The sequence below is a fragment of the Dreissena polymorpha genome, chromosome 7, assembly GCF_020536995.1.
Source record: "Dreissena polymorpha isolate Duluth1 chromosome 7, UMN_Dpol_1.0, whole genome shotgun sequence".
Classification (NCBI taxonomy): Eukaryota; Metazoa; Mollusca; class Bivalvia; order Myida; family Dreissenidae; genus Dreissena; species Dreissena polymorpha.
The window spans coordinates 43,448,829-43,520,917 of record NC_068361.1 but is presented as its reverse complement, the minus strand read 5'-3'; the positions used below and the strand labels follow the sequence as shown (position 1 = coordinate 43,520,917).

Below are 72,089 nucleotides of genomic sequence, written 5' to 3'. Positions count from 1 at the left end.
TCGTTTTTTTACGTTGTTTCGTTTTGTTTTTGTTTTAACCATTAGCTGGCCATCATTATAGAGACGCTAATCAAAATCCACCAAAGAACTAATTCAGTTATCAAAATTAGAATTTATATAATATTTGTAATTACACTTACATTGATAAGAATATTAACCATAAAGGTAATTGGCTATTCGAAGCATCACGTGATAAGTAAATGTGAGGTAAATTTGGCGCAATAAATGCAAGCACTAAACTGTAAACAAATAATAAAGCAGAAGTAAAAGGCGTACACTGATTCATTCGTGCAAAGCAATGTCGTAACGGTTTAGCACAACACCGACCATAGGTGAGTCGAAATAAATGTAAGATCTTGAATGTTCCACAAACGTCTGAAGTAACCAACAAAAAGCACACAATACTTGGATAAATTTAATGCATCGCCGAGGTCGCGATCGAACAGAGCAATTGAATCTAAAAAAATAAACGTATATATCTGAGTGCACCCTAATTCCTAACATTTACTTAGTGTATGTGTTCTATTTTTAGATCAGAGAAAAATCAGCACGCGGATAATACATAAATATTATAAATATTAAATATATTATTAAATTGTAAGAAAATTATCATAAACGCATAATAAAATTATGCTGTTACGTTTACAGACGTGTATCGGCAGAATATATTTTTATTTATTATTTATTATTTAAATATTTATTTTTGCTAAATTTATCAACAGTCTTAGAGAAGTAGAGCGTAAATTAGTATGTTTTCGGTATTAAGTTCCCTTCTCCCAAGTGCATTGAAGAGATAAAGTGAAATTTCTATATGGGTTTTTTGGCATTAGGTAGAAATAGAATTAAGTCGAAAATGAAAATTTAGAAATTTAACATATAATTGTGCAAAATTTAAAATATTTTTTCATAGTTTTACAATGTTTTTCTCTTAAATTATTTAATTATGAGATTGTTATTAAATATAAACTAAGTTTAAAGAAGTTAAAAAACATCGCCAAAGTGCTGTGTTTTTGCGCACTTCGCCCTAAGGTGACGATAGTATTTATATATATATATATATATATATATATTTTTTTTTTTAAATAACCCTTTCTGGGTTATGCACTGACATCAATTTTATAATTAAGCTTTTTCCTAATACAATTACATTCTGACATATTTAAAGAATAATAAATTTTAAAACAATACAACATATAATGAATTTTTTAATAGTACAGAATTTCACATATTCAATTATTGATTTTAATTAAAATAAATAAAATATTTCATATATGATTTCATCTTTATGGTTTAGTGTTATGCAGAATTCGGGAACATGAAAAGGGTAAACATTATGTAATACAGTACTTTAAGAGAAAACTTAATAAATGCATATTTACTTCATTTCAGTTCATTCGTAATCAACGAGTTGAAGTGACAAAGACAAAATGTACAAGGGTTTCGAAGCCATTAGTAAAACCTTCAAAATTGGTAGTTCATGTTGATGATCAAACAGCGGGTCCATCCCATCTATGCGATGATACATTGACTGATGTCAATAACAATTTAACACCAAAGGTATAGAATATACATATATTTATGATTTACTATTATTGACAAAACAAGTTTTAAATAAACATTTTGGTAATTTTGCTGATGCTTTCCAAGTAATTTTAGTAACATAGTGAAATATTTAATAATGTACATTGAACAAACTTTATTACCATCCATGCTTTAAAAGAAGTTACATTAGATATTATCATTTGTATCTTGCAACCGACAACATTTGAAAACATAATGACTAAACGATAAATAGTTCATAATGACAAATTTATATTTTTGACACTATGTTTTTAATGGCAAATTACGTGTAAAACAACAGAAGTAAATTGATATATGCATTTGTATAAAAATGATTTAAATTCCTCAGATGCAATCTGTAAAAGTGAAAAATTAGTAAAATTGTAGGCATATTTAAATGTGGATTGTAGATTTTCCTTGTAACTAAGTCAAATAATCATCTAAATTACTTTTATTTTTGGTTTTTATTAACTCATCTTGCTAAAATAATTAATAACTTACAGCAAAATAGCATTTTTATGCCCCCAGATCGATTGATCAGGAGTATATTGTTGTTGGCCTGTCTGTCTGCCATTCACTATTGTATGTGTGTCAGTCCAAAACCTTAACCTGTCATTGGTTATGAAATTTGAAATATTTAATATAGCAACTTTATATTCGGCATGCATGTGTATGTCATGGAGCTTCTGCACATTTTGAGTGTTGGAAGGTCAATGTCAAGGTCATCCTTCAAGGTCAAAGGTAAAATATATGGGTTCAAAGCGCAGTAGGGCCTAGGGGGCATTGTGTTTCACAAACAAAGCTCTTGTTTTCATGTACAGAACTGATGAAAGTAATCATGGTTATCGCTGTCTGAAGATGTCTGTATTAGTTATTCCTCATTATATTTATGCCCCCTTCGAAGAACAGGGGTATATTGTTTTGCACATGTCGGTCCATTTGTCCGTAGGTCAGTCTGTCCGTCCACAAAATGGTTTCCGTATGATAACTCAAGAACGCTGAGGCCTATGATCATGAAACTTCATAGGTACATTGATCATGACTGGCAGATGACCCCTATTGATTTTCATGTCACTAGGTCAAAGGTCAAGGTCACAGTGACTTGAATACACAACAACTGACAGCCCATTTTCTTAATGTTTTAGGTTGAGCAATATGGTATAAGGATATATCTATGACATAACAACTATGGGCTTATTAGAGCAATATCACTTTCTCAATTTCCATTTGAGTCGCCTTCTGAGAAAACCGGGCATAATGCATGTGCGTAAAGTGTCGTCCCAGATTAGCCTGTGCAGTTCGCACAGGCTAATCAGGGACAACACTTTTCACTTTTATGATATTTTTTGCTTAAATGCATTCTCTTCTTAGCAAAAATCCAATTGAGGCGGAAAGTGTCGTCCCTGATAAGCATGTGTGTACTGCACAGGCTAATCTGGGACGACATTTTAAGCAAATGCATTATGCCCAGTTTTCTCAGAACAAGGCTCATTTAAATGTCTCCTGTGTGATATGACTTCTAAGTCAATTCAAACCATTCCTGATATTAGCAATATCTACTGGTTAGTAGGCAGGAACAATAGTTGATATATAAAACCTTATTAAAATTATATCCTCTATGTATTTTTATGCCCCCGAAGGAGGGCATATAGTGATCGGAACGTTCGTCTGTCTGTCCGTCTGTCCTTCCGTCAAACTTCGTTTATTTGGCAATTAATGTTTATCTTGATAGAAAATAGAATTTCATGTTAATTGAACATGCATGTAGTCTGATTATTTATGCATACAATTTTGTTCGCTCATCTGAGCACAATGTGCTCATAGTGAGCTTTTGTGATCGCCTTTTGTCTGTTGTGCGGTGTGCGTCGTCAACATTTGCCTTGTTAACACTCTAGGTCGCAGTGGTGTTGTGGATAAGGTGTCCACCTAGCGACCGGGAGGTCACAGGTTTGATCCACGCCATGGAAGCGTTCTTTACATGCCCCTTAAAGACACCAAGTACTGGTTCTAGGCCCAGGAAAGGGACTCGAGAGCGTTTATATAAGCCTTAGGCTTTCGATGCAATCGAGCTAAAATAAATAGGTTTATACTAACACTCTAGAGGCCACATTATGTTCAATCTTTATGAAATTTCATCAGATGATTGGTGTCAATGATATCTTGGATGAGTTCGAAAATAGTTACGGTTGCTTTAAACACATATGGCCACCAGGGGGCGGGCAGGGCATTTTTCCTTATTTGGCTATATATGGCTTTAGTAAAACATTGTTATCAATATAGGCCACATTTATTGTCCGATCTTCATGACAGTTTGTCAAAAGAACTGTCCTGACAATATCTCGGATGAGTTCAAAAATTGTTCCAGTTGGTTGAAAAACATGGCCACCTGGGGTTGGGGCATTTTTCCTTATATGGCTATTGAAAAAACTTGTTTGCACTTTTTATGTCACATGTATTGTCCAATCTTCATGCAACTTGGTCAAAATTTTTGTTTTAATGTCGAATAATAATATTTTGGAGGTGTACGAAAATGTATACGGTCTGTTGAAAAACTAGCCCGCCATGGTGTTCACTATTCATGAAAGTTGGTTAGAACATTTGTTATAACGACATTTTGGGCTGCACAGACCAGGTCAGTTCCTTTCAGGCCCTCTTGTTTATAAATAATATTTTATTATAGGAAGTTTGCACCAATAAAAGGACTGGTCGATGCAGAACATCAACGTTTGTTGATCGACAGATTCGACACAAATGGATTGTTGATAAGGAAACCAATAAGAGCAAATGGTATATTGGAACAGTGATAGATGTAGTATCAGGTAATTATTAGAAATATATGCTTGTTTAATCAATTAATTAAACTCTTTGGCCCGCATACAAATTAATGTGGCTTGCAATCTACAACCTTTGAAAACATGGTAACTAAAAGAGAAATATTTCATAATGACCAATATCTCCTTTTTTCATTACTTTTTCAAAGGGCTAATGATGTATTAAAAAGTAACTATAGCACATACATGTATACTAAGGCTTGTAATTATGATGTATTATATACCACTGTAATAATTACACATTTATTTCCCAATTGTCCTGTTATAAACAAGGATATTAAAAAAGGTTAAATAATGTATGCAAAATAAAAAGTTTCTTTATGATACACTGCTTATTTATGAAAATAATTCTTTAATCCCATCAATTTTTATATTGAAACAGATGCTATTATTAAAGTTTGTGATCAAAGTAGAAATTCTTAATGATGATATTTTGTTTTTAAATTCTCATGATTAGCAATTTCTTCTTTTCTCACAATAGGCTATCTTGCAATTTTATATAATTTATTGAAGGTTATCAAGCTGCAAAATTGTCACAAGTAGGAATTAATTTTATGTAAAATTTAAAGCCATAAGACAATAAGAATTTGCAAATGCTGATTTTGTGTATTTTTTTTCCAAAACCCTATCCTGAAGATTCTTCAGATGCCTTTTGTGTTTGGAAAAGGATTGAAATACTTAATGCATTTGTTAAGGAAAAGACGGTGATCCACAAGCGGTACATACATACCTGTATAAAGGAGAAGGTGGACGGGCTTCAACGGGATTTAGATGAAGGCTCGTTGAAGTTCGTTGATATAAAGACAAGAAAACATTGCGACAAAGGTATATTTATTTTTCATTTGGTAAGTTGATATATCAATAATTAATATGTTAATTGGCATGCAACTTTCAGAAATGTGCGATTTCTCAAAATTAAATGAAATGACATAAAACAATAATAGCATATATGGATAGTGCCTTCTCAATGGTTTGAAGCAACACTGAACGAAGTCAAAATTGGATGAATTTGAATGCCTCCAGTGTTGCTTCAATCCAATACTTACATGTAACCAATTGAATAAAAGTATAAAGAATTTAAAAAAGCAATTTTTTTCCTTTTGTCAATATTTATTTTAAGTGTTTAAGGCACTTGACGTGACATGGTCTCTATCTGCATGGATTGAAATCTTTGTATGAACAATTTGTATGCCTCCGGTAGGGTGTCATATAGCAGTTGAACTGTCCGTCAGTATGTCCGTCCGTCTGAAAACTTTAACATTGGCCATAACTTTAGCAATATTGAAGATAGCACCTTGATATTTGGAATGCATGTTATATCATGGATCTGCACATTTTGATTGGTGAAATGTCTAGGTCAAGGTCATCCTTCAAGGTCAAAGGTCAAATATATGGGTTCAACATGACGCAGTAGGTGGCATTGTGTTTCTGACAAACACATATCTTGTTTAATCCTTGTATGACAAAGTTGGATTGGTGGCATCACTGAAGCAACCTTAATTGTATCTTACAATGCTTAATCAAGTGGGGTATTATTTCATCATCAATTTGCATTTCATTATGACTAAAATACTAGTAATGTGCTGTTAACCCTATATAAATAAAGTACAAGGTTTTTTAAGTGCACATGTATTACAATTAGTGTATATATAGTGTGAAGGCAAAATGGTAGAATAACAAAATTAATATATTCAGTGCATGTACAAATTAATACAAAATTTAGTAAAACCTGCAACTGAGAGATAATGTAATAGCTTTATATTGCTGTAATGTAACATTTATTGAAACATGTTGAAAACAATGTAAAAAGCAAAAATCAAGATGTGTTTGTGAAACACTATGTCCCCCAATATATTTTACTTTTGACCTTGAAGGATGACCTTGACCTTGAAGTTTTACCAATCAAAATGTGCAGGTCGATTAAATACACATGCATGCCAAATAGCAAGTTGCTATCTTTAATATTGCAAAAGTTATGACCAATTTTAAAGTTTATTTGAAAAAAAGACATGGCAAAAACAAAATGTCCCCCAGTATTATGTGGGAAACATAAAATATTATTAATATTATACACAAAATCATTATAAAGGGAATTTATTGGAATGCTTTCTACATTTCTGTATGTATCATTTTTTAAATAATTTGTCATTTCTGGCCCACCATACTTTTTCAAGAGAACTATTTTTTACTCCATTTGTTTACATTTTGTTCTTAAAAATTACTTTATAAAGGAGACTTTTTTAAGTGTTTATAGTGATTTATATTTAATAATACTCTAACATTATCTTTTGCAGTGGTATAGGTTCCAGCTGCTGTCAGTGGATATATGAGTACAAGAAGAAAATAAGGACTTTCCACTCCCAAGAAGAAAGTGGTTTATGAGGTGAAAAAATGTCATTATGGACTATTTTTTAAAGATTTATTTACAAATGGTGCATGTATCACTGAAATATATGTTATTTTATTTGTACATATTGTTCCAAAATTAATATAGAATGCTTATATAAGAAATTTTTAGTTTAAATTACCCCACCCACTTTTGACCATTTGAGGAAGTGATATGCCCTTAAGGTTATTTACTCAACACTTTCAAAAGACTATGCTGTAAATGTAAGTGTTTATGTACCTTCAACGTTCCTGCTGTAAATTCCAAAATAATTCCTCATTTCTTACTTTGCGCGGCTGCATTTCAACTTTGCATTAATCCACTGTTTAAACACATTTAAATCGAAAACTGCCTATACGAAGGTAAAGCCTCGTCATGTCGGATGAATACCGAGTGAGGCATATGTAAAACACAACCTTGAACTGTATTAAAATAATCGAATTATTTTGTCGATGTCGAATGAACAAAACATATTGTTTTCAATGTTATTTAAATGATGTTGGTATGTGTGATTTGTTTATGCAATAATAGCGAAAATACACATTTCTCGGACATGATCATGCGCACTAGAGCAGGAACGGATTTTTCGAGCGCCCGCAGATGATCATGCCCTCGATAACGTGTATTATCCCTATATTGTTTTACTTTACTGTTTACAAATGCATCATGAATACTGAAAGCAGGTATACACATAGCACTTCATTTCTTGAATGTTAATCGTTGTGTTGTGTGTTTGTGCTCTTAATTGGAATTACACTTTTCGTAAGTTGAATATTTATATTTTGGCAGGAAAAAATGTATGTAAATGTATTTTTTTTAGAAATAAATGTTGTTTTTGATACGTCATACTCGTTCACTGAAATATTCCTTACAGGTATAGTTAAGTACGAATATAACATATCTTTGCTATCTTTACGCGTATGCCCCTCACGACCACCATCGAGTTTAAAGGGGCCTTTTCACAGATTTTGGCATTTTTTAACTTATTCATTAAATGCTTTATATTGATAAATGTAAACATTGGATCGTAAAAGCTCCAGTAAAGAATCAAGAATAAAATTTAAAATAGGAAAAGAACATTGCCCGGAGCAGGTTTCGAACCAGTGACCCCTGGAGTCCTGCCAGAGTCCTGAAGTAAAAACGCTTTAGCCTACTGAGCTATTCCGCCGAGTACACATACTCGACGTATTTTATACCTTATATAAGCAATCTTCGTAGTTTCACAAAATTTAACGACAAAAACAGAACTCTCCAAATTATTCAATCGTTTCGCGTTGCAACGCTTTATAATTTTTAGGTTTTAAAATCGTCAAAGGATGCATATAATGGCTATATTAGACCATGGTAAATGTTCAGTATTACTGTTTCCTCACAAATATCATAACTAAAACGAAAATGTGCGAATCTGAAACAACTTTTTTCAATTTTGTCAATTTACCAAAGCGTGAAAAGATCCCTTTAATGTCACACTAATGCTGCAAGCAAAAATCACTTAATTAATAATAATAAAATAAGTTTTGACCGACCTAAACCTGGTCAGGCATTGAATAATTTAAAGTATCCTGTCCCCAGTATCCTGTTATCTTACAATTCTTTTGATTTTAATTTGCTTTATTTCACAAGTTTATGCATATAATGTATGTAAACATGTACACGTTTCTGTTGCAAAGGTCTCGGTGTATTAGATGCATACAAATATAGCAAAAGCGTATTATCTTGAAGGCCGTGGAAATTAATAAGCGAGTAGGACATATTCGAAGTTAAAAATAACCAAAGAACAATATTGTTAATTAGAAAACGTTAAATGTAACTGGTGTCAGATTCCTGCGATACGTCATTGTAATAAATACGATATTCAATCAAGATAATCGTTTGAGTCGAAATGTCGAATTTGTTTTCTATACACTCCAATACTACATATTATGTTAGTTACATATTATGAGTTACAAAACTCCGAATGATAAACATACTATGGGCAAAAGTTATGACACAACGCAGTCCTGTATTCTAAATGTTAAATAAAATCTTATCATATTGACTGGTAGGACTTAATCACCCCTTCACAACTTTATTGTGTGCATGTATTAATTATTAAAAAATATTATTTTCATGTGTGTTTAATGGAGATTAACCTTATATTTAAACTAGCTTTAAACAATATAAAAAACATATACTATTAACTACAATACTGAGGAAAATATCACGTATAACTAAAAAAGTATTTAATTGACTTTTATATAATCTGCTAGTTATGACTTTCCCGAGCACAAATTACTGATATAACCAATATTGATTTTGCCAGCCAGCAATAGTACTATACTTAGCGGAAATGTGATTGGGGCTAATATACACATAATTAATTAATGTAAAACAAATGTACAATAGTTGTACATCCGACTCATGATTGCATTCCAAGCTATAAGTTGTACATGTTTATGTTAGGTGAAGAGATAAATGGATGAATAAAATAAACATATTAATATATGGTCCGTTCAACATTATGACCAATCTCTTGCACGACGGTTACATTACATTCACCTCTGTGTAGGGCTCAGAACGGACTATTATTATGAAAGCGTCTCATTTATGCCATGATCGTTCCAAGCGTTCATCATTGAGGTTTCAATCTACTAAACGATCTCTTGCACGAAGGTTACATTGCATTCACTGCATTAAAGAAAACCATCTCATACGATTATATCTTATATCAGTCTTAATTCATTATTATAAAATTGATGTTTTTTAAGTTAAGAAACCAACATACATACACACGTCGAAGCAATTCCTAACGTTACTCAATAAAAATTATGTTCAATTGTTTACATTTGTGAAGTGCGTGGAATGATTCCATGGAACTGCGTAAAAGGGCAATACAATAGTTCCAAAGAGATGCATTAAAACTCGCAAGTTTTTGCACGATGTATCGTACATTTAAAAGTCATATTTCTTAATTTAATGCATGCGATCTTAAATATCCAATCAAATATACATTGAATTCGTTTGTTCGGTTTTACCTATGGCAAAATTGCAAGCTGAGCATTTCGCAGAGCTGTATGTGAGAGCAAGGAACGACAACTCTGCGTGGAGATTGCATTATGACAAGTATACGAATAGATTTTCCATATCAAGTTGCGAATTTTCAAATGTTTTTGATAAAAAAAAATCGAATTGTTCTGTCTGTGATGCGTCGCAACTTTTGTGCATGTGCCGATCAGGCCTTCGACAAACGTATCCATTTAAACGTATGTATTATAACACAACTAAAATGCATTTGCATTGTACTATAATAAAAGTATGCCCTACTGTCATGAAAAAGTTGGCAAACTCGCGTTATTCAATATGTCTTCCTAAGCACATCATGTAACAACAAACCGCTCACGCATCTCATATAAGATACGTTTAATGCGAACATAGTCGTCTGCGTTTAAAATATGTAAACGATAATCGCAGGCATTTGTAAATGACATGTAAAAGTGGACTTGGATATCAGCGTGTATTAAATTCACAAACACCGAGGAACATACTCAAATCTAGTTCGTGTAATAAAAAGTGTAAATTTGATGTTAAGATACTGTATTAATTGCTTATGCCGATAAAACATAGTCAAGGCGATTTTCATTAAACACTTTCGCAGCTGCTTGCTCGAAGATCGACTCCTTAAGTTAACAGACAGACAGACAGAAAGACCGACAGACAGACAGAAAGACCGACCGACAGACAGACAGACAGACAGACAGACAGACAGACAGACAGACAGACAGACAGACAGACAGACAGACACACAGACAGACAGACACACAGACAGACAGACAGACAGACAGACACTCAGACAGACAGAAAGACAGACAGACAGACAGACAGACAGACAGACAGACAGACAGACAGACAGACAGACAGACAGACAGACAGATAGACAGACAGGCAGGCAGGCAGGAAAACAGACAGATAGACAAACAGACAGACAGACGGACGGACGGACGTAAAGGCAGGAAGGAAGGCAGGCATACATGTGGTTGCGTCTTCTCATTTAAATGTCATGACAGGCTCTGGAACTGGATTTTAACGATGCGATCATTTGACAGCAAAAAGAAGTATATTTAATCTCTTAGCTTTAATGCGTTGAAACCTGGATTATACCAAACAAGGAATTTCTGTTAAAGTGGCTCTTATATTTGCGTATAGAAGACAAATCATAAATACATGCTGTTCACTTTCGACAAATGTTTTTCAGATAAAACAAAAGCGTTCATTTTCGTGGACACATTCATAAAGTCCTGTTTCTATACGAAGAGGTGCAACATTACAACGGGATTATGCAAAGGCTGTACGTTGTGCTCGACTTATCGTTTTACACTTTACGTAAGTCTTTACAGTGAACTATTTACCGATGAAATCGTTTTGCTCCAGTTGTTTCTTCGTTTTCCCTGTCTAGTTAAGAAGTCAAAGCACTGTTTATAAAGCCTGCTTTCGTCCATCCTGTTTGAGCAAAACAATTGTCCTCGCACATATTTCCATTGTCGAATGTGCGGCGGAGCCCATCCCGTCTTTCTTGCCACTGCTGTGTTTGGTGTATATCTCCTTAAAAGAATACATATCAGGCGTTGTGATGGATGATCCTTTTATATGGCATTTTTTGTATTCTTCATATTGCAGCTCCGTAGCCTATTATTGGCCAAATCATTGTGTCGTATAGCTTAGTAAAGAGTAAAGTCCATTCCATAATAGACATTTTTTCAATCATAACATTTTTATATAACACAATGTAATACAAAATTATATAGTTGTTATTTAATACGGATATTTAGTTCCCAATAAGGTCAGTTATACAAAAAGATATTAACTTACTTAGTAAGGACGATAAAGATTATGCACAGTTTAAACACAGGTTTCAACATAATTTGCAATACTGACACCAGGAAAATGGTGGTGTCATAAACATGGCAATCCAATACATCCAAATACACTATAATACCAAACACTATATATCTAAAAACATGATATTTTAGAGCATATGAAACACGGGTAGATATTTGGACACTCGCCCCAGCTATTCAGTGGATCTAAATATTTATAAGTGATGTTTGGGTAATGTATTTGTGAAAATGTAAATTGTGAAAAGCATGTAAAAGCTTGTTAGGTGTAACATTTTAAAAACATACATGCCAATGACATGTCTTTGCTTATTTAACAAGAGTATATTTGCCTATGTACACTATAATGTCTTTAATATTGTAGAATCATAAATAACAATCATAATGCTTCGGTTACCAAGGTTCTTAAGAACATTCAAATATACCGGTATTATTTCATCTATAAAAATACTTACCATGAAGCAATTATCACAATGAATGCCGAACTTTGGAAACAATGTGATCAAAATACACCTTTAATCAAAACCTTGCTATCAAGACAAAAACTTAACAATTGCAACGTCCCGATATAGAGCAACATAATTTTTTAATAATAATAAATACGTTTTTAAGTATTGTGAATGACGATTTAGAAAAAGTCAGAGAAAATAAACACAAATGAAAAACGAACAACTTCCAAATGTGACAGCATTGAATATAACTAAGAGCAGAAACATATTTTCAGAGAGCAGAAACATTATAACAATTAACTTAAGGGCATACTAAACTATTAGATTACCTTAACAAATTTAATGTAAACGCAATGACTTGAAAACAAAGTACATTAGAAAAGCTACGGTTCAACAAAAATAAACTTATTTATGAACATAAAAAAGGCAGGACCAAAATAAATTTATTTGTAAAAAATAAGGGTTACAACAACTAAATTATGTTTTAATCAAAGGTTACACAAAGATAGATTTTATGAAGGAAACAAGTAAGGGACAGCAAAACAGCGGAGGCCAACCACCACAACCAAAAACAGCCTAACACCGTAACCAATATAGTCCTAAAACCATAGCCCAAAACAGCATCAATCCACGACCCTAGTTCACAACGACCGCGCACTCCAAACAGGAAAATCAATCAAGCACATACCGGAACAGAAACAACTCACAGACCAGAAAAGAAACCGACCACATACAGCAACAGAAGCCAACAACAGACTTCAACAGAAACCCACCGCATACCGCAACAGAAACCAACCACTAACCGCCACAAAAAACACATACCTCCATTCAAACCACCCACAGACAGCAGACAACAGAAACCGAATTAAAACGCTATCATGCCCATAAACAAATAACAGCGAGGAACAGCAGCAAACCTTTGCTAAGAACAGCAGCAAACCAGAAAAAGAGTAAAGCAGCAAACCACAGACAGGAAACAGCAGCAAATCATCGAATGGAAAAGGAACCAGACACAGAATAGACCAGAAACATACCACAGAAGGGAACAGCAGAAAACCACAGACAGAAAACAGCAGCAAACTAAAGGAAGGGGACAGCAGCAACCCACATAAGAGAACAGCAGATAATCGTAGAAGGGAACACGAGCAAACAACAAAGCGGACGATTTGAAATTCACATAAAAAGAATACATCAAACCACAGAAACAGTTTTGATATTAAAATAAAACTTTTGAGTGTTATGGCTCCAATTTACTTCTAAAACTCTGATATGAAGGAACAAATAGTTTTGTGTAAGTGTTTAAAAACGTTCAATATTTTTTGTCTGTGTTTCAAGTGTCGAAAACATAGTTCTACTGTAATATTAATTCTTAAGTATTAATTATTATAATTCAATGTGAAGATAAATATATGCATCAATACGCGGTTCTTAATTAATTGCCAGATACATTATCTGGAGAGATGTTCTTGTTTACCTTATAAAAGGCAAGTGACCAATAAGCATAAACTACACAATTCAGACCAGGACAAACCATATAACAGTAAACCTTAATAATTGTCGAAGCTAGGGACACTGACCTCGAACAATCAATGCAAAGCACCACACTAAGCAAAGAATGAATCCGAAAATACAAGAGTTAACACAAAAGTATCTCATATAATCACAATTCTAATTATAAAGCAAAAACAAAATGAACAAACAAGGTAATCCATAACATAATATGATTATTATAACATGATATGATTATTTTCAATATGCGTGAGTCTATTATAAACATTATATATATATATATATATAGTGATAACGAGCGGTATCCTGGAAGTACTTTTCGAAGGCATCTTCGTACGCAGCAGATCTTCTCGCTTTTTGTTATCAACTTTCTTTAGTTCTGTCTCGACGAATCAGCCATTGTATCCTCGCTATAGTAGTTGCTCTTTGATTTCCTCTCTGTGTTTTTTGTAGTCCGTTTCTTCTGAACATATTCGTTTCAGCCTCACACTTAATACCCGGTTGCCGAGCACTTTTACACAAACGGCCGCAGCGTCGCGGACTTCCTGATCATGGGACTGAAAAAATTAAATGGATCTGATGATTACCGGAAGACCATTGAGCAACTTTGGAAGCGCAAACTGAGGACTTTCAAAGCATATGGACTAAACACAAAAGACTGATTAAATTGGCGCGCAATGTAATGTGCAAAGATATAACCTCACCTCCGCTAAACATGATATGCGTCACAAATAAATGCCGCTGAAGAAGACCGAGAGGTCGAAAGCTACGGCATATATATATCCCATTAAGTGTATTGAATAAGGTGTATTTATGTCATATCAAGATATATTATGCATTTAAGAATGATATTTATGTTATGCTAAGACCCATGGCTAGATAGATGTGATTAGAGTATTTAATATGAAATAAGGCAAAGCCTCAAAGCGAGCTCGATTAATGTTTAATAGAAGAAACTAACACAAAACTTAAATAAAGATGATATTTAAATATGATAATTTAATAAATATGATATTTAATAAAATTAGTATAGGCACTTCCTAACAGAAGAACGTACGTGGAGTTCTCGAAGACTGGTAATAATATAGGCACTGGTATAAAAAAATAAGGAAATGAAACTTTTAATTATTATGTTAATCAGCAATTAAACAACAAACGGACCATTAAAAAGGATTTCATGTGACCTGATGAAAAGAACTTTTAGCCCAAAACCCCGCCCAATACAGATTGCCACACTATCAGTTGCCAGCCTTGCAACCACAGGTTTACCTACGAAGGTCAGATCGGGATTCGAACCCGAATCCACCCATGAGCCATCTGATGATAATGCTCATACGATATTGGCCTGTGTTGCTCTACCAATTAATCTATCTGACCTTTTGAACAATATATAGGTAAACTGCAATGCTGTATAATAGCATGATTACCTTGCTTAGGAAAATTTTACAAAGAATAACATTTAATTGATATTTTGTTATGATTTAGAACAGTATGTTGTCAGTTCAAAAGCTTACATGAGGTAATGTTTGAAAAGCCCACAAAAGCTTCTGTTTGTTAAAATGTTGATTATTTGCCGACTGTTTATAGTTGAGATAAAATCACCTTATTTTGCACAAATCTGGTAAAATATATATGGTTCGAATACCAACTGCGGATAAGAGCAACAGAACAGTCCTTGTAACTAAATAATTCTAATATTTGTATAAGTAATTATCAAAACCATAAAGTGACCTATACTTCGATAATTATGTATACCTGATGAAAAGATAGATCGAAGGTGAAAGTTGCGTAACACATGAAACTATCAACAAATTGTGCAGTAAACAAAGATTGGTATATACCAAGGATATATATATATATATATATATATATATATATATATATATATATATATATATATATATATATATATATATATATATATATATATATATATATATATATATATTAATCTAGTATGTATGTCCTTGGCATTACCTCCTTAAAACACTAAACAATCAACTAGAACATACAATGTAAAAATTTAGAACATCCAACTGTTGCTACCTTCTCAATTATAATATTCAGGTGCACATCATCGTCACTGGCATCAGCAATGATTTCTCTATTTTGCATACTGTACTAAGATTTTTCAAGGGCCAGGCAGCATATTTGTTTTATTTTCCTTTTTGAGCATTTTAAGTCAAAGTAATTTCAAATTACCATAATTGAGGAATAAATGCAAGGTAGGTCAGCGATAATTATGTCACCCACCAAAACATGTTATTTAATAGCATTGATATAACATTTTGATAAGTTTACACTTGTTTGTATATATTTTTTTAAGAACCAAAATACTAGGATTAATTTTATTTGTATATTCCTAACTACTGTTTAAAAGTCATTTTGGTTAGCGACTGTCACGTCACCCACAGTACTCAAAATAGCGACTATCACCTCACCCACCGTACTCAAGGTAAAGACTGTCAAGTCAGCCACCGCACTACAGGTAGCAATTGTCACGTCACCCACCTCAAAGTTATTTATATCTTATTTAAATTTATGTTTTAAATATGATTAATCACATTTGTTTGATCACATCTTTTGATTGCTTGAATCAATCACATTTTATAGTATCTATAAACACTGCACTATTTGTAGTAATTATCAAATAATTAATTTAGAATGTTCTTTACCAGAAAGGTTAGCTTAGATATCAATAAGGGCACTATCTCCCTCACTATGAGATATTGTCAAAGGTAGCAATATTTGTTTGAATCCTGCCATTTTGTGAGGCATAACAATTAAGCTAAATTCTTGTATTTTTTTCAATAGAAGAGAATATATATCTAGAATATAACCACTGATGTATAATTTTTGAAGAGATAATAAAGTTTGGTCATGTTGAAATGATACTCAAATGTGAATTACCACCTTTAAATTTAATGCATGACTTAGACAGTGAAAGAAAAATAAATACACTATATGATATGATTATGAAATCGAGTATTTGACTGTGCAGGTTGTTGTTTTGAAAAGTTTGGTACCTGAGTACATGCCGAACCAATCGTGTGTTTGTTCTTCAATGGCAATCGTCCAATAAATATTAGCACTTACTTGTTTTGTCATCATTTTAGATAAAAAATGCGAGTAGCCGTCGTTGTTGACACTTGCTATGTACACACACAACGGTGACGTCATTTGTTACTTGGGTAAATTTGGTGATGACGTCATCGAACGGGGAAGTCCCCGAATGAAGACAAATGTTTTACACGAAGAATGCTGATGCTTTATTCGAAATATAGCGCTCTAGTAACAATAAATACAGAGAAGAATTTTAGAATATTTGAAAGATGTAAATTTGATCATTTTTATCTATTTTATCATTATGACCAATCAGCAGACGCTGGTTATTTACTTCGAAAATTTCCAGTTCCGGTTACGGATATTGCGGATATCCGGTTATTGCGCGCGCAGATACCAAACTTTTCAAAACAACAACCTGTAAATCTACAGTCAAATACACGTGTTACCGTAATAAGAGCTTCGCTCGCTATTACTAGATTGGTAATATATTGTTAGTTTACCTAAATTCATTGCATTCATTATACAGAGGAAAAGATGCACCGCAATAGAATTGCAAAATCTCTATTTAATGTGTATCATACATTTGGGAATCCACAATTAATACAATATAGTTCAATGTCTTTAAATAATTCTTGCATCTATTTGGATAGCAATTGTTTTAGCGCTTAAAATAACATTTTAATATATGTATTATCGACATGCAATACATGGATCTGAGCACAATTTTGAACACTTTTTTTGATGTAATGACCTGATGCTAATATTTATATTTATATCTATTAAGCGACAGAAACAACAATCGCCTCTAATGCACGGGGTATGAGATAAGTTAAATGTAAGTGTTCCGCTTTGTGTGTTATAATATCTGTTACAAAGACCCAGTTTCATGCTGTGCATGTTTTGTCATGTTGCAAACAGAAAAATAAAATAAAATTTGTATGTTTTATTTTGATGCGTAAACCAGAAAATATGCTTGCAACAGTAATCTACCTACTGCTTAACCACATATATTTAGATCTTACTTATTTTCTAAAGCGACCACAACATGTCTTCCGTCGTAAGCACGTGTTACTTCCGGTGTGTGGGTCTTACATGTATACTAAATATTATTTATGATGTCAAGCGTTAAATATACCTCGAAAAACGAAGAAAAAATCCTGCGGTAAAAAAACAGTATACATGAAGAATAAATCGTTTTTGTACAATAACATATATTAAGCAAACTAATTACTCAACAAACATTGAAACATCATCCACACAGAGATAAAACTTATAGGTGTTCACCTAATTGTGTTCTCTATTCCAGATCGGTCACCACGTATATTGCATAGATACACATATGTTTTTCTAACGTTCATATTAAAGGCATACGTAATGATTTGTATATGTAAGACCGACTTGCAAATATGTAATGTTATTTCAATTTATGCTTGTATACAATATATCATCGTGTATTTGGATCTTTATACATACTTAAATAAACATAATCATACCTGTCCACTAGTTTCATTGCTTAGCTTTATGTCTGCTTATAATTGTATATTTTATGCAAAGATGATCAAATTGAAAGTTATTGTCGATTATTTGCAATCCATAAATATTATGACGAACAAAATGCGTGATCTTGTGTTGTGTTATGCAATGCCCTTTAAGTAGTATACATACCATATTCTCATTCTAGCACTTCATGAACAAATGCATTCTAAACACATTTTAGGCATTATCAGCATGTAAGACCTGGGAATATAACAAAACAGACACAGATTGCCCTCTCTGTGTTTAAACTTTTCTTTTCACCATTTTGGAAATTATGATGCGATTTTTCTAAAACATGTTAATATGACAATTATGTATTATTTAAAGCAAAACAAAATGCAAAAATACGTATGTACGAACAAAGGAATTGAATATGACAGGCGTGACATACGACCACAAAAATATAAGTCTGTAAATACATCAATGTAGCATTGTAATTCAAAGTAATTACTAAATATATCCGTCAACATACGTTTTAAAAGCATAAGCAAACCATTGTTTTATGTTATGCACTCCTATATAAAACACTAGGACAACTGATGTTGTAAGAAAAAAACCCACGTCAGTGGATGTTGTAAGATTGTATAATTATTTTTTTCTTTTTTAAATTTACGATGTCAAAGTATAGACATTTCAAGACGAAACTTCAATTTGTGTATCGACAGGAAGACTTGGTCATATTGATACAATACCAGTCATTTAGTCCAAAATCACTCTTCCATCTTAACTGAACGATATCTTATAATAGTTTATGTCATATATTATATGTAACAAAACGACAAGCACCCTCGCTAAGAGCGTGGTTAACATTATTGTCAACTTTAGGGAAGTAATGAGCAATTGCAATTATGACTTAACTGTAACGGAAACGATGTGTTATTTACTGCCATTACTAGTAATTACAATTGTATTGCCAGCGTTATAGCAGCCGCACTTAAATATCACTACAAAAGTAATAAGCATTTATTGAAATGTTAAGTGCAAATAGTTATCTTTAAATCGTGGCAGTATTAAATTTTGCGGTTGTGATTCTAAGTTTTTTGCAAACCCAGAACAATCTCATTATATCGCGTGACATACTACCACATAAATAAAATTATTTAAATACATCAATGAAACATTGTAATTCGCAGTTATTACGAAGTATTTTCGGCAACATACGTTTAAGCATAAGCGAACTACTGTTTTTTTTAAAAATGAATTACCCGTTTAGTGCTTTTAACAAAATACAGGTTGTATCAATCGTTGAAATAAATCCCGTATTATGCTACTCGCTGTTTTCGATTCCGTATTACCATACTAGCCGGACTACTTTCTTCAACCCATTTAATGACGTCACATTACGCGCATCGAAAATATGAAACACCTATTTTATATTACGAAATATATTGCATAGTAAATCGTGTGACGTCATTTCTGTGGAATTTAAGGATATGTCGGAGGTGTTTTTTTAAGTTAACTATTTGTTTAAAACTTCGAACGAACGCAAAACGTATTTCGGAGTGTGTGTTCATCATGCATAAATTTAAATGTTGATAGCAATACAATAAAATAGTGTGGTTTAAACTAAGTTTCGATAAAGACATGGAAGAATAGAAGTGGAATAGCATATCGTTTCAACATTTATGTTATAAACAGTGGATTTAAGTTGTCCACATAAATGTTTTAAACATTGGATTAACGATGTCCTTTAGGTAAGCGTGTCGGAAACCTGTATTTTTTTTGGTTCAAATGTTTACACGGTAAGTTACATAAACTATATTTATACGCATCTTAAATAAACTATGACGTACCGTTTTAGTTATGTTTTGTCAGTTTTGTGAAAGCAAAAAAATACCATTGTTAACTGTGTTCGTTAGGTGTATATAATAAAAGGAATAATACACAAGTCAATTGTTCCATGAGTATCAGTCTAGTGGCTTGTGTTATTCCGCATCACACTCGAGGCTCCGCCTCTCCTGTGATACGTCATCACACAAGCAAATCGACTGATACAAACTCTTGCAACAATTGACTAGCGTAATATTCTGTATGAAATTATGTTATGCAACATTATATTGAACACTATAGCAGTTGATTAAAATGTAGGATGTTAAAAGCATAGATATTTATTTTTTTAAAGAATGTCAATTTTCGGTATCGTGATGTAGACTTGGTCACCAAGTTTTTAATACAATATCAGTAATTGAATTCAAAATTACTCTTCAACTTAACTTAACGATTCAACTTAACGATATCTAGTAAAAGTTTGTTTTATAAAAAGCTTTCTATAAGAATAAACAAACCTGTAGTTGTGCTGTTGTGATTGTCGGGTGTGCTAAACTTAAAGGGGTAAGTCCGCAGATTTTCGTATTAAGTAAAATATCATTATATTATTTTACTTACAAAATCGTAATATGTGGACTACGTTTATATTTTTATAATAACAAGTAAACATATAAAATAAAGCCATCCGTTTGCCCGAGCGATAAAACCCGAAACCTTTGAAGGCAAAAGCTTACTCGCTACCATTATACCACACCGTCAATCGGAATTTGTAACGTAGTTAAATCTCAATGTCGGACATCTACGTTTTTGTTGAGTAACAGGTGAACTGTGTTACAAACACTTACTTTTATTTCGATTTATTATTTTATTAAATTGTCAATTTAAAAACAATTCACACTTCCCTTAACATTTCATCTATTTACCTAATTCAGCTTTGCTAGTTTTTACAACACGTTGCTAGAGTATATAGCTATGTTATATTTCGTAAAGAAAAACATAATCGTTGTTATTTAATTTAATATAAAAAAAAAACACGATTCACTAAGTAACCGTTGTTTATGTCCTAAATTAAATTATTTTTTGTAGGGAAGACGAAAATAACATGAGTATAGTCTGATATCATTAAATGTAATAGTATTTACACTATACTAGATAGTTATTAAGAGAAATAATATATAGCTTTAAATAAAATAAACAATGCATCGCGGAAGAACATTTGCATGTGTACATACATGTTTAAAAGCGACCTTCTTACATTATCAGTATTTCAAATCGACAATTTTCGGAGATTCTTTATATAGAATAAATAGTGTTTATAAATAAGCAAAAGAACAAAAGAAAAATTCTTTAAATATTTTGTGTTCATGATTAATCATCAGTTGAATTCAAACAAATTATAAATCGTTTGTAACGCGAAATGATGTATTTATTTGTACCATTTCTGTAGTTGATCGCTCTCAGGAAGGGAAAATCCCTCTTTCAATAAACATAACGGTATATTGAATACTATTTTCAAAAGATACCAAAATATGTAAACAAGCCTATTTAAACCATGGGAACTGTTTTACTGAAGTTTTTGGATCGCATTTACGTGTATATTTATATAAGCATTGATTGCATTCATAGAGAGGTCTGCTTTTCTGAATGGAATATGCCTAAAAGCTTTGCATATGTAGGGAAAGAATCACACTTTTGCTTTTGATGTAGACCAAATCTTGTACAAAAATGTAGAGGGCACAATTGGTTAAGAAGGTCTCGTAAAACGAAAAATGCCATAAAGTCATCTGGTGTCTGAACCAATCTGCTAGTTTTGTTAAAACGTTGCTTTTTATTGAAAAAGATTACGTGGTTCTTTAATAGAAAAATAATAATTCATTTACATTTCAAGATTAAAGGTTTAAATAAAAGATAAAATGTTAAAATACAGGTTTTACTGCAAACACTGTATCTGTCATATAATTAAGTAGTTTGCATAAGAAAAATCGTGTGCATGTAACTAAAATGGTTTTATAATATTCTATCTACAGGATACTGTAATTATAATACATTTGACAATCAGAAATCTTTTGCCACACGTGATCGATGCATGTTAAAGTTATTATTGACTTTACAAATCTGCAATCGACGTAAATATACAATTGTAGTGTGATCATTTTAAGAGTCAAGACAGATAACCTGCGATAAAAGACCAACTACATTATTTTCCTTTCACGTAATAACTGCCCTTTAATTATATGCTATTTGACACGCATTTGCTGCTGGGATTAAGCAAATTAATTTATTTAAAGATTATGTCGGTATCTCCCTCATATGTCAGAATGCCCTAATAAAACATATTTTTCAAAACCTTCCATTTAAAATGCGTTTCTACGAAAATTCTAAATCGGGTTCTTACGTTTCTATTTAGACGTCATTTAAAAGTCTTCAATCTTAAATGTGTTTCCTACCTGGATGACCTCTCATAGTCTTTAAAAGCATGTGTTGTCTAAACTTCTTATAATGGTCGCTCCGAAGTCTTAAGTTTTGTGATATTTTCTTACTAGCGCGCTGTTGTTTCATTTGTCTTTTTTAAATGCGTTTCTTTGTTTCATTATATGTTTTCCTATCAAGTTCTTGCTTCTGCTTTTTCCTGATATAGTAGTTTTTGTCAAATTTGTATTCATGGTATTGACTTTAAAAATTAATGAAGAGCAGATTAATTAATCGCAATGACAAAAATTCCATCCGAGTCTTCCAACAGGGGTTCACACTCGCCGTCTACGCACATTGCCTCGTCCGGAATTTTAAACATGTATACCACTTGACATGAAACACTTCGTAAGTAAGGAAATAAAGCAAAACTTTAGAAGTTTAAATCGACTACAATGAAAAGCACTGCAAAAAGCAAAGCCTTGGAATGGTTCAATTATTTTTAAATAAATAGATTATAGATATGAAGTTTAAGCCAATAATAAAACTGGATTACATAACAAATTCGAATCGTAACTGCTTGCACTACCACCAAATAATACAACTATATCTTGACTGAGTTCTGCCACATGTTCAACGGCTTTCTTTGTAAAACCTGCATTTAAATAACTCCATTCTTACGATTGGATAAAGGAAAATGTGAGCTCCAGTCCTTTATACAATAAAACAAAAACATTACAGCATATTCTTGGCCGATTAGGTACAATGAAATACTCGCACTTGACATATGCGAGTTATTATGTTATTAGCACACGTCTGTCAAAGTACAATTACATAGGTTGGGTGACACATTCAGTAAGGCTTCTGAGTATATTTCAATAAAGGTTTTAATTAAATTCATATAAAAGCGATCGCACAGCATAGCTTAGAAATCAAAAAAGTGTAAATTGGTGAAGATTAGAATTTTACAAAACAATTAGTTTTAAAATATATCGATAAACGGACTAAACAAGGAAAAGGTTGAGTAAAGTTTGACACTTCCAAATGTCAATCCACTCAAATTAATACTCCTGACTCTTCAATATTATCCTATCATCGCACGTTGATATTACATTTAGCTGTGTTTATATGTTTTATACACAACGAACATTATTATGTTTGTGATTTTAGATGAATGTAAATTGATCGTTATGAGATAGCTTCGGGCATGATGAGCAGATAATAGACCTGTTTCGTGCAGTAAAGTACCCGCTCTTTACACATGCAAATCTTATTGTTTGGTAGGCGATAACTCGGCTTGTGTTTTGTATTTTAAAACGTAACCGGCTAAAGTATATACAAGTAATAAACATTCATATTGACTCACAAAACCAAAATACAGCACACAACAGAAACATTTTGTTCATTGGACAGTTTGAATATGGTATGTAAATTACGTACGTTTGTAAAAAAACAAAATCGGTTTATTGGAGGTTTTATAAATCGAAATGGAATTTTAATACACATGTACTCTACTCATCATATTACTTATTTACTTTCAGATGTATTCCTATGTTGTTATTTCGAACTTCTTAGTATTAATCAGTAAGAATCTGGAAAATATGAATGTTTGTATGTGTAAACTGGTAAACATTGTATCTTTAAGATTTTAATGACTGTTCAAATCGAAAGTAGTACGATTATTCACAAATAATCAACGCGAAATCAAAGCGCTAAATGCGATAAAAGACTTGAGCGTAAGAATTATTACTTTTTCACCTGCTTCATTTTATTCAACTCTGTCTTGAGCTCAGAAACTGGTCCGATTTCAGCACTGACATAGGGTTTTAGCGGGTTCTATTTTATCTACTTGCTCGATTTACCTCTACTTGTTATAACACTCCTCATTTTCCATCAGTTTTTATGAAAAAAACCTTCTTTTTTATACCTTTTCATGCGAAAGATTTATGATCGTCTCAATGATTTTTTAGAAACATGCATGAAAAGGGAAGTAAATTATGACAAATACGATTGCATATTAACAATTTTACATTATTCAGCTGTTTTGAAAGTGACTCAGGGGAATTTTTAGCTCGACTATTATATATTCAATATATATAGTAGAGCTAACCTACTCATCGCGGCGTCGGCGTTCCCGTTCCCGTTCCCGTGAGCGTTGGAATTTCAAAGTTTGCGTACCACCTAAAATATTTCCTATGTCCCTTGGCATATTGCTTTTATATTTTGCATACGTCTATACCAACATGAGTCAACCTATAAACAATAGCAGAACTGTATCAAGCATTTTGTAAAAATAATGGCCCTTTTTTTACTTAAAATATGCATATTATTGATAAATCAATGTTAAAGTTTGCGTACCATCTCAAATATTTTTTATGTCCCTTGACATATTGCTTTCATATTTTGCATACTTCTTTACCAACATGACCCTAATCTATAGACAGAAGCAGACAACTGTAACAAGCATTTTGTAAGAATAATGGCCTTTTCTCCACGTAAAATCTGCATATTATTGACAAATCTATGTTAAAGTTTGCGTACCACCTCAAATATTTTCTATGAAAATTGTCGAATTGCTTTTATATTTTGCATACTTCTTTACCAACATGAACACAATCTATAAACAAGAGCAGACAACTGTATCAAGCATTTTGTAAGAATTATGTTCCCTTTTTATACTTAGAAAATTGAAATTTTGGTTAAGTTTTTTGTTTAGGTTCACTTAAGTCCTAAAGTATAAAATCTATTGCTTTCATACTTGCAACACTTACTAACTATCATAAGGGGACTGTGCAGGCAAAGTAATGTAACTCTGACTGGCATTTTGACAGAATTAGGGCCCCTTTTATACTTAGATAATTTAACATTTGGTTAAATTTTGTGTTTTGGTCCAATTCTTATTTTACAAAGTATCAAAGCTATTGCTTTCAGACTTGAAAAACTATCGTCAGGAGACTGTACAGTGCAAGTTGCATAAATCTGGTTGGCATTTTAACTGAATTATGGCCATTTTTGTCTTAGTAACTTTGAATATTTTGTTAAAATTTGTGTTTAGATCCACCTTACTGCTTAGGTATCAAGGCTATTGCTTTCAAACTTCAAATACTTGCTTACTATCATGAGGGTACTGTACCTGGCAAGTTGAATTTGACCTTGACCTTTGAAAACCTTGAATCTCAAGGTCAAATCAATAAATTTAAATTAAATTGCCATATTTTCTTTACTTATGATCATATTTGATTCATTCTTTGACATAACAACACTTACCTGACATACCACAATAGACTCCACCCAAACCATCCCCCACGCACCACCCAAGAATCCACCCACCAAAAAAAAAATTTATCAGGGTTTTTTATTTTTGAAAGATCATCTTATTAATGACCATATCCCCACATTATACCCCCTCTCTACCCCAACCCCACCATACTCTTAAATATGTTTTCTCATATTTATTTACTTTATTTTTGAAGGATCGTCCAACCATCCCACCCAAGCTATTGCTGTCAAACTTGAAATAAAATCTTAGTAGTGTGTTTTATGTCTTAACAATTGTTCAAGAGATTGAGGAAAATACACATGAACTCAGAATCGTCTATAAAATACAACTTCTACAAAACGTAAGCGATCAATATGTTTCAAATATGGTTCTCTTCCACTTAGAATATGACTATATTACCTTGACGTTATTGAATATGAACAATTTCCCCATGATGGCTTACGTTATACTGTCAAGCACTCGAATAGTCGAGCACCCTGTCCTCTGACAGCTCTTGTTGTAAAGATTTTAACATTAGTTTTAAAGACATTCACACTTAAACTCAACGAATATTTCGTAAAGTATTTTGAACAATGAAGTTAACGCATACAAAATCAGTGACTCCTTATCGCAATAGCCAAACTGTCAACACTTGATGTAGTCTGGTAACTTACATTTTACGAGATACAAAATTCTCGTTTTTCTTTTGTGTGTGACAATATACTCCATGTGAATTTCCCGGGACGATATTCGAACATTTTCGAGCGAACGCTAAAATTGGAGTCGGGCATGAAAACAGGGCAAAAATTCCAACTTTGGGGAAAGGTGCACAGCCTTGTTTTCGGGGAAAAAGGACACCATTTTCTGGCTTTGGGGAATGAAAAATACTGAGGTAGATTAGAAATGTGGAGAAAAATGCTTAATTTTAAATAAATTTCTGAAGGAGAAAGGGCCTTTTCGGTTAAGGGGAATAAAAAGAGGCCCCTTGCGAATAAGTGTTTTGTCCCTGGAGAACTACGTCGTGCTTACGAAGCCAATCGCGCGTTTGCTCGTAAATGTTCGGATATCGTCGCGGGAAATTCACATGGAATATATTGTGGCAAGTTGACATTGACAACCCATTTCAGCCTCTTTTTTAGAAATTAATTTAGCAGAAATGAGGCTTACCATTTATTACATTCATAGCATTTCCAGGGTTTAATAAATAAATGAAACTCAGTTAAATACATCAATAACACAACATTAAAATTTAAGTGTTTGTTTTGATGTTTCACTCAAACTGCCATATGTGAGTTGTTTCTGATTAAAGATGATGGGCCTGGTGTAATGAGGTGTATAAAACAAGTGAAGAGTCCAACTAACACTGAACAGAAACCATTTCTCCTTTAAGAAATTTTTAAAATAGAATTTATTGTTATATAGGATTAACTAGAAATTTATTTATGTATGTTTAAATTGTACAAAAGCGGTATGTATGTTTTTTATACGTTAAAGTTGATATGAATAATTTGAAAAATGACGCAATTACAACATAACATGACAATATATAATGTGCATTAAACTTCTTTACAACGCTGGTTTTTTGCCGATTGGAGCAACAGTGTATTTTTTATAGTATCATGATCTGAACAGGGCATTCAATGTTAGGACTAGAGTTATATTGTTTTTTAATATTAAAACACACAATAAAAGCATTGTATCGCATTGAACACTAAGATTTAAGAATGATTACAAAATGGCTTATATTTTTAAAGAGTGGTGAACAAATTATTAAGATGGCGAAAATGAGTGGCGAAATTAAAAGTTTAACACTGCGAAAGCACTGATACCTATGTAATAGAAACGTGCGTCCCGGAAATACGAGTGAAGTTTTTCGCCTCAATTTTAGCAATTGCTTCCTTCATCAACTTCCATGTGCCGAAGAAATAATTTCAAAATATAAGGTTGACTGCTTCATAGTAAAACATAATCAGTTAAGTACTCTCGTCAAGCAAGATAGCACATCGATTACAAACACTGAGTTATTCCGCGTAATTTAGTTTTTCATATGTGTTACCATAATGCGTTAATACGCTTAAACACAGATTGATAACTTACATCCAACATGTTTACATCATTGGTATCAGTTTAATTACAAACTTAAACGTATAAATTACAAAACAATAAAATTACAAAAGTCGTGTTAATTATAGTAAAGTGGGTAAAGATTTATTTGTGTTTTTATAAACGATATCTCGAACAAGTTAGAGTGTCAAACTCATGCAGAGTTAATAATCATGTTCATTGAACACATGCAACATTTCGACAAAGTTGTAATCAGTAAAAGTAATAACTTCAGCGGGTTTTTCAATAATATATATTGCACCCTGAATTTTGAATGTTTTACTAATGCTATCTTGAATAGATTGTAGTGTCATACTGACGTAGATTTTTCACATTTATGTTTGGAAACACTTTTTGTAATTTGACAGTAAAATAGGCACATGAAATACACAATTGTATATTTTGTTAGGCAATGGCGACCCACTGGCAATATTCGGAATCTTTCGCCGACACGAACTTTAAGATGTTTGAGAATGAGGATCTCTGTGACGTCACATTGTCAGCCGGAAATGAGCAAAAACAGATCAAATGTCACAAATTCATTCTCGCCAGCCGTAGTCCAGTATTCTATGCAATGTTCTGTGGTACACTTGCTGAATCAAAAGATGTTATCTGCGTTCCAGATATTGAGCCATCTACACTTGAGCATTTATTACGGTTTGTATTATACTGCGAAGATTTTTATAGCTGGTCGATTCGTTTAAAGTGTTGATTATAACATACAATTAATTACTCACTGAAAACATACGTCATACAAATAAGCATAGTATATTCTTTCTCAATTCAAGTATGCACGAAGTATAATGTTTTGATGCATAAGAGGGCACACACAACGTGCAGCTCATGCAATGAAACAACACCAAATGAACGTAATTTAAATTAATCATAGTGTATTCAAGTGTTATATGTTGTTCGTTTAAAAGGACTTGTCAAATTTAGAAATTGAAAACAATATATATTTATACTATATATTCTTGCAATGCACCGTCAATACGTGTTTTTCTAGGTATTTGTACAGCGGCAAGGTCGAAATAAACGCTGAGATTGCTCTCAGTCTGCTGTACGCCGCTAGGAAATACGACATCCCTGTGCTGGAAATCCAGTGCAAGTCATTTCTGAGTGAAAACATGGACACCGAAAACGTTTGCACAATTCTCGACCAGGCTATAGTATTTGACGATAAAGATCTTAAAGTTAAAAGTTTGGAATTTATTATGGACACAAAATCCGAGAGCGTTTTGAAATCAAATGCATTTGTTCGAATGTCAAAGTCAGGATTACAGGAAGTGCTTAACCTAGACATTCTTAACGCCAGCGAGTGTGAAGTGTACGTTGGTTGTAAACGTTGGGCTTCTCAGAGATGTAGAGACGCGGGAAAACAGGAAACGGATGAGCATATAAGACAGGAGTTGGGAGATGAGGTCATCAGCCTGATCAGGTTCCCAACCATGACCCCGGAAGATTTCACGCACGTTGTATCTACTGAAAACGTACTAAAAAAAGACGAATTAATCAGCATTTATCGGAGTATTACAAACAAGAACTTTGCCTCAAAATTTATTAACAAACCTCGATTGGATTTAGGGGCAAGATGTTTGTTTGTAAGGTGTACAAGTGTTCAGCAACCTTGGGGAATTTCGAGTAAAACACTACGTTATGGTCTCAGTTTTACAGTGTCTAAAAATTGTGAACTTACTGCAGTGGAAATGATTTTGCCAGCCGATGGGTCTGTGACTGGTGTACTAGAGCTCATGGAAGGTACTAAACCAATTCATTTTCAGAGAGTAACGCTGCATTATAAACACGGTGTTGAGCATTTACTAGTTAATTTAGATAAAAGTCTTATTCTTCATCCTTCGAACGAATATTCCATACGAATACGAATGGCGGGGCGTTCATGTGGGTACTCTTGCGCTTCAACGGCAAACACTATTTCGATGGAAGGTGTGACTATGACGTTCAGTGACTTAAAGGTTGGGTTTGATACGGTCGCTACTAACGTTTCACAGGGGCAATTTTATGGATTTGAACTTTTAATTAAAAAAAGACATAATATTGCATAATGATATGACATCATTTTTTATTTCCCCGGTAGGGTGGCATATAGCAGTTGAACTGTCCGTCAGTATGTCAGTCTGTCCGTCCATCCGGAAAAAAACTTTAACATTGGCCATAACTTTTTAAATATTGAAGATAGCAGCTTGATATTTGGCATGCATGTGTATCTCATGGAGCTGCACATTTTGAGTGGTAAAATTTCAAGGTGAACATCATCCTTCCAGGTCTAGGGATCGAAAAAACTAATCCAAGGGAAGTAATTAGCTTTAAATGGAATCAAGTGGCGCAGTTTGCGGCATCGTGTTTCTGACAAACAAATCGTGGTAAAAGGTCAAGGTAAAGATCATCCTTCAAGGTCTAAGGTCGAAAATACAAATCAAAGGGAAGTAATAAGCTTTAAAGGGAGATAACTATTCAATATTGAACATAGCAACTTGATATTTGGCATGCATGTGTATCTCATGGAGCTGCACATTGAGTGGTGGTCACTGTAGTGACTTTTAATTATTTGCTACTAAAAATAGAGAGTGGCTTTTCATTATTTGCTGCTAATAATAGTTAGCTGTTATAGACAATTATTTTCAAGGGAAGTAATTTATATAATTATAAATCTCATATTATATATTTCCATACCAAGAATTTAACTTCTTTTCACAGTTACTGTACAGATTTTTTATTTTGATTATTTATAACTCAAATGAATGATTTGTCATAGGTTTTTTTAAATGATATACTTATCATTTCTTTACTATACTAATTTGTGAATGGTATGGTTCATTACGTACCTCTGGACTTATGTCTATAGGTACATGATCAACTCTGGCTATGATCTCTTTCATAAAACACAGGCCTTGGTTGTCAGTGGTGTCTGACTTTGACTGTCTACAGACCCCCCTGGTTGGATTGGACAAAATCCAAGGGAAGTAATAAGCTTTAAAGGGAGATAATTTCTATACCTGCCAAATGATAAATAGAAATCAAAGCGGCGCAATAGGGGACATTGTGTTTCTGACGTACAAATCTCTTGTTATTAAAGTGTTTCTCACACGACTTACCCTTGTTTGAATTTATTGATACATAATTACAATAATTTTGTTTTGTATAATGTTATGTCGGTTAATGAAATAGACTTCAATCGCGCTTTCTTATATTTGATGGAAATGTATACATATCTTTAAACATTGTAGTATGTAGCAATTATTAAAATAGTGCTTGTCAGTTGTAATGTAACTCCCCTTGTGTATACAAATTTAAACTGCCGCTTTATCAGCAGTAAAGAAATCTTGCATGTGGTCTTTTATTCATTAAATGGAACCAAACAGTATGACACACAGCACTTGTAATATACAAGACACGAACAGACGAAACAAGCTTAGTAAAATTAATTAAACTGGAGTCACCTCATTGGAACTGACAATACAAAGCATACGGAGTTTTGACCAGTTTAAGGAGCTCCAAACTCCACACTTGGGCCAGAGTTATTTACGATATATTTAATTTGAAATACAATTCAAGCTCATAACAGAAAAGTGATAACATGTCAATTAATTTAATAATTTACCTACTCAATGGTTAGATGATAACAGAGCAGATAACTTTTTATGACCCCGAAGGAGGGCATATAGTGATCGGACTGTCCGTCCGTCTGTCCGTCACACTTTGCGTTTAGGTTTTGAAAAATGCTAATAACTTCTATGTAGCTTCAGATAGCAATTTCATAGTTGGTATGCATGTGTATATGGACACTGCCTTTCCATAAGCACACACATTTTGACCCTGTGACCTTGACCTTAAATTTAGGGTCCGCGTTTAGGTTTCGAAATCTGCGTTTAGGATTCGAAAAAAGCTCACAACTTCTATCAAGCGTTTATAGGGGGCGTAGGTCATCCTATGGTGACAGCTCTTGTTCAGGCTGGAATAAATGAAACTAAAACAAGTTTCAACTTCACTTCGTATATAACTAAAAGTTTTCGAGACACTGCATCATATAGATATATATTCAGATCGTCGTGGTGCAGTTTTAGGAAGAAGTCGCAAAAGTAGTCGGAAAAGGCCAAATAACATGGCTTGGCTGTGTATGTTAGATTGGAAGTGATATAAATAGCATACCCTTAATCAATTTCTATTAATTCAAGTAAACTTAAATTCGATGATAATAATTTCACATATAAAATATATTACCTTCTCGAGAAGAAGTTAAAAACAAAACTATGCCAACTGTATAACCTTATGTATAAACAGTATACTGTGAAAGGATCGATTTATTCATTGAAAAGGACACTGTAACATAAAGTAAGCATTTGTGTATTGGCTATACCGAGATAATGTCATCGTAATGCTGTATAAACTGTATTTATTTTTCTTAAAACAACCAAAATGAATAACGATTTTATAAAGACAACGAGGAATACATGCTAATAAATTAAAATAATTGACAATATTAAAGGTGTTTTAACTAATATATTAAAAGTGGATGGATAATATTTACCGGTACATAGAAAATATGAACGCCCTCATGAATATTCAGTTGAAATCCGTCGGAAATCTTAGCCGATTATCAGTTAAGACTAGAATATTGTGCATTATTGATATGGATTAGTTAAGACACATTTTTGATAAATCATTACATCGTTTGTTTAATATTTAACGTTTATTGTCAAAATTACATGTATATTTTTTCAAATGTCTCGTTATTGAATTTACTTAACACATTTCAAAAATATTTATGTACAAGATTTGTTTCCTAGTTCAGAGTAAATAACAATAGTGCATGTAAGCGCCTTAAAACCAGCGATATAAATTTACCATGGTAATTCTTTATATGCGTATATTCTTAGATTAAAATAGAGCATCATGATTGTGCCTTTGCTGATTACTTATTACTTTGGCGATTACTGATTACTTTGCTGATTACTTATTACTTTGGTGATTACTGATTACTTTGCTGATTTGATTGTAGTCTGTAGTCGTTCTGATTGTGATTGCGTCTCTATCGACAGTTGTTTTACTTAATCTGACTTGTTAACAAACAGCAGAATTATAAAGTACTTGATTACTGTCATTTATCATCTTGTAATCTGTAGGGAAGTAATACACGTTTAAAGAAGTGATATTACTGCAAAGGAAGAGATTTGGTATTTATTATTAGTCATTGTTATTGTTATTGCAATTGTATTGCCATTATTATACTTAAGAATTACATTTTCACATATCCGGATTATAAACGATTCCTTAACGTACACATAGCTCTGCCACAATAATACACGGGTCAACTTAATTTGAGGTATGCTATACGGAACTCAAACCCAGTAAGATATGTTTTTACATGCTAACTATTGCTCATTTAAATGTTACGGAATACCGTTAGACATTAAAATCCAGAGGTTGACAATCCGTTAATGCGATAGTACGAAGGCGACAATGCGATAGTACGAAGGCGACAATGCGATAATACGATGGCGCCAATGCCATAATACGATGACGACAGTACGACAACGCGATAGTAAGATGGCAACAATGCGATAGTACGATGTCGACAACGCGATAGTACGATGGCGATAATGTCATAGTCATGTTTAGTGTCGCCATCGTGCTATCGCATTGTCGACATCAAACTATCGCGTTGTCGTACTGTCGTCATCGTATTATTGCATTGTCGCAATCGTACTATCGCACAGTCGCCATCGTAGTATCGTACTGTCGTCATCGTATAATCGCACTATCGAATTGTCAATTGTCGCCATCGTACTATCGCACAGTTGCCATCGTATTGTCGCGCTGTCGCTATCGTACTATCGCTTTGTTGAAATCGTACTATCGCGTTGTCGCATTGTCGCCATCGTACTATCACATTGTCGCCATCGTACTATCGCGTTGACGCCATCGTACTATCGCATTGTCGTCATCGTTCTTTAGCGCTATCGCATTGTTGCCCTCTGACATCTATTGTGTAACCACAATGGCCCTAACGGCATTGCGTAAGATGCGGACGAAAACATACTGATTTCCCATTCACAACAGTGTTTTAAGTTAAATAAATACAAATAAATACGACGGAGCAACGGAACAAAAGTATTATGTATGGGTAACAGGTCACCAACACGCAATGTATATATTTTATGCTTTCCGGTGGTTTATAGAAAAATATCAGTGGAATAAAACTGGCATTTCACTGTTTTAAACAGTGAAAAATAACAGTGAACAATATCGATATTTTTCACTGTTTTACTGTGAAATGACGTCATTTTTTCGACGAAATGACATCATAAATCCAGCGAAATTATCCAGTTTAACTCTTTTACAATGAAAATTAACGGTGAAAAAATAGAATAATTTTTTTTTGTTGAATTCGATGGAATATCGATTTAAATTCACTCGTGATCATGAAAAATACGTATGTTCACTCGTGGCTGCGCCACTCGTGAAAATATTATTTTATATGATCACTCGTGAAATAAAATCGATATTCCATCGAATCCAACAAATATCCTCTATTTATTATTTTTTATTTTGAATTGACTATTCCGAGAAGGAATGTAAGCCCAAACAAATTAATACCTCTTGAACATAAAACAGCGTTCAGTAAATGACCAAACCTGTTGACAAGACGCGCAAGTAGTTAAAATATATTGTTGTTTTGTTGATGATATTATAGTTTTACGTGATTGCTGTGATAACTTTTTACATATATTGTTAGATTGACACTTTAAAGTATTATTTTACAATATTAATTACTGTTTAACCACGACCAATTGGTAAGATATTTGTCGAATTAAGCGCGCATTAAAGTTGTAAATTGAAATAAGATGATTTTACCATATCTACACAATACAGACTCAAATTATCAACATATTTATGACAATAAAGAAAGAGAAGAAGAAGATGATGACGATGATGATTAAATTGTTAACTTTGTTTTACAAACAGCCCTTGTTACAGTTTTCTTTTCAGTTTGTAAACTCGTATTGTCCGTTGACAGGACACTGTAATTATTTGTTATGTAAGCGCCAACACACATATAAAACTGTCAGTGATCTTGTTAATAAACAAAAGTATGAGTATGTTTTAGTATAATATTTCAACACAAACACATTTGTACTAAGACGTTTAGCATTAAATTTAATTTCTGTGTATTATGTGTATGTCTTCTTTCTCGTATGGTTAAGATATGGTTGAGGGAATTTTTCCACCTTCTAGGCTGAATGCCTTTTTTACATCACTGTGTATAACTATATAGATAAGGTTTGACTTTAGTTGTGTTGCATATTTATTTCTTTGTATGTTACCGTCTATAACTATATAGCTAACGTATGACTGCCGATGTTCTTGCATATGTATTTGTATATGTATATGTTTCCATTTTTGTAATATAGCGTGTTGGGAAAAAACAACAACTTTGTTTTACAGAATGAAGATAGTATTTACGAAAACATCAAATGTTAATCTATTTTTTCGAAAATGCAAACACTTATAATAACACTGATTTGATGTATATAGTGTATTTAGTTGATTGCAAGTCTGCTAATTACAGACACCATCTTGATGGTATGCATCTCAAGCGTTAACAGAACGACAAGCACACTCATTAAGAGCTTGGTTTAAATTATTGTCATCTTTAAGGAAGTAATGGGCAATTGTAATTGTTGCTTCGATGTAACGGAAACGATGTGTTATTTACTAGTAATTACAGTTGTATTGCCAGCGTGATAACAGCCGCACTTAAATATCATGAAAAAAAGTAATATGCATTTATTGAAGTGTTAATTGCAAATGGTTGTCTAAACATTATGGCAGTACTAAATTGTGCGATTGTGATTCTAAATTAAGTGAAAAGCCCAGAACAATCTCATGGACTGAAACACGTGACATACGACCACGTAAATATGATTATGTACATACATGAATGTAGCATTGTAATTTCACAGTAATTACGAAGTATTTCCGACAACATACTTTTAAGCATAAGCGAACCACTGTGTTCTAGTATGCTATGTACTCCTCTATTATATACTATGTCAATTGATGTTTGACGGAAAAAAAACAACAAGAGCACAGCAGTAAAAGTTGTCAGAATTAAATATACATTTCTTTTATTACACAATGCACGATGTCCAACGCAAAGACATTTCAAGAAGAATCTTAAATGTGTGTATCGAGGGGTAGACTTTGTCACCAAGATATTAATACAATAACAGTAATAACATAAAAAAATTTAACTGAACGATATCTAAAAATAGACTGTTTCATATACAGCTTTCTATATGTATTAACCAACCTGCATGTGTGCTGTTGTAATTGTATGTAGTATACATCTTGCATAACAATTTATTGTGAGGATTTTTGTGCGAATGGTGTTCGGATGCGCGATCTTAAACTTAAAGGGATCCACAGATTCTCGTATTAAGTAAACATATCATTACATTTTACTAAAAAAATAGTAATATGTGGAGTTGTTTTTTTTTTCATTATAACAACACGGAAACATTTCAAATAAAACCATCAGTATGCACTAGCTATCACACACGAAACCTCTTAAAGCAAAAGCTTACTTGATACCATTTTACCACGCCGTCAATCGGAATTAAATCCCTATGCACGCTCCCTGGATTTTTTTTGTTGACTAAGCGGTGAAAAACCGTTTCAAACGCTTGCGTTGTTTTCGATTCATTATTTTTTAATCTATGATATTTTATTAATTGTTAATTTCCCAAACTGTTACACGTCCCTTTAAATCCCATCTATTTACTGAATTAAGCTTTGCTTGTTTTGACAACACGTTCATAGAATATATAAGACGACTATACAACAATTTAATATTTCGTATAGAAAAACAAAATGGAGCATATTTAAACATCATAGATTTACAAACACGATCCCCGAACTAAAAGTTGTTTATGTCTTAATTTTAATTAGTTTTCGTAGGAAAAAATTAAATTGGTAAGATATTTGTCGGATTAAGCCGCACATAAAAGTTGTAAATTGAAATAAGATTACTTTACCATGTCTAAAAAATACCGACTTAAATTATCAACATATTTATGACGATAAAGAAGAAGAAGATGATGAAGATGATGATGCTTAAATTTGATGACAATTTATAGAATAATAAAGATAGTATTTACAAAAACGTCAACTCGTACTGTTTTTTTCCGAGAATCCAAACACTTATAATAACAATGCTTTGATTTATATATATTGATTGCAAGTCTTCTCATTACCGAGGAGGTATTTAATACTAAATACGCTGTTCTTCGTTATTGAAAGCATCTTGAGTGAAAGAATCTCAAAACGACAAGCACCCTCATTAAGAGCTAAGTTAACATTATTTTCGTCTTTTAGTTAGGGAAGTAATGAGCAAATGTCATTGTGACATTACTGTAACGGAAACGATGTGTTATTTACTGCTATTACTAGTAATTGCATTTGTATTGCCAGCATGATAACAGCCGCGCTTAAATATCATGAAAAAGACATAAGCATTTATTGAAATGTTAATTGCAAATAGTAATCTAAAAATCCTGGCAGTATTTTATTGTGCGATTGCGATGATTAATAAGGTACTAAATCAAAAACAATGGCATTATATATTAAAGGCGTGACTTAAGACCACAAACACAAACATAATTCTGAAAATGTATACGTCAATGTTGCATTGTAATTCACAGTAATTACTTAATATTTCCGGCAACATACGTTTAAGCATAAGCAGGCCATTTTTTGTTTTATGTTATTCACTCCTATGTTTTACAATATGTCCTGATAATCATGGCATGTCAGATTGTGAAAAATAGAAATATATATTTACTAGTTATGTATTTATCAACCGAAACTTGCTATTCTATTCTTCATGAAAGGAAAAAATACATTACTTAAAATAGTTGTAAGTATTTTATCATTTTTGTTGATATATCCACAGTTGTAAAATGCTAGTTAGTGCAAAATAACACCCAAGTGGTGTGCATCCTGTCTGTGGAGACCAAATCCTGTATAAAGTCCCACATATTGTTATGTGAAACTAGGTAGAGTTGCTTATACCTCCGGAAGAAGTATGTGCTGGAAGTCTGTTGTGTTAAATATGTTTGTATAAGTCTAGAGTCACCGTTCAGGGGGGGGGGGGGCTCTCTTAGGTTTTTAACTGATATGGTTTTAAAATATAAGTAATGTTACTATAGTCTTTGTTAACAGGGTATGTTAGTTTTTATCTAAGCGTAGGTAACCATTGCTAATCAGTGCATTTCTTACCTGGCAATTTCTTAAACCATTTTATATTATGCGCGTTAGTGCCACTTCTCGCAGTGTCAGTATTTTACTTCATTATATGTTATGGCAGTTTTTAATTATGGATTAGCAATGGTGACCTAACTTTTATTTAGATATGTATATAGAGAACAAGTATGTGAAAACTATGCAATATTTAACTCCTCGTAGTCTCTAATAATTCTAACATAGAACGGCCATTTTCATGTTTTTATGTATGTTTATATGCTCTGTAATGAGTATGTACATGAAAGGGATGATACTTAAATAAGATATTGAATTGAATTGAGGTTTTAAGAAAATAAATAAACACATCAGTTTATGTTGAAATATTGCAATATATTCATTTTCTTTTTTTATAAATTAACGATGTGAAAATCATAGAAATTTCAATAAGAAACTTAAATTTGTGTATCGAGAGGTAGACGTGGATATCACCAAGATATTAATACAATATCAGTAATTTAGTCCAAAATCAATCTTCCATCTTACCTGAACAATATCGTAAAATAGTTTGTGTCATATACAGTTTTCTACAAGTATTAACAAACCTGCATGTGTGCTGTTGTAATTGTATGTAGTATACGTCTTGCATAACAATTTAATGGGAGAAATTGTGTGCGAATGTCGTTTGTGTGTGCTATCTTAAACTAAAAGGGGTAAGTCCACAGAGTTTCGTGTTAAGAAATATCATTACATTTTTCTAACAAAAATCGTAATATGTGGACTAAATTTATATTATTATAATAACACGGAATCATATAAAATAAAATCATCCCATTTCCCTAGCGATCAAACCCGAAACCTCTAAAAGCAAATGCTAAATCGGTACCATTATACCACGCGGTCAATCGAAATAAACGTTAAGTCCCCGTTCGCGGAATAGATCGTTGTTGTGCATATAAATCGTATAGCGAGAAATAAACTTTTAATTACATAAATTCATTGAAATTTATTTTTGATCGAGGTTTACATCGAAAACCTGGTCAAAATCGGTTTTGAATCGATAAAATCATAATCATGTCCATAAATTCAAGCAATAGGCGAAAATCATTGCAGCGTCGCGATCTATGCAAATTATATCTATATTTAGCTTTCGCTAAACGTTATTAGCATATGGAAGATAAATACATAGATTAAGAAAACACGTAGCGTTGCAACTCAGTTTCCGTCTGTAACAGATGTAACTGCATTTGTTCTTACCTTCTCTCCGCTAAATTCGCCCGTATCCGCAAATTTGTTTGTTTAGGTTTGAATTTACGTGTCAAACTATGAATATTGATCAGATCGTTTTCGTACTTTACCTCACTCGAACCCAAAATAAAAATCGCTAAATTGTTTGGTTTCAACCGATTTCAACCGGATTTTTAGTGATATCCTCAATAAAAACACGTTTTCTTACGATTCTGCCCATATATATCTTCGCGAACGGGGGCTTTTAATTCATTTTTGTTTATGATTAATCATCTTTGTAAATTCGGATACATTATAAAGCGTTTGTAACGCAAAATGATGTATAAATTTGTATTATTTCTGTAGTTATGTTTAAGTTGCTGTAATAAAGTTGATCGCTCACATGAAGGAAAAATGTATCATTTCATAAACATGGCGGTATATTGAAAACTATTTTCATACGATACCAAAATAAGTTAACAAGTCCCTTTAAACCATGAGAACTGTTTAACTGAAGTGTTCGGATCGCCTTTACGTTAACATTTATATAATAATTGATTGCATTCATAGAGACGTCTGCTTTTTTAATAGGATAAGCCTAAAAGCTTTGCATACGGAGACAAAGAATCACACTTTTGCTTTTGATACAGAGTAAGTATTGTACAAAAAGGTACAGTGAATAATTGGTTTAAAACGTCTAATCAAAAGATAAATGCCATAAGGTCATATGTTGCCAATTGTATAAGTCTGGATAACTCTTATCCAGCGGAAAACTTTTGGTTATCTTATCATAAAATTGAAGATGAAAAAAAGTTACCCGTTGGAGAAGAGTTATTCAGATTTATACAAATGGCTACTGGTGTCAAAACCAAACTCTGATAGTTTTGATAATACGTTGCTTTTTATGGACAACGATTACGCGGCACTTTCATTGTAAAAAATAATTATTCCTCTAGATTGCAAGATTAAAGGTTAAAATTTATGTTGTACTGCAAACACTTGTATCTGTCCTATAATAAAGTAGATTGCATAAGAAAAATCGCGTGCATGTACCTACAATGGTTTGATAATATTATATCTGTAGGCTACTGTAATTATAATACACATGACAATTACCGGTAGATTTCTTTCACCACACGTGATCAAAGCATTTTAGAGGTATTATTGACTATTCAAATCTGCAATCGACGTAAATATACAATTATTGTGTGATCTTTTTCAGATTCAAGTTGCTTTCACGTAATAACCGCCAATGAATTATATGCTCTCCGTACACGCATATGCTCTTAGGATGAAACAAATTTATTTATAGATAATGTCGGTATCTCCGCCTAATTAATTAATAACCATTAAATTTAGCGATTCATCGAACCATGGGTACGTGGTTATTCTTCAATATCCACGGGCAGATTCTTCAAAAAATCAATTATGATTGTTTTAATGGAAAAGCTAATTGAGTTCTAAAACATGCATTGAGGCGATGTTTTCAATAACAGTGCTCTGTAGGATAACATATGCCATTGACTGGACCGTTAGCTGTTTATCCTAATTAAATATATAGGACTTTTTTGGGTGCAAAACCCGGCTTTAAGTTTGATTATGATTTAGGTTTTATGATCCAGGCAAATTACCAAAACTTTAAAGGACAATAAATATAGGCCTTTAGCTTGTAGATAATGACCATAAATTATTTAAAATAAACGTGAACACCATGTGGCACAACGTGAATGTACATGAGACCAGAACAAAATATTTTTATTTTACTTAAATATATACAGCTATTTGCAATTTTAACATGCATATACAATTTAGATAAAAAAGAAATAAGTTTGTTTCCGTGAGAATGTCAAATGGATACGATACATACATAGTGTCGAACGTAGTTCAAGAATTGCAACAATTATAACATTATTCTTAGCGTATGTGTTTAGTGAAAAAAGTTAAACTATATAACAATTATTATCGTAATATAAAACATTCTTAGCATGGCTTGTTTTCTTTACACTATTTTGTCAGACATATAAATTAATTCGAAAAAAGTATACAGTCCAACCCCTCTTAAGCAGCCAGTCAAGGGAAACGGCAAAAGTGGCTGCTTAAGCGGGATGGCATCTTAAGAGGGGGTTGGGTCATAGGGAGTCTGGAGTTGATGAGTGCATGGCCAACTGTTCAATTTTTGTATAAGCAAAACGGTAAATAAATGTACATGAACTAAACAATGTATAGACTTAAAATAATTTTACTTCTTCCTTTCTTAGATCAGCTCATAAACAACATTCTAAGTCCAACCCCTACTACAGTTCACTCCTAATTGGCGGTCCCCCCGTGAAGGCGGCCGGTCTGTGCCGCGACCGTCGATAAACACTATATAATGCGCCCCTCATTAGCGGTCACCACGTTTCTCCGGCCAGCGGCCAGCAATTTTGCATCCCAAATGTTAAATTTCCCCCATATGAGCGGTCACGCGCGAGTAAATCGGTCATATACATTGGCAAAATTACATCGACGCAACGGCGAAAAAATTGATACGTACTTCCAGTCTGCGGTTTAGACTCTGTAGTACTTAAGCGTGACGTGTTATACACATTTTGACAGTTAGTCTGCATATTGGAATTAAATAGCGGCAGATTATCGGGTTATCGGGTTAAAAGCAATCTGCAACTGTTTGATTTATTTTTGTTTCCGCACGTGCGAATATCACATATCATTTGGCCGTTTCCTTTGACTGGCTGCTTAAGAGGGATTGTATTCCAAACATCATCATTCCTATATCATTCCTAATAGGGGCATTTAAGAACAAATTTGTATTACTCCTCGATGTCACTTAGGTTGCATAACACACATTTGCGTCGATATTTGATAATATTATGTTGTCTTTCCATTTTCATAGATATATTCTGAGACGACAAACGTAATTTAGCTATCACGTTGATATGTTTTTCAATATCAAACTTATTACGCTACGATGATCGTTTCAATACATGTGTTGATATTAATGCAAAATTATTGCGCAAGATGATGCGAAATACAATCTTTCGCGTTATTGTTCATCTATACACGATATAGAATACATTCTTGACCTGTATGAAACTTTTAGTTCGGTTATATCATATGTAAGTTGTATACACTAACTATATCTTATCAAATCAAGTGGTACAATTAAACAGTAATTATTTATCGACACATTTTCCACAGTCTTGTTTTGCCGTTTTCTATGACATTTATTGTTGTTTTATTGAGAAAGCTGACTTTGTATCTTATTTTTCATTTATACCGTTAACGGGCTCGAATATATTAAATATAACACAGAAATAAAGAAATTTATCCCATTTTCACCGCGACATTGACGTTAAAACATCTTATGGAATATACTAGCCTGTCTCCAACACTGTGGGATATAACTGTCGCGCGCACGGACTACTTTTTAAACTATTCAACCACTGAATAAATTTTTTGAAAGAAACCTCTAGAGTCGAAAAACTTTTGGCTTTAAAATTATAAAACAACCTACAACCTTTAGATCTAGTCGCGGGGCATAATTTTTCGCCATTCGTTAAATGAATTAGCTGATTTATAGCGTCATAAAATGACATACTTATTGCGTCATTTGTTTGATGTCATCTTTAGGTGTACACGAAACAAGTATGCGATGTCTGGGAATAAAACATTGAAGACTCGCATGTTTTCGTGTTTATGTATCGATTCATGGATGTAATTATGAAAAAATGCATATTCTATGGACTACATACATCGGATGGAACCAGTGAGACGAAGGATTTAGATCTACATGTAGATCTAACTTATTCGTGTTATTGATTTTCAGAATAAGCGTGCCTATTTTGATGTGAATTTGTGTGTGTAGAGCATACTGATGGGTGTGTACATTTTGTGTACATTACCAATTTTGTTCTGAACATTTAACTGTTTGTTATCGTTGTCTTTGTAATAATCTTAATTAAATATACAGCGAATTCGCGGCAAAATCTCATAGAACTAAGGTAAAAATATTCAATATTCGACATGTTGCTCCTACATGCTCATTTAAATAATAGCCCCCCCCCCCCCCCGAGTAAAGTTTAACCACCATCATGAACTTCATTATTAGCATAGGCTATATACTTAAAAAAGGTTAATCATCTGCTCTAAAAAGCAAAGCGAAATGTCGTTATACTAACGATGTAAACTTGTTAAGTGGTTCTCAATCATGTTTGTTAAAATCCTATTGAGACGAAACTGGACACGCCCTGTGGGGGAGGTTATCTATAAAGACTTAAATGGTTAACAAAACTTTAAAACGGCAAAATGTAGATTTGCATTATTTGGCATGTAAAACCGTGTTTTTTTCAAAGTTTGTTAAAATAATGCTCATCGGGTCAACTTTGAATACAAACACAAATTTATTACGTCCGTCTATTATTAAATTTCAAATTAGCACGAACAGGTTTCTTATTTTATTATTTGTATTAAGGCCACATTAGAGCATACGCTTTCCGAAATGGATAAGTTTTAAATCCCAACATTCTTTTTCAAACTTCATTCATGAATGTTCCTCCATCAGCAAGAGGAAAATTCTTACTGTTATGCGCTTTTGGCAAAATTGTTATCGTTTTATACAAAGTTATAACAATAAAAAGCGCAGACTTTGTGATATTATCATACTTTTGTAACACAACATTGCGTTTTGAAATTGTAATTAAACAGACAATAAATAACTGTACAATACACTCAGAAAGAAATGCAAGTCGTTAGCATGTATTCAAACATTTGCGTTTTACCTATTTGAACGGCATATTCTCATTAAGGCCTATAACATTAGCCGAAAATTGCTCATTGGCTAATTCTTCAGAGAGTTTGATTGCGGTTTGATTTCTTCGTGTTGCGTACTATTTCCTACTATAACGTTGTCATGAAATGAACACTATAAAATGCGACCAAAGTCTTCAACAAAAATATTTAATCTGAAAACATGACTTTTTGCAAAATAGTTTGAAGTTTGCATTCTCTCTGATTATTATAACATCATATTAAACGAAGTTTAACAGGTGTGTATACATGTAGGAATGTTGTTTTTTCTCCAAAATTTAACGACTTTAGGTCAATTGGTACACATTCAAAACTTCGGCAATCAAGGTCAGCTTGAATTTATATGCCGAAAAATTGTATTAACATAATATATTATAACATTTTGTACCTCTCTCTACTTAAGTTAAATACTTTTGACAGAGTTTTAGGCCTGTTTTAACCTGACCTTACTAAAACGCGGATAATGGAAAACAAATATATATAAGCTATTAACGGTAAAAAACATTCTCTTCGGAACCGTTCATTTCTTATTTCAAATGAGTGTCATTGGTAAAGATAAATGTTTTTCTGACAATAATTGATTACACCATACTGCCCAAGTACGAGTTTCGTTTTCTTTTGGAGCATTGTTTTCGTTGAACAAAAGATCGCACGCAATATATGGATACATGATTCTGACGTCGGAAGATGTCAAACGGTTTTTTCCATAAAAGAAATGTAGAAGAAAATAGTTAAATATCTACACATGTAATCGTTAAAATTATGTTCATAAGTCACACCGACATTATACAAGTGTAGGGTTCAGATATCTTTACAACATTCAAGTCTCCCCTAAAGTGATATTAATGGCAATATTCAAGCACAAAGTGTAACATTAATTGGACTTAAACAGTTTAATGTAAACTCTGCACATTACTTTGTGGTATTTAATACTTCCATGCGCTGTTCTTAGTTATCGACAGCATCGTGAGTGAAAGCATCTCAAGCGTTAACAAAACGACAAGCACACTCATTAATAGCGTTGTTAACATTCTTGTCATCTTTACGGAAGTAATGAGCGGTTGCAATTTTGACTTTACTGCAACGGAAACGAGGTGGTTTTACTGCGATTGATTGTGATTGCAAGTGTATAGCCAGCGTGACAGGAGCCGCAGTTAAAAATCGTGACAAAATTTATTAGCAATTTTATTAAATGTTAATTGCAAATTGTTATCTAAAATTATGTCAGAATAACAATGTGAGGGAAAATTAAGTGCGAAACACAGAAAAATCACATATTTAACAAGTGACATGCGACCAAACTTTCTATAAATACATAAATGTAGCTATATAATGCGCAGTAATTCCGATGTATTTCCGGCAACATACGTTAACACATTAGCAAATCATTGTTTTTAGATAATGTTAGGTACATTCCCGCGTACTCTGAAATGTTTTGAACTATGTTTTACGACAACAAAGTGAACAATTCATTAAATGTTATAAGATTTTAAAAAATCTTTTGTTCTTATAGTTAAATTAACGAGGTCAAAGGCAAGGTCATTTACAGAAAATATTGATCGCCAATGATACAATACAAGTAATTTAATCCAAAATAATTCTTCCATCTTAACTGAACTATATATTATAACAATTTGTTTCATATAAAGCTTTGCATACGTATTACAAAACCTGCATGTGTGCTGTTGTATGATTTTGCATGAGGATTTGTTTGCAAATGCCGTTTGTGTTTTATATCCTTAACTTTAAGGGACTTGTTAACACATTTTAGCTTCCTTGAAAAATAACATAACATTATTTAAAAAAAAACTTGAATATGTGGAATAGTAATTAATTATCAAAACAAAAAATAAAATACAAAAGTTTGCCCTAGCGATCGAACCCGTAACCTCTAGAAGCTAATTCGCTACCGTTACACCATGCCGTCTATCGATAATTGCAATATAGTTAAAAGTTAATGTCAGCCATGCACATTTTTGTTGAATCACCGATGAAAAGCGGAACATATGCGTGTGTATATAATGTGTACGATTTAGTCTGATGATTTTCAGTAAACGAACACATACTTTTAGCAACTTTTTGGTCAGGAATTTTATTTTTCTTGTTTTAAAATAATGCATACATTATTTTAATACTAAATGAGGTTTTTAATTCTCGAACCGTGAACAATTCACTTTAAATTCCATCTGGTGACTGAATTGAGCTTCGCCAGTTTTGACAACAATTAGCTAAAATAAAGTCGAGGACTTTCCAACTTTTTAATATTTTATAGAGAAATACTGTTCGTGCACATGTAAATATCATAGGTTCCAATACATGCGACACAAACAAAAGGTGTTTTTGTCCTAAGTTAAATAAGTTTTCGTAAGGGAAAATTCGTAAAACTAACATGAATTTAGACTGCAAACATTACATATAACATGGAAATGTTAATAAGCGGAACTATTAATAAGCTTAAAATTATAGTGGATTAACAAGTATGGGTATTGCCAAAAAATTCAAAACTCTATTTTTTCCTATTAACGATAGTTTCCAACGTTTTCATTTTTTAAACAAGTTTAACAAGTATGATTGTTTCCATAAATATATATTGACATTATTTGTAACGATTCGTTGCTTAATTCTATCCCTGACGTTGGGGCATGGTTAGAGTTCCAGATGAATCGTTTGTGTTTACAAAACTAAATTGGGCTTTTGTTTAGGATTTTACATTTATGTCGATTTAACTTAGTTTTGCAATGACAGCATATTTTGCCATATTTTAATTAATGTTTCAAACGATATACGCGAACCGTCTAGTATAAAAATAGCATCATAAGCAAAAAGTGACTGTTTAGTTCTTCATCATTAATACGTATTCCTTTGATTTGTGTGTTAAAGTCCCCGTTTGCGGAATAGATCGTTGTTTTGCATATAAATCGTATAGATAGAAATAAACTTGACATAAATTCATAGAAATATATTTTATGTCGAGGTTGACATCGAAAACCTGATCAAAATCGGATTTAAATCGATAAAATAATATATAAATGATCATAAATACATGCAATAGGCAAAACTCATTGAAGCGTCGCGAGTTATGCACATTATATCTATATTTAGCTTTCGCTAAACATTTTTAGCATATGGAAGATAAATACATAGATTTAGTTAAAACGTAGCGTTGCAAATCAGTTTCCGTTTGTAACAAATGTATTTGCATGTGTTCTTACCTTCTCTCCGCTAAATTCGCCCGAATCCGCAATTTTGTTTTGTTTAGTTTGTTTTGAATTAATGTGTCGAATCATGCATATTAATTAGGTCGTTTCGTACTTTACCGTACTCGACCCCAATATAAATATCGCTATATTGTTTGTTTTCAACCGATATCAACCGGATTTTCAGTGATATCCTCAATAAAAACACGTTTTCGTACGATTCTGCCCATATATATCTCCGCGAACAGGGACTTTAAGCTTATCAACAACAATTCAATACAGGTAAGGTGATAAAGGACCCCATAAGCTGACCCCTTTCTGTACGATCGATAATGCATCTTTATACACTAAACTTAAACCACTGCAAAGTGTGTTTATTTAAACCGAAATGGTTGAGCCATTTAAACATAAATTCAAGATCAAGACTGTCGAAGGCTATATTAAAATCAGAAAAACCTATGAGACCGGTATCGTTATTTTCATTTAATTGTTCATGTACGCCAATGTACCTTCCTTTGATAAATCCCGCTTGATTCGTTATGATCATGTGATATAAGACAGGTTTTATACGATTGGCAGTGGATTTTCTAGGTATTTTGTAATAAACATTTTAAAGTGAAACAGGCCTCCAGTCTTCGATCAAAAGGGTGTCTAAAAATCATTAAGGAGATAGCAGGATAATGCTTGATATTCTTCCAAAATATGTTATCAAATGCTGCAAAGATACCATCAGATCCTGAACTAGGCTATAAATGCTTTAGCGCATTCATGTTCTGATTAATACCTTTTTTCATTTTGTGTTTGTTCTAGACTTATTTTATTGCAAAGCTTAGTAAAGGAACGTTCAGAATATTATCTATATTTGTGTCTTTTTAAAATAAAAGTTTGCAGTTTGATCTAGTACATCTTTTTGATCTCGTATTTAGGTATTAAGACTAATTTTTAGTTGTTGTCAAAACCACCCGATCAGTAAAATCAAACTGTTATCCTTAACATATTCTGGATAAATATTATTTAAAGCCGATTCGTGCAAACGTTTCTGAACGTTTTATTCCCATAACTTATAGTTAGGATTATCCCATGCTTCTATAGAACAATGAAAAAATATTGGTTGAAAAACAGTTTAACGATCTTTTCGTTGAACAATTTTAAGACATAATGGTACCTTATTCGGTTTTTAAAATATTTGAGACTGTACAAGCTTTTACATGACAATTTTTGTGTGTGCAGAATTCTTTATGGACTTAATATGTTCCGTCTTAGCAAATCCAAACGCCTCGCTGCCGTAATAAAGAATGGTTGACGCACTGGGATCAAACAGATTTAACATGATTTTAACAATTAATTTTTAAGATTTCGTTACAGTTAATAAAAAGTAAATTCTAAGCGCTTTTGTCGATAAAGTTTGTAGCCTGTATATATGCACCGCTTCTTGACATTACTATTCCTAGATTATTTAACGTATTCACGATTTCGATTAGATTATGTCTATACAATAAACTATACCCATGTTGGCATACGCGTTATTAAAACAAGTGTACCATCAAAGCACTAAGCAGATAAATGTCGTTATGATGTATTAAACACATTTGTTTGTAAGTTGCTTTGACCTATTTGAAGGTCAGATTCTCATAAAGGCCTTCACCATTACATGTAGCTGCATATTGGTGATTGACAAAACCTTGAAAGACTTCGGTTGCGATTTGAGCGTTTTCTTGCTGCGTACTATTTCCTGACGAAACATCCTCATGAAATGACGTTTCTGCAAGAGTCTCATACATTTGTCCCAATTTTCCTGTAATAAAGTCCACAGTTTTGGATAAAAATCGTTTAAATGTTATTCTGTACAATACGCCCAAAGTCTCAAAAAAAAAATATTCTTAAAAAAAAGACTGTATGAAAAATGGATTTAGGCTAGCTTTCTCTATGATTATAACAATATCCACAATTAACACAGTTTAACAGGTAAATATACATGTAGGAATGAACTTTTTGTGGTTTTGGTTCCCGAAGTTTTCCGACTTTAGGTCTAGAAGTACAGAATCTAGTTAAACAATTAGGTACACAGTCTAAACATCGTAAATTAAGTTCAGGTTTAAATTTGGATCCAAATAACTAAGTGTTAACATAATACTGTGTACGCTTTTCGAATAAAATTCAGAGGTATGGTCCTTCTTTAACTTGAGCTCAATAAAACGCAGTTACCGGACAATAAATTATAAATGACACGATTTATTTGAAAATATAAAAAAAATCATGAAAAGCATTAACCTCTTAACAGTCCAATTCATTAAAATGCGTGCCATTTATTCCATCGTTATGAGACAAGGTCATACTGTGTGAGTATAAATTTCAAGATTTGTGTTTTGCAATTAACGTTGTCTTCAATGTCTTCATTAACCGATTGTGTTTTGGTAAGATACTATAGTGTGATCATGATATACATTCGTTTGTCGACAGTTATATATTGCGTCTTACGTCACACATACATGCTGTTTGGGGTTCATTTGTTGAATCATTACATATACGAAAAGTGGCACGTAACAAGTAAATGATTCATACGTCAGAATGTATAAGGAATGTGTTTCATTAACGAAAAAAGAAAGCATGTAATATCATGTCTTATCGTTTAACTGATGCTTGTTAGTCTTACCAACATCACAATCGTCGTTCTCAGTTATCGTTGCAACATTGACTTCTCTCCTTAAAAGTTATAAATGGCAATATTAAGATAAAAAATTGTAAATTCGGAGAAAAATAACATAATTATTTATTTAACTATAGAAATGACAAAATGACCCATTTTAAAGCAATACAAGATAAATATATAAGCATTGATATTATAAGCAACATATTACCTTTTTGTAGTCAAGTAATCATAAAGCAGAGTACCTCTCGATGGAACTGCAACCGAAACTTAAAATGTATTACACTTATAACTACGAAATGCAAATGCAAAGGGGCCTTTAAAATCAAAATATAATATACCTTTTAACTTGTTCCTGAACCTCCACAATAACATCATTATGATGGTAATGCTAATCCCACTTACAATGCCACCTAACGCAGCTCCTGTCAGTCGTGAAGATCCGATGTCTAAAAAAAAACTACCGTTATGATACCGTTGCAACTTTTGCACTATTAACAAAATCTCATGAATAGTTAAGGTTTTATCCATTTAGGTATTCTTTATCTGAGTCACCATGAAAACGAAACTCTTTTATTGTGAGCTTCATACCGTTCTCGTTAGATTTTGAGAGGGTCGTGACGCTAATTATCTCTGTTTCTCCCGATTTACCAACCGCGTTTTCGGCAAACAGCCTCATGTCATACAAACTGCCTGGTGCTAGTCCGTTCAGTGTGTAGGTATAGGTCCCCTCTGGAACGCGTCCATACCGCCAAAGACCATCAGGCATGAGTTTGTATCGGACTACAAACCACTGTTCGGACCCACCATCACAGTTTGGTTTCCAGGCAACCGTGAACGACCTATCTGTTATTGAACCATCTTGGACTTTTAATGACCCAGGAACGCATGGCTTCTCTGAAGTAAATGTATTATTTTTGCGAAACTTTTTTCAGGGATGCGCGTAGAATATACATTAATTGTTAACGTATTAAAAGTTAAGTGTTTACATGCATAGGGCAGGTTTTAAAGTAGTATAATTAAAATCAATTTCAATAAAAGATTTTTTTTCGTGAATTTTCCTTAGAGTTAGTTCTTTTTTAAAAATAGAATATGATATTCAACCCATAATAAATCATTGTTCATTTTCCTAGCACCTTTTGAAAAAAGATGAAATTCTTGTTTTGCATAACTCATTCTGTTGTCAACTCTGACCATATACGTTCCAAAATCTTCTGGCTGTAGTTTCAAAATAGTCAGATCTGTCCGCAACTTGTCATAAGAAATATAAATTCGCAGATTACTTGTATCCTCAAGATTCACCCACTGATCATCATATTGTTTCTGCCATGTAACAGCAATAGGTAGAGGGTAGGCAACCATGGTTAATGTTAAAGTAGCCGAATCATTGGTGCTCTTTGATACATTTGTAATTGAAGGTGAAAAGGGCGAAGCTTTTGGTGTACCTGAAGATGTAAAACGATCACGTTACTGTCGAACATGGCGAAACCAATAATATGGACGGAACGAAGAACGCAATATAAACTTTAAATGGATGAAATTAACAATGCAACACATCAACAAGCTAGGAAATCAACTAATCAAATGACTTCGTTAGGGAAATAATTATTTGTGCAAAATGGTTACACTTCGCGTCTTACATTGCTATATTACTGCACTTATAAATCATGTTCATCTACATAATAAATCGAGTTATTCACATAGGATCGGGTGACTATAAATCAAGAAAAATGAATAATATTAGTAGAGTAGGAAATAAAAACTAGGAGTGCACGGAAAAAGTATATACAAGCTTCCTGTTTTCTTCTCCTGACAAAACGTAACTTCCTGATGATTAAACAAGGCAGAATCGTCAAGGTGATCAGTGGATTAATTATAGATTAATATGAATGAGGCAGGCATGGACGCTGTAATCTTCAAAGCCACACAACTTATTTGGCATATTTAATTTAAGTATAAATAAGAAACATATTTTATCTATGCCAATTAGAATATATCTGGTGGTTACAAGGTAGAAATGCGTCTTTTTGCCCTTTAAAACTTAAAAATAATAGCGTTTGTCGAAATGGTCGAATACGTCTAGAAATCCTACTTTCTGTTTAAAAAGCGGTACCGTTTGAAAAATAATAAATTTCTTGCTAACTAGGCCATAGATGTAATTTTATCTGTGCCAATTATAATAAATCTGGTGGTTACAAGGTAGAAATCCGTATTTTATTCTCTTTAAAACTTCAAAATAATCGCGTTTGCCGAAATGGACGTATGCGTATAGAAATCCTACTTTCTGTTTTAAAAGCGGTACCGTTTGAAAAATAATAAATTACTTGCTAACTAGGCTTTAGATTTAATGACAATTTTGCACACGTTCAAATTGCATCTATATGTTATGATTAACATGTATTTCATTTCAAGGTCAAGGGCTTTAAATTCTAAGCAGTTCGACTAAAAATAGATAATCAGAGAATGGAAACCTCAATTCGTGTGCAGGTGCGACACAAGTGCTGATCCATGAGAAAAAGGAATACTTTTAGAAACATGTGTAACTAGAAACTGTTGAAACAGTTGATGATAATGAAGTTTATGATATTTTCGCTTTATTCATGGGTTATTGATGAACTTTTTGGCTGTTTTGTACGAGATATTTGTCTTCATGTTGTCCGTGTCTACCATCTTAAATGTTTTGGAAGTGTTTATAAACAACTGGCATCGTGAAGCCTGTTATTTAAAAGGTGCGTTATTCAGGTAGGGGACGTCGTAGAAGGATACCTGACTGAGCAGTTTGTGTTCCTACCAATAAAATGCGTGTGGTTGTTCTAGAAGTGGTTGTCCGTCAAAGCATGTGGTCAGGAGTAAGCACGAAACACATGTTCAAGACACAAGCTTAAATTACTTAAATTCCTTCAGCGCCTGAGGATGCGTAATTTGATGATCCAGAGGCTTTCTCAGCACTAACTAGACTCACGAAAAACGTGACTAATTATTAATTTAAGTCGCTATTTATAATTTAATGACATGCATTCAATTTTGTTTGGGCTTATGCTTTGGAATGAAGGAATCGGCCGTTTTTTAATTGAAAACATTACCCCTAATAAATGATGACACCATAACGGTGTCATTATTTATAATTTAATGACATGCATTCAATTTTGTTTGGGCTTATGCTTTGGAATGAAGGAATCGGCCGTTTTTTAATTGAAAACATTACCCCTAATAAATGATGACACCATAACGGTGTCATCATTTATTAGGGGTAATGTTTTCAATTAAAAAACGGCCGATTCCTTCATTCCAAAGCATAAGCCCAAACAAAATTGAATGCATGTCATTAAATTATAATTAGCGACTTAAATTAATAATTAGTCACGTTTTTCGTGAGTCTAGTTAGTGCTGAGAAAGCCTCTGGATCATCAAATTACGCATCCTCAGGCGCTGAAGGACCATCAAACAGCGACATACACACATATCCATAAAGATATGTTATCGTGATGACTTCTGGTAAACTTCTTCTAGTCTATCAATGATATTAATAAAATGGACATCTGTTACTAGTGCTGACAAGTTTGGCTGACACTATTGTTCAGTAAGCTAGTTAAAGCAACGTACGTGAATAGTTTACATGCCTGTTTTATACTTAAATTACATGATTTTATGTATAATGATGATTAAGCAATGACTAAGAAAATTACCTTACTTTGTGTCTTGGCTTATTACTGTTCCTACAGCTAGTAAACGGTCTAGATAAGCCACTATAAATGCACATTCACCTATAGAGACGGTATGGTGGAACCTTATAAGATTCTTATGAGATTATAAGATTATATTACTCTACCATGATCGCGTGCAGCTTATGAATCGACATGTTTCCACGTTAAATGTTTTGAAAATATGCTACTTGCCGTATCGTTTAAGGGGTTTTCCTATAGAAGAGTTTGAAGATAGAAGGCGAAAATGCAACATGAAAACACTTGAAAAGAAATAATCTATGCGAAAATAAGCATATGAAAGAAAATGCATAGCAATTGACGATGCGATGAACAGAATAGGTATTAGACATACGGAACTAACAATTCAAAATGAAAAACACAACTGAAACTAAGCTGTGATCACCTGGACGGATTTAAGGCAATAATATTTTTTTAAACTTGTCTACTTACATGCGACCTTAACCTCTACTTCTTGCGCCTGTTGTATCATATTAAACTCGTTATTTGATCGACATTGATACATTCCACTATCGTATTCACACCTCGCATTTACAATGTCGGTGGATATTGTTTTATTTAGGTTTTTTGTAAGTACAAGTAGTCCTCCCCGAGTATTATTTATGATCGAAACTGTTGGGACAGGGTCACCATCAACTTCACAGATCAACGTCACGGTCTGGCTTTCGTTGATGATTATACTATTTTTGGCATCCATCCCTTTTGCATAGAATTTCTTTATATCAGCAGCATCTAAAACCAATTTATGTAATATCAGTTTAACATAACAATACAATTAACACTATCATCCGGTTGTTAATACTGTTAAGCTAATTGATTTACATTGCACATCAAGGTCAAACGTTGTGTCGTCAATTCCCTCTTGTGCACTACATCCCGTAGGTCCCATAACGTTGGTAACTCTGCATTTATATTGTCCTTCTTCAGACAGCTGAATGTTTGTTAATTGTAGGGCTTGCTGAGTACTTATTGTTTTAGAACTACTGACGTGTGTCCACATGACGTTCGTCTCGGGCGGGTTTCCACGTGTAACCGTACATGTGACAGACACACTTCCGTTTATAAGGGCGCTTATATGTATTTGGGAGTAGATTCGCGGAAGCAGGCACTAAAATAGAGCGGGCTATGGATAAATATAACTACAAATGTTATCCATTAAATAAGTTTGACACTGTTGCATGCAGTCTCTCCGTTCACATATTCAATCAACAAAGAAAACGCAGTGCAAGACATAAATATATACCCAAAACATCTAAATTGAAACTTAAACGACTATTTCCTTCAATGACGCCATCAAAAGTTGTTTTCATGATGTTTGTAGATTTACACGAGTTCGTGCCACTATTATTAACGTTCACATTACCAATGAAGAAACGATTCCCAATCGCGAACGTGCTTGGTTCCCATGAATATGTCGATCCAGGATTACAAAGAGCAGTACATGTCACATCGACTGAATGTCCCACAAATACAGCGAACCGATTAGTTTCAAAAGAGTTTCCACACGTTTGAAAACTGAATAGGGGTTGCTCTGGGGCAACTGAAATAAAATACGTATCATAAGAATGAAAACTGGTTAAGGTTTATGTCAATCGTTATTGCTGGATATTTTTCATTTAAAGGGTCCAGTTTATACATGCATCAGTATATACATAAGAAGTATTGTATTTTAATCTTTAAGCACAAATAATATGATACGTTGATTTAAACCGGAAAGCAATATTAATAAAAATGCGAAAGTATGTACTCACAAACGGTTTCAATCGTGACTGTCGTTGCCCGTGACGTTGTAACGGATTATTTACCAGTTGGATTCATCGTATTGCTTGCACTACACTGAATGATTGTGTTTTTCACTATAGTTCCGTTCCACACCACTGCGCCTGTGTTTATCTGGATATCCTGCACAAGCCAAATGTAATCTGGCGGTGGTTTGGATAGCGCTTGACAACGAACGCTTACATTGCGTCCCATCATACAGGTAATGTTCGACATTTGCGTAGACGGCTCAGCCGATCCCGTATAAACAATAACAGGTGACAAAGGAGGGACTGAAATTGAAAATTGTGTTGAACACTTGTATGTTTATCATTAGCTCAACTTTACATAAACGTTTTATGGTGATATTTATTACTTTTCTTGTATCTTTCATGCGACTACGGCCTACCTTAAGATTTCAATGTATGTAACTTTAGTTTCAATTATCATCTTGTGAAACAAAGATTGCTACGACCCATCACATAATTTATGAAAATGGTTCAGTATTATACTAGATTCAATACAATCTTGTAAATAAACCCAAAAGGTCAAGACGTTTCTTATTTGATACGTATATTGAAAATTGGTCTAACAACGCACGGGACCAAATGGATCGAAATAACATGAAAATCACTAAAAATATTTATCATAAGCCCGGATTTATAGATATCTTATCGTCGTCCTTTACAAATATATTAAAAATGTTTGCCACTTAAACAACGTACATCAGTGTTAACAATAATATCTTGTATTTACTTAGCATAAGTACAGGTATGAAAATTAATATTCAAGCACCATCGTGCATTTATTAACTCACATAATATTTCGAACGTCGCATTAAGATAACTCTCTTTCTGCTCTGTATCAAATGTGCCGTTCATTTTGTGTATCACTTGCAAAGTATAATTGTTGTTGCCGATCGACTCTACCGATGGCAAAGACAGCAACGCCACATAGGAAAGACTACCATTGGGCATCCACCAAGTATAAATCGGAGAAGGATTACTGTCACAGGAACAGTTCATTTAAAACGGTTCGTTTTTTATGACCTTTACTATGCCAGGATACGTTGCGACCTGACCTATTTTGCAGATGATGACTTCTGGTGGGTCTGAAAAAAGATCCGAACAGTAATAAACCGAAAACATCAATCGCCAATACTGTATTAAGAAAAAATCACACAAGGTACAGTGTAACAGTTAAAGTACATACACAGAACGTTGACGGTGATGTATGAAGTATTGGTGACCGTGATCTCTTGGCCGTTTGAAGGGGACAGAATGCTCCATGCAGAGCAACTGTAGGATCCATTGTGGGTCATCTGGTCATTTGGACTCGAGAGAACGCTGTTACTTATTAACTCGTTCGACGATGTTTTCCATGTTATTGTCGGAGATGGCTCACCGATAGAAGAACAAACAAACGACATAGCTTTACCTTTGATGATGTATATACCCGACACTGGTTTTCCGTAGTAGTAAATAACTGGTCGTGAGGGGTAAGCTTCGTTGGAAACATAAAATACAATACATTATATACACGTACACAATTCTAGGTTTTTTTTTCAAACTGTTTATCTAATTTGTAAATCTTAAATAGGAGATTAAAGTTGTGTTATTACCGTTATTACTCTAAGTTTACGGACACTTAAAATATTTATTTTTCGTGTCCGGATATTTAAATATACTACATATTTTAAAAATACAGGTGTTCGAAAATTTAGAGACAAATAGTTAAGTTTTCAAAAAATTAAGAGAAACTGTAAAAATATGGCATTGACGATAGCATACGGGCATGCCATGTGTATAGCGCCATTGTATCAACGACTAATAGCACTTGCTTGTAAAGTATAGTATATAGTACTTGTATATATGTTCGCATAGTATTTAAAATTTAACATTACACATACTCCTTCCTAAACATGATATCATGTAAAATGCTGTCGGGTGAAACCAATGTTTATTATCGGTATGTATGGTAATTTACCCAATATGCAATGGTCCATTGCCCTCAGACATTCATCTGTCTGGTTTTTAAAGCCACACGTCTTATTGGCAAAGTAAATTTAAGAATAAATAAGAAACATATGCTATCTATGCCAATTAGAATATATCTGGTGGTAACAAGGTATAAATCCGTCATGTTTTGCGCTTAAAAACTTAAAAATAATCGCGCTTGTCGAAATGAATGGACGTATACGTCTACAAATCCTACTTTCGGTTTTAAAAGCGGTACCGTTTGAAAAATAATAAATTACTTGCTAACTAGGCTATAGATTTAATGACAATTTTGCACACTTTCAAATTGCATCTATATGTATTGATTAACATGTATTTCAATCAAAGTGAGGGGCAAGGTGTGTTGCTTTAAGGAACTTAATCCGATCGTTAAAGCGCATGATCGAAGTGTCGTCAGATAAGCAAAACGAGTAAGAAATCTGGTAAAATAGCTGTAAAATATATACTTTCCGAAAATTAATTCATTAACTGTTGACAAACTCCCGTATTTCCGAAAATTAAGAGTCAAAACTAATAATTTTTAAGTTAAAAAATGTGCTGTCTGAAAAATGAGAATACTTAGAATAATTACCGTTTATTATTACGGTATATCAAATTTATTAAAAGAGATAACGTACTCAAAACATGCAAGCGGATTTTATGTCCGGATGAAACCGAACTATATCCATTAGTCACGTTACAGTATACAGTCTGGTTGTTGTCCCGTTTGTAAGGTGTGATCATAAGGACTCTGGTTGTCACGTCACTTGACATAGATATGCTTGCATAAACTGTTAGGTTTACGTCATCAGAAGGCACGGACGGCGTCCCGTTATCTGTAAACCACGTAATTACAGGTGATGGACGTCCAAGTGAAGAGACACATTTCATGAAGCTTATAGCAACCCCTTCAACAACATTAACAACAGCTTGTGTTGGAGTCAGAGTCACGAACGTCACTGGTACTATAAATTTAAAAGGTGTAAAAACTAAAATAGTTTACATCAAGTTTATTAAACAATTATGTATTTTAATGTGATTTGATACATGTTACTTCTCAATGGTAAATTACTAAGATAATTAAAGTGAAAAAAATGGTTCACACTGAACGTTGAATAAAAAAAAAGCTGAAAAATGAAACTGTTAATGTTTTTGATAATATATGCAGGAACGTTGTATAATTAACTTTGATTAACAAGATTTATGTAAGTATCTAAATAAAAGTCTAAGGTAGTGGACTTCACATGCCTTATCTTATTACGCTTAATTTGTATCGTTATCGTTTGCTTTATTATGTGCTTTGATTTTTTTTATTGACATTTAATTACCTGCTAGTGTAATGTACTGTGCGGCCCTAGTTCCTCCAGCCAAATCGCCGCAAGTGTAATTTCCCTGTGGTGTGCTCCGAAAATTCAAGATTGTCAACGTAAGAGTCTTGACGCCATCGGCGACGCTGGTGCTTATGCGGTACAGCGTAATATTGAGAATAGTGGTTTTGCCAAATACATAATAGGCAAGGATCGAGTTGTTATGTTGGAATCCAATATTTAAAGAAAGGATAAATTGCATACACGACAGGTTAGTCTGACGTCAGATCCAAGACTCCCGATGTTTGTGTCTGCTGTCAGTGACACACTGCACGGGTGTGATCCTGCGTTGTTGTGAAAGTTAATTATAGTTCATGTAAAATGGCAAGAGTTATTCATATGAAGTACGATAATGAAATATGTCTACTAAAATTTAACGTTTGCTTGCAATCGATATAATATAATATAACTCTTACCGCTAATGAAGTAAACAATAACGACACAGGTCAGTACCATTGGACGAATCATGACGATGATGCACGAAAAAATAAACTATGCTTAGGAGAACGCTTAATGAATTACCTGCTTATAAACACGTAAAGAATAACAAGCCTGTCGCGTGTATTTAAGTAAAAACGGATATGATGAAACACAGCGCTTAATATAATATTTATTTTCAAAACATATCACTCACTATTCATGTAATTTTAATATGAATTGCCACCATCATTACTCCACAATTGTTAAGATTTTAAAAATTGCATATCACAAGTATTAGGTAAGATTAGCATACGCTTGTCAATCGGGAAGTAGTGTGATTCGTTATTTGCATTGAAAAGAATGCAGGTCTAGACATTAATAAGGTAGTTCAATATTGAAGGAAGATAAAGCGACTCGGTAGATGTATATTCAGTCATGTATTATCAAAAATGTTTGGCCAGCTCGCTTTGTTAAACATTCACATACATGCGTTGTGAGCATGTTACACCGTTGAAAATTAATAGTATAATTATGAAAACGTAACTGTATACAAATGTTTGAGCAGTTTGAGTACAAGAAAACAAGAGCTCTACGTCAGTCATCCGATATAAAGGCCACGAAAGCATTTAAAGTTGAATAACTTGTGGTTATAAAGTATATGTAAATTTTAAGCTGATTAAAAAAAGTAGAAATATGACCGTGTTAAAAAGTGGATGATATAAGATTGACTTATTCATTAAGGTGCATGTAAGCTAACAACACACACATTCACAGCAAAATATCTCATCAAGTCATTGAACGGAAATCATATTATATTTTAAACAAAAGACTTAGTGTAGTTTTCCAACTGGTACCAAACGCAACCCCAACGTAGGTTTGCTTGAAATCTATGTACAAAAAACATCATGGGTGCGATCTGAACTGTGAGTACGTTCTTAAGATATCCCTAGAAGAAACCAAGTACTGGAAACGGAGCTATTGTGTTTCCCCAATACATGTTTATTGTTTAGTTACAAAGCCTGTTTGACCATTTGATAATTAACTTGATGTAATTTTCTAGTTTGTATGTTATTAACCCATTTGCTGATTTCCATACTTTAACCTGTAGTTTCTTCGTGAAGTGTTGAGGTTTATTTTATTCAAGAATGCACGTATATTTTTCTGTTTTTGTGAATCAGAGAAATAGTCATAAATATAAGCACAGTTTACTCTTTGTAAACCAATTGGTGAAAAACTAATTTTATAGTACTAATTTACTTTTGTTTTTAAAGTTTATCGATACTGTCAGGAAAAAATAAAGACAATGAGGCGTTGTGAGATATTTGCAAGAGTTCACTCAGTGTCAACAAGATTGACAGGACGGATTGGTCGTCTACCATTAAACAGGTGGTGAAGACGGAAAGTATGTGAATGAACCTGTGTGGGTACTGACCCATCCTTACATTCTTTACAGGTGAAGTTAGTTTATATCATACGAACACATGTATTGAATGTCTTTGATACATTACGAAAGTCTCATCGTTAATTTGTTCAGAGGGCAAGGATCAATTATATTGTCAGTAATCTCTCTTTATCTGGAACAAGGCTTTAACGCATGCGTTTTCTACTTAACAATGGGGATTTATATGGTCAATCAATATTGTCCGATGCCAATCTTCTTCGAAAAATGCAAATGATTACACCTACAACAAAAACATCGTTGAGACAACATTTATCACCGATATGTTGAGAACAATAAAGACTTCAAGTTGAAAAATAAATTCTTTTAATAGATACAAACGACGTATTTATACAAAGCCACATAGCATGTGTAAGAAATGCACGTTTCCAATTGTTTGTAAAGCTTAACTAGTCATATAATAACAAGTTGTAATCTTTGAAAATCCGATGACAGGGTGTGGCATAAATGCTATTTTTTGCAAAAAGTGTACAACCTACAGGCATTCTAAGCATTATAAAACTATTAATTATCAATGTTCCATTTTATTTGGTAGTGCAGTTGGACAAATAATATACTAAGAAGCAAATTGAATATCGCACGTTTATCTTTTCCCGAGCATAACCACGACACCTACGCCGATATATGGGTGAGTACTGTTTACCCAAGATATGGGCTCAAGGACGTCTCAATAAGCCTAAGGCTTCCGATGTATTCTACCTATAAAAATAGATTTAAAGTAAATAGGTAAGTAGTTTTCTGTAAATTATTCGATGTACATTCGAACTAATGCATAAGTTAGAGCGAACTTCTTTATCAAAGTTTAAGTATATTTTCTAAACAAGAGAAACACTATTGTCCATGTCGCGTGCATACAACAGTTTAATGAAAACAAAAACATAAAATTATAAAACAAGAAGAAAACATTTAAACTATGTATCACTCTGTTCTATACAAAATATTTATTTATTATACCGCCACATTGATATATGCCTGATATAACGCTGCCTGGTATATTTTTGTATATTAGTTCAATAGGAAGCTGTTATATGAGTCAATGTTTTGGTGTAGTGCATATTAATCGGAATCAACTATACAGCTGTTTTTTTTTGTTAAAATAGAATCAGATTCAACACGACACATAATTTGATACAAAGATGTTATATGTTTGATATAAAAGAAACATTAACAGCAAAATAAATATTTTACAAATATGAGCAAGTACTCATGACGTCATTATTAACACATCAAACGTCAAAAATCATAATCATTCGCGCAAAAATGCAGCGTCGTAGCGCTTATTTTTCACCTTTTCTTACAAAATGGGGTACGTAGAGGTATGATAAACAGAAAAACAGATTATTGCCTGATCGTTTTGTAATATATAAGGCTCGGCACGAATAAAATAACGGCTCGGCAAGCCTCCCCATTTATTTTATTTTAAGCCTCGCCTGATATATTACAAAACTATCAGGCAGTAATCTAACGCAATTTACATTAATTATAGTAAATTTAATTGTATAATATTTTTTCTTTAAACGGACTTATCTAAATGGAAATTTTAAGACAATATATATTTAAACTAAATATTTATGAAATGCACCATCAATACGTTTTCTTCCAGGTACTTGTACAGCGGCGAGGTTGACATAAACGCGGAGATAGCTCTCAGCCTGTTGTACGCTGCAAAGAAAAACGACATTCCTGGGCTTGAATCCCAATGCAAGTCATTTCTGAATGAAAACATTGACGCCGAAAACGTTTGCACAATTCTCGACCAGGCCACAGTATTTGACGATACAGATCTTAAAGTTAAATGTTTGGAATTTATTATGGACAGGTCCGATAGAGTTTTGAAATCAGATGCATTTGCTCGAATGTCAAAGTCCGGATTACTGGAAGTGCTTAAACTCGACACTCTTTACGCCAGCGAGTGTGAAGTGTACGTTGGTTGTAAACGTTGGGCTGCTCAGAGATGTAGAGACGCAGGGAAACAGGAAACGGATGAACATATAAGACATGAGTTGGGAGATGAGCTCATCAGCTTGATCAGGTTCCCACCCATGACCTCGAAAGAGTTCACGGATGTTGTATCTACGGAAAATGTACTAAAAAAGACGAATTACTCAGCATTTATCAGAGTATTGCAAACAAGAAATATGTCTCAAAATTTATTAACAAACCTCGCTTGGGTTTAGTGGAAAGATGTTTGTTTGCGTGGAGTAAACGTGTTTTCAGCGCTTGGCGATATGGGGGAGGGCAACAATATGGCCTCAGTTTTACAGTGTCTAAAGGCTGTGAATTTACTGCAGTGGATATGTTTTTACCATGCTTTGAAGGTTTCTATGACTGGTGTGGTAGAGCTCCTTGATGAAACTTCGGTTATTCATACTCAGGATGTTACGTTACAATTCAAAAAAAGGTGTTGAACATTCGCTTGTTTATTTAGATGATAGTCTTATTCTTCATCCTTCGAACGAATATTTTATACGAATACAAATGACGGGTACAAAAGGGTTTTATTGTGATTTAACGGCAAACAGTATTACGATGGAAGGTGTGGCTATGACGTTCAGTAACTTAAAGGAAGGATTAAATCAGCGCGGTACTAACGTTTCACGAGGACAGTTTTATGGATTTGAACTTTTAATGAATAAAACAAAGAAATAATATTGCATAATAATATTTCTCACATGCTTGGACCTTGTATAAATTTATTGATACAAACTTTCAATAATTTTGTTTTGTAAACAGTTTTCTATCGGTTAAAGGAATGAAATTCAATCGCGCTTTCTTATATTTGATGGAAATGTATAAGCATCTTTAAACATAGTAATTTGTAGCATAGATTAAAACAGTGTTTGTCAGTTGTAATGTGATTTTCCTTATGTATACACATTTAAACTTCAGCTTTATCAGCAGTAAAGAAATCTGGCAATAGCATGTGGTCCATTCTTTATGAAATGGAACCAAACAGTATGTCACACAGTACCTGTAATATACAAGACAAGAAAATAAGAAATAAACATATACAAATTAATAAAACTGGAGTCACCTTATTGGAACTGTCGTTACAATGCATTTGGAGTTTAAACAAGTTTAAGGAGCTCCAAACTCCACACTTGGTGGTGGTCCAGAGTTATTCACGATATATTGAATTTGGAATACACACTAAGCTCATGGTACCACAATTAAAATTTAATAGCTAGAAAAGAGATCATAGCGCTGTTGGCGTTGAAGGCCTGGGGCTAGATTTAGTGTGACTTAAAAAGCATTTAGTATATTTTGTCCGAATTTCTCCTTTTGTCCGAATTTATACGGATCGACCCTAGCGGTTGAGTGCAGAAGCTCAGAGACTGTAAGAAAAGACAATATTTTTGTATATACTACAGTGTACATAGACGGCGGAGGACAACACGATACTGATTGTGGGAACGATAACCTTTTGTTCCACTCTACAGATCTGGTAGAGGTTCGTCTACATAGGCGGTGATGATATACAACAACAACAACATGGCCGCAAAAACTGTTATTGTTGGCGTCAAATAAATTACTTGCAATAGCCTAAATAGCTTTCTATTACATAATTAACAGATCAGGAAAACACTCGTACTGCCTTTGCAATGTGTATACAGAAGAAAATCCACTTTAGCCCAAGTCTCAATATTGTCGGTAGAGCCCCGTCCATCCCGGTTTGCTAACGCCGGTCGACCGGCGAGCAGCGGGATGATTCGTAGAATTTTTTTAACGCCCGGCAGAGTCCCGGTCAACCCGGACTGGCTACGGATTATCCCGGTGAAGCCCCGGCAGAGCCCCGGTTGTCGCCGGTAGTGCCCCGGTTGAGCCCCGGTGAAAGCCGGCAGCGTCCCGGCAAAGCCCCGGTTGTCGCCGGTAGTGCCCCGGTTGAGCCCCGGTGAAAGCCGGCAGCGCCCCGGCAGAGCCCCAATATACCGTAACACCGCCGGCACTCACCGGGACTATACCGGCATCAGAACCCGGCAGAGCAATGGCAACGCCCCGGTTTCATCCCGGTCGTCGCCGGTAATGCCCCGGCGGAGCCCCGGTGAATGCCGGTGGCGTCCCGGCAGAGGGCCGGTTTACTTATGTACTTTGGCTATAGCGGGACTCTAACGGCATTCACTGGGGCTCCACCGAGGCGTTGCCGGGGTCTGTATGGGACCCGGTGGAGCTACGTTGCCGTCCCGGTTGTTCCCGTAGCCGTCCCGGCTGTTCCCGGTGCCGCGTCGGTCGTTGCCGGTCCTTCCGGGTGACTTCCGGTTCATCCCGGAGGTATTTATCATTTAAATACTTTCCCGGTAAAGCCCCGGTTTCCCCCGGTTCATCCCGGTCGTTCCTGGTTGAGCCCTGGTTCACCCCGGTAGAACCCCGGTTCATCCCGGTAGATCCCGGATCACGCAACGGGGCTCCGCTGGCATCAAGGTGAGACTGGGCCTTTACCATGATAAAGAACGGTGTACAGATTGTGTACGTTGTCTCACGTAGAACTTTTCGCGCTCGATTTGCGCGCTCGATCTGCGCAGTGAAATATCATATCCGATAACCTCGTATATTTCCGAGAATGATCATGAATATTTGTTTCTGTTTTTTCTTTCATTTTCTTTTTCCTTTAATGTCCCGTTAACGCAAAATAAAATAACAATATCTTAAAATATGTTTATAAATACCAAATATAATGTCTTCAAAAATGTATCAGAACAAATTTCTTCTCACTGTCTTCGTAGACAGTCGTGTCTTTTTGGCCAAGACCGTCAAGTGAGAAACTTATTATCGCATGAATATGCAAACAATAAAAACTATGTCGATGCCAATGTTTATGAATTTTGCTTCAATAATATTTTTTTTACAACTTTTATGGCACGGTCATGTTATCTAGTGATGTTCTGTATTTACAAGACGAGTTATTGAGATCTGCGAAGAGCTACTTTTAATGCGCACGAATTAAGTGGTAATACGGACTTTTGGGAATTTGGTTTTTGGCAGCCAATAGCATGTCAATTTATTTAATAATTTTTCTACTCAATGGTTAGATGATAACAGAGCAACAGCATTGTAACATTTTCAGGCTCGATACAATGAAACTTAAACAAGTATCAACTTCATCTCGTATTTTACTTTAAAGCTTTCCAGACACAGCATCATATAGTTATATATTCAGATCGTCGTGGTGCATTTTTAGGAAAAAGTCGCAATAATGCTTGGAAAAGGCCAAATAGCATGGCTTCGTTGTGTATGTTGAATGTAAGTGATATAAATAGCATACCCTTTGAAATCGAGTTCTATAAATTAAAGTAAACTAAAATTCGATGATAATAATTTCACATATAAAATGCATAATTCTTCTGACAATAATTTAAAAACAGAACTACGCCAACTGTATAACCATTTGGATAACCAGTGCACTGTGAACAGATTGATTTATTCATTGCAAGAGGCTAAGAACATTGTAACATAAAATGTGTCATATATATGTGCGCATGATCTTTGAAAACAGCCATATAACTTAAGCAACCTTTGCAAAAGCCAAAAACAGGACATGAGATCCGTTGGCCATAACGATTGCATTATTGAAGATAGAAACTTGATATTTGGCCTGCATGTGTATCTCATGAAGCTGCACATTTTGAGTGGTGGAAGTTCAAGGTTAAGGTCATCCTTCAAGGTCAAAGGTAAAAAAAAAATGTATTATTTCAAAGCGGCGCAATAGGGGGCATTGTTTTTCTGACGAACACATCTCTTGTTATCATTATGAAGTTCACAAAATTGAACAATTCTAAATTAAATCAAATATCTACTAAATTTAAACATGTTCTATTAAAGGTCATTTTAAAACTTTCAAGTAAAAGTAAAGAAAGCTTTGTGTTTTTTTTATACATTACCATTTTAAACATCAATATTAAACATTACTACTCTTATTGTAAGCCCAATATAGACATATGAATTTGCAATTAAAGAAACGCCTCACGACAAGTAACACTTGTTCTCTGTAATTATAAGATAAACATATAAATTGACAATACAACTTCATGGACAGTTACACTAGTACTATCAAAAACTTGTTTTGTCGCCTACGTCACGAAACAAGGTGCAATAATAGCACTTGGAGTTGAGTTAGTTACGTCACCATCAAAGAAAGCAAGTTCGACTGTTTGGTAAAATTAGTTGTATCTGATCTTTAAACAATCTATCGAAGTAAACATTCACGTATTTTGTTTTACATATTCCGATTTTCATTTAACCAAATCACAGTTTTACAAAAAATAATGTTTGTCGGACACGATGATTACCAGACCTCAGCAAATTGTATAGGAAATGTCCAAGGTCCGACGTCTTTTGCATGGGTTGTAATATAACGGTGACCATCCTTGAAAAAAAATAATGCCCGTAAAGGTTTGAGTACAAGCTTAAATTCCTTTTAAGGTTTGTATACAGTAAGTCCATAGATAAGTTGCAACTACCAAAATTCAACTGAAACTTCACGTATGTCTTATGGATCATCATTGAATGCTACTGACCAACGAAACACACTAAGACCTATATATTCTTGCACAAATACAAATTAATATATAAACATTCGTTTGAAATATTGTCTTTTAAGTTTGGTCGATGAAGTCTTTGCCCTGATATTAAAATCTTATTAAACTTCCAACTTTCAATGCGTTTCAATGGCATCACCGAAAATTAAATATCGGCTTGTAACGTTTCTAAGTAAACGTTATTTAAAATTCTTCGATCTTAAATGTGTTTTTTACTAAGATGATCTATCATAGTCTTAAAAAGCATGCTTTGTCAAAACTTCTTACAATGGTCGCCCCGAAGTCTAAAGCGTTGTGATATTTTCTTACTACCGCGCTGTTGTTTATTTTTTTTTAAATGCGTTTCTTAGTTTCCTTGTATGTTCTCCTATCAAGGTGTTGCTTCTGCTTTTTCCTGATATAGTATTTTGTGTCAACATTTTATTAATGCAATGTTTTTTTTTGAGATTAATGACGAGTGGATTATCTAATCGCTAGGACAATAAATCCATCCGAGTCTTCTAACAGGGGTTTATACTCGCTTTCTACGCACATGGCCTCTTCCGACATTTTTCAAGTGTACACCACGTGACATTAAACACAGGTTTGTTTCGTTAGTTCTTCGTAAGTAAGCAAATAAAGCAAAGTTTTATTATTTAAATTCAACTGTAAGATAAAGCACTTGCAACAACAAAGCCTTGGAATGGGTCAATTGTTTGTAAACGAAATAGATTATAAATATGAAGCGAATGATAAATCTGGATTACATAACAAATTCGAATCTTTACTACTTGCATTTTCACAGCAAAACACAACTTTATCATGACTGATTACACTCACTTTTTCAAAGCCTGTCTTCGTAAATCCCGCATTTAAATAACTCCATTCCTATGACTGGATAAAAGAAAATGTGATCTTCATTCAGTCCTATATATGAAGTGTAAAAACATTACAACATATTCTTAGCCGGTTAGGAACAATGAAGTACACGTACTGTACACATACCTTATGTTATGAACACACGTCAAAGTAAAATCACATAGGTTGGGTGACACATTCAGTAAGGCATCTGAGAGGTAATTATATTTTCATAAATAATTCTGACGCTAAAGTCTTTTATCGCATCTAGCGCTTTGATTCCTCATTGATAATTTCCGAGTAATCGTACTACTTTCGATTTGAACAGTCATTTAAATCTTTAAGATACAATGTACACTGGTTTGCACGTAAAATCATTCATATTTTCCGGATTATTACTGATTGCTACGAAAAATTTCGCAATAACAGCCTATATGTTTATTTGTTTTATACAAGGAGCACGTCATTATGTTGGTGATTTTAGATGATTATAAATTGATCGTCTTAATATAGCTTTTGAGGCGTGAAAAGCAGATAATACGGGCAAAAGCGCGCAACGGCGTGCGTTGACCGCTATTTGTATCCGTTTTCTAATAAAACTATATAGCCATATGTAACAAGGGATCAGACTCGAAAAAATTTTGCCCGCGTCATATATTTTCGCGATGCATTCATAGACCACTTGAGCTACATAGACACTTTGACAAATGCTTTATCAAACGCATATGTATACTTTGGGGGAAATTACGCAATGAAAGTCATTATTTTGTAGCGTATTGTTCTCTATCTTCTGGCATTATAGGTTTTTCAGCGAGAACAGACAACGTTTTGGTCTTATTTGATGCGCTTCATGTTTTCTGTTCCCCGGCCTTAAGGGAATAAGCCATAGTCCCAGACTGGTTAACCACAAATCGCGATAATTTTTTCAAAACATAATTTTGGTAAATATAACCCGCCTAAAATGTATAGCATGAATACCGATTTACTTCGAATTTATTTGCTTCCATAGATTCGATATTTATGTTTTTATTATTATCATCTTCAATAAATTAACGCTTGTTTTAAAACAAATGATCTGAAAAAACATTGAAGTCGGCATCTGTATTCACATGTCAGATTATGTGACCCAAATTCCATTCGCTCTAAGAAGCAGTTAACATGTGATCATGATCATGAACGATATTGTAGTAAAATGCGGTTTAAATCCATCAGAAACACGTTTATTAACAAAATTTATCAATATTCCGAATTAATTTTTCAGTATTTTAGCTTATTTTCAACTTGTTTACACTTCGTCTGCTCGCAATTTGCCGATTTGCTGTTCGGTAAAATATCACTATATAAAGATTAGGCCTTGAACATCTCATTTAAATACTGTTGGATTTTCTTACCAAACTCTCTCAGACTGTTCAATATAAAACAAAAACAAAGGACAAAACTTCTGCATATTTTATCAAATTTTAAGATTTTTGTTTGTTTTCCTTTTTAAAAAGCTGCTCTGCATAGTGCTGGGCATCACACAAGCCATTCTGAGACTGTTGAGCAAAACCGACCGATTTGGTTTCCATAAACCAACAAAGGAGATATTTCTGAACTATCAAAGTTTCCAAGGAATAAAGATATTAGCCACCATGGTGATCTTATTTATTGGTTCTGTTAGTTTACTTCGTAGAACATATGTGAACTTTCATAGATTTTTAGAGAGCGTATATATGTTAACAAAATCAGCTATTTAATTATAAACATCAGATGTTCAAACATTGTCAACGGCCGGGTTGTTCAATTAACGATTTAAGGAATAAAAACGATTCTTCCCATGCAAATTTAGTCTGTATGTGGACCAGTGCCTGCAAATAAATGTTAAACTAGTAATAAAAAAAACTTGCGACAAGTATGTAAAAGCACTTAGTACCTAGACCACTGTGTTGTGATTATTTTTAGTATGCCAGTGTAAAGTGGACACAATCTTGTTAAATTAATTCATTTATATGATTTCCTGTTTATTGTGAAAGTGTTAACGGTGCTTCAGTTTATATGAGTCGTGATGCGATAATGTCGAATTGATGGGAAAACGCAATAAAAGCGGGATTTCACCTCCAGATAAGCCCAAGCCAGAACAAAAACAAATCCAAGAGAAGAATATGGCCGAAGGTGGGTGTACAGCAGGTATGAGTCGAATAAACAAACAGCACCCGCAACAGCAGCAACAGTAGCAACAGCAACACGTAAGAGGATCTGTTCCCCAGGGTCAACATTGTCCAGCGGTTTAACAGTATTCCCCATACACACCGGTCCAACCAAATACATGGACGTGTTTTATATCGGGAAATAATAATTGTTCTCCGCATTACAACCAGTTTTGGCAAACACCCACGAACGCTCAAATGAGTCAGCTGAATAATGCTAATTCTTATTATACACACAATTGCCAGAATACTGTTGATTTTGATTTTTCGCAAAAGTTGTTGAGCAGGCTTGAAATGATTGGGTCAGCTTGATCAAATAATCATAACAATACCGAGCATCACAGACAGATTAACGTGTATTGAAAAGAAGTGCAAGAAAATCGAGAAAATTTATTCTTTCCTAGCTGACAATTACGAAACTGTGTCAAAAACAGCCGGGGACAACAAAACAGAGATAATACGCATGCAACATGAGCTTAAAACCTTCACCTCTGAAAACGCGATTCTAAAACAAAATAATACATCCCTAAAAGAAGATGTTATCGATCTCAAATGTCGATCTATGAGGGACAATTTGCTATTTTTTGGTATTCCTGAAGTGGCTGGCCTACAGCATTCTTTGACCGATATTTCACAAAGCGCATCGGATGGAATTCACGTGGATTCTGGTACGCCTCCTAACGCCACTAGTGCTTCCTACGCTACGACGGGAAGTATCTCAACCGATCGGGAGGACGACTGTGTCAAAAAAGTTGTGTTGTTCTGTAGGGATCACCTAAAAATTTCGGATCCAGAAAGAACAATCCATATTGATCGGGCACACAGAATCGGGAAGTATCAAAGAAACAAAACACGACCTATAGTTGCCAAATTTATGAATACCAATTCAATACTGTGTATCAAAAACGCACTGAAGAATGTGGATCTGCGCCGGTCTCAGTATAACGTAACTGAGCAATACCCCGCGGAGGTGGTGGAACGCCGGAAGGCCATTGTGGGTCACATGACTGCAGCCAGACGCGACGGGAAAAGAGCAGTACTCGTCCGCGACAAACTTTTTATCGATGGTCGACAGTTTGTTCCACCAAGCATGACGTCACGATTGGAAACTGATGAAAAGTATGAACTGAGTTTTGTTTCTTGGAATGTTAACGGTCTAAAAAACTGTATTAATGACGAAGAATTTGTAAACTTTGTAAGTCAATTTGATATTGTTTTGTTGCTAAACATGGTTAAGATCTGATTTTGTACCCGAATTAGATGGTTATGCATGTATAAATGTTCCTCGTTTGTTAGGTAATAACAGTCATAGCAGTAAACGCGGACATGGTGGAATCTCTTTGTTTTATAGAGCTTTAAAAAAAAAAGCTATTTCTGTTATTGAAACCGATAGTCAGGGTGCTATCTGGGTAAACTTGATAGGTCATTTATTCATACCATGTTTGATGTTTATATTTGTTTTATATATATTACTCCACACAACTCAGTGTATTTTAATCTGCACAGCGAAGGGTTTTTCGAGTATTTGGAGTGTACTGTTTGTTATTATTCAACAATAGGCGTAACTTGTGTAATTGGCGATTTAAACGCACGCCGTGGGAATAATTCTGAGTATTTACGGACTGATGAAAAGTTAACTGTATTTATTGACGCTATAGATAACAAGAAATATCTTTTAAAAAGATATACGGCGTTGATTGTGGTTGGAGTTTGTGAATGGTAAAGAGTTCAATGAATAAGATCAAGGATAGCGAATGTCTTTGTCTGTGCTGTTCTTAGCTGCATCACACGCAGCACGGGATGTTACGCGGAGTTTTTGCGGATTATTTTACATTATTACATATTGCTGGTCATAAACCTATAGATACAAAACAGAAAACCAAAAGAAGAATGGAAGTGAAATTAAAACATATGAGTCAACCGGCCACAC

The 72,089-nt window shown here is 33.7% G+C and overlaps 3 protein-coding genes across 4 annotated transcripts; 1 reads left to right on the top strand and 2 right to left on the bottom strand.

The window, feature by feature from the left end:
- Positions 1 to 27,811: 27,811 nt before the first annotated feature.
- LOC127837772 (BTB/POZ domain-containing protein 6-like) lies at positions 27,812 to 32,661 on the top strand. The gene is made up of 2 exons (XM_052365140.1): positions 27,812 to 28,403; positions 28,753 to 32,661. The coding sequence occupies exons 1-2, from the start codon at positions 28,159 to 28,161 to the stop codon at positions 29,807 to 29,809; spliced, it is 1,302 nt and encodes a 433-aa protein (XP_052221100.1). The 5' UTR covers positions 27,812 to 28,158; the 3' UTR covers positions 29,810 to 32,661.
- Positions 32,662 to 48,455: 15,794 nt separating this feature from the next.
- LOC127837771 (neural cell adhesion molecule 1-like) lies at positions 48,456 to 54,964 on the bottom strand. Of its 2 annotated transcripts, none has more exons than XM_052365138.1 (8): positions 54,846 to 54,964; positions 54,035 to 54,334; positions 51,017 to 51,325; positions 50,472 to 50,777; positions 50,222 to 50,329; positions 50,092 to 50,137; positions 49,887 to 49,936; positions 48,456 to 49,028 (listed from the first exon to the last, which is right to left on the bottom strand). In XM_052365138.1, exons 1-8 carry the CDS (start codon positions 54,910 to 54,912, stop codon positions 48,844 to 48,846), a joined length of 1,371 nt encoding a protein of 456 aa, XP_052221098.1. In that variant the 5' UTR covers positions 54,913 to 54,964; the 3' UTR covers positions 48,456 to 48,843. The 2 variants fall into 2 exon arrangements, with proteins under 2 accessions (XP_052221098.1, XP_052221097.1); XM_052365137.1 differs by lacking the exon at positions 54,846 to 54,964 and adding an exon at positions 54,425 to 54,673.
- Positions 54,965 to 56,188: 1,224 nt separating this feature from the next.
- LOC127837773 (peroxidasin-like) lies at positions 56,189 to 58,818 on the bottom strand. Its single transcript, XM_052365141.1, has 4 exons — positions 58,686 to 58,818; positions 57,996 to 58,322; positions 56,573 to 56,863; positions 56,189 to 56,471 (listed from the first exon to the last, which is right to left on the bottom strand). The coding sequence occupies exons 2-4, from the start codon at positions 58,246 to 58,248 to the stop codon at positions 56,386 to 56,388; spliced, it is 630 nt and encodes a 209-aa protein (XP_052221101.1). The 5' UTR covers positions 58,249 to 58,322; positions 58,686 to 58,818; the 3' UTR covers positions 56,189 to 56,385.
- Positions 58,819 to 72,089: the final 13,271 nt, after the last annotated feature.

What these genes read in the sequence shown, in the direction of transcription:
- LOC127837772 (XM_052365140.1), top strand. Translation starts at nt 28,159, where the DNA reads ATGGCGACCCACTGGCAATATTCGGAATCTTTCGCCGACACGAACTTT. An exon ending in ACACTTGAGCATTTATTACG is followed by an intron (nt 28,404 to 28,752) that starts GTTTGTATTATA and finishes GTGTTTTTCTAG; the next exon opens with GTATTTGTACAGCGGCAAGG.
- LOC127837771 (XM_052365137.1), bottom strand. Translation starts at nt 54,602, where the DNA reads ATGTGGACACACGTCAGTAGTTCTAAAACAATAAGTACTCAGCAAGCC. An exon ending in GTTCAGGAACAAGTTAAAAG is followed by an intron (nt 50,138 to 50,221) that starts GTATATTATATT and finishes TTTCGGTTGCAG; the next exon opens with TTCCATCGAGAGGTACTCTG. An exon ending in GATTACTTGACTACAAAAAG is followed by an intron (nt 49,937 to 50,091) that starts GTAATATGTTGC and finishes ATAACTTTTAAG; the next exon opens with GAGAGAAGTCAATGTTGCAA.
- LOC127837773 (XM_052365141.1), bottom strand. Translation starts at nt 58,248, where the DNA reads ATGAAATGTGTCTCTTCACTTGGACGTCCATCACCTGTAATTACGTGG. An exon ending in AATCCGCTTGCATGTTTTGA is followed by an intron (nt 56,864 to 57,995) that starts GTACGTTATCTC and finishes TTTCCAACGAAG; the next exon opens with CTTACCCCTCACGACCAGTT. An exon ending in CATCACCGTCAACGTTCTGT is followed by an intron (nt 56,472 to 56,572) that starts GTATGTACTTTA and finishes ATCTTTTTTCAG; the next exon opens with ACCCACCAGAAGTCATCATC.